Source organism: Lactuca serriola, chromosome 8 (assembly GCF_051521515.1).
Source record: "Lactuca serriola cultivar US96UC23 chromosome 8, Lser_US96UC23_V15, whole genome shotgun sequence".
Classification (NCBI taxonomy): domain Eukaryota; kingdom Viridiplantae; phylum Streptophyta; class Magnoliopsida; order Asterales; family Asteraceae; genus Lactuca; species Lactuca serriola.
The window spans coordinates 69,766,587-69,838,675 of record NC_136415.1 but is presented as its reverse complement, the minus strand read 5'-3'; the positions used below and the strand labels follow the sequence as shown (position 1 = coordinate 69,838,675).

General features: G+C 33.7%; 6 protein-coding genes across 11 annotated transcripts in view; all 6 read right to left on the bottom strand.

The window, feature by feature from the left end:
- Nucleotides 1-4,301: 4,301 nt before the first annotated feature.
- Nucleotides 4,302-21,126, bottom strand: LOC145066993 (disease resistance protein Roq1-like). The gene is made up of 7 exons (XM_079014226.1): nucleotides 20,612-21,126; nucleotides 18,655-19,750; nucleotides 18,354-18,566; nucleotides 6,369-7,232; nucleotides 5,720-6,286; nucleotides 4,541-4,616; nucleotides 4,302-4,447 (listed from the first exon to the last, which is right to left on the bottom strand). The coding sequence occupies exons 1-7, from the start codon at nucleotides 21,109-21,111 to the stop codon at nucleotides 4,302-4,304; spliced, it is 3,462 nt and encodes a 1,153-aa protein (XP_078870352.1). The 5' UTR covers nucleotides 21,112-21,126.
- Nucleotides 21,127-34,572: 13,446 nt separating this feature from the next.
- Nucleotides 34,573-39,099, bottom strand: LOC145066992 (uncharacterized). Its single transcript, XM_079014225.1, has 3 exons — nucleotides 39,011-39,099; nucleotides 35,315-35,645; nucleotides 34,573-35,217 (listed from the first exon to the last, which is right to left on the bottom strand). The coding sequence occupies exons 1-3, from the start codon at nucleotides 39,097-39,099 to the stop codon at nucleotides 34,660-34,662; spliced, it is 978 nt and encodes a 325-aa protein (XP_078870351.1). The 3' UTR covers nucleotides 34,573-34,659.
- A 321-nt stretch (nucleotides 39,100-39,420) lies between these two features.
- Nucleotides 39,421-45,103, bottom strand: LOC145068379 (TMV resistance protein N-like). The gene is made up of 5 exons (XM_079015336.1): nucleotides 44,255-45,103; nucleotides 42,611-43,718; nucleotides 42,313-42,519; nucleotides 40,417-41,145; nucleotides 39,421-40,328 (listed from the first exon to the last, which is right to left on the bottom strand). The coding sequence occupies exons 1-5, from the start codon at nucleotides 44,866-44,868 to the stop codon at nucleotides 39,711-39,713; spliced, it is 3,276 nt and encodes a 1,091-aa protein (XP_078871462.1). The 5' UTR covers nucleotides 44,869-45,103; the 3' UTR covers nucleotides 39,421-39,710.
- Nucleotides 45,104-51,479: 6,376 nt separating this feature from the next.
- On the bottom strand, nucleotides 51,480-57,088 carry LOC145068380 (disease resistance protein Roq1-like). 4 transcript variants are annotated; one of them, XM_079015337.1, is made up of 7 exons: nucleotides 56,898-57,088; nucleotides 56,323-56,395; nucleotides 55,215-55,801; nucleotides 53,521-54,628; nucleotides 53,178-53,393; nucleotides 52,384-53,100; nucleotides 51,480-52,286 (listed from the first exon to the last, which is right to left on the bottom strand). In XM_079015337.1, the coding sequence occupies exons 3-7, from the start codon at nucleotides 55,712-55,714 to the stop codon at nucleotides 51,729-51,731; spliced, it is 3,099 nt and encodes a 1,032-aa protein (XP_078871463.1). In that variant the 5' UTR covers nucleotides 55,715-55,801; nucleotides 56,323-56,395; nucleotides 56,898-57,088; the 3' UTR covers nucleotides 51,480-51,728. The 4 variants fall into 4 exon arrangements, with proteins under 4 accessions (XP_078871463.1, XP_078871466.1, XP_078871465.1 ...); XM_079015340.1 differs by having other exon boundaries at nucleotides 53,521-54,580; XM_079015339.1 differs by lacking the exon at nucleotides 56,323-56,395 and adding an exon at nucleotides 56,198-56,274.
- Nucleotides 57,089-61,522: 4,434 nt separating this feature from the next.
- LOC145066991 (uncharacterized) lies at nucleotides 61,523-62,131 on the bottom strand. Its single transcript, XM_079014224.1, has one exon. The coding sequence runs from the start codon at nucleotides 62,129-62,131 to the stop codon at nucleotides 61,523-61,525; it is 609 nt and encodes a 202-aa protein (XP_078870350.1).
- Nucleotides 62,132-67,321: 5,190 nt separating this feature from the next.
- Nucleotides 67,322-72,089, bottom strand: part of LOC145068577 (TMV resistance protein N-like) — a 6,936-nt gene continuing 2,168 nt past the window's right edge. Inside the window, exons 3-7 of one of the 3 annotated variants that reach the window (XM_079015560.1) lie at nucleotides 70,313-71,393; nucleotides 69,512-69,730; nucleotides 68,163-69,011; nucleotides 67,761-68,084; nucleotides 67,322-67,657 (exon numbers count right to left, since the gene is read on the bottom strand). In XM_079015560.1, coding sequence (XP_078871686.1) covers nucleotides 67,400-67,657; nucleotides 67,761-68,084; nucleotides 68,163-69,011; nucleotides 69,512-69,730; nucleotides 70,313-71,393 — 2,731 coding nt within the window. In that variant the 3' untranslated portion in view covers nucleotides 67,322-67,399. Of the gene's footprint in view, nucleotides 68,085-68,162; nucleotides 69,012-69,511; nucleotides 69,731-70,312; nucleotides 71,394-72,089 lie in introns of all 3 variants that reach the window. The other 2 variants (XM_079015561.1, XM_079015559.1) reach the window with 2 other exon arrangements.

Genomic DNA, 72,089 nt, shown 5'->3' with positions numbered 1-72,089 from the left:
AGAACTGAACAGTCCTAAAAGTATAAATGATTTCAAGTTTAAAATAATGAGGTTGTTTACAATCAACACATTAAAACACTTGTTCAACTCACCACACAAGTTGTGCTCTTTTCAAAATCCAAGCTAAACTCTACTGCTTCTCACCTTTATTCTCAACCCGAGCATATTTCAAAAAAGGTTAGGAAATGCTTTTGCTTAGTAAGAATACCTGATGTGGATTCACTTTGAATAAGATAGCAATCTAACTTACTAAAATCAGCCTCCAATAAACCATTTATTATAAAATCAATTTCCAAAAGATGTAGGGGTTCATAACCCAAATCTTTTCAAAACTATTTCACTCATATGGGGTTTAATTACCAAGACAAACAAGTTTGACAAGACTATTTCAATAAGTTGGGATTTAGTTACCCAAATCAAGTTAAGCATAACCATTTCAAGTAAGTTGGGTTTTAACAACCCAAATCAAGTTAAAGAAACCATTTTAAGTAAGTTGGGATTTAATGACCCAAATCAACTTTCCAAACAACCAACAACCTTAAATTGTGTTTGTGTGTGTGTGTGTGTGTGTGCGCGCGTGTGTTTTGATTGAAAGCACAAGTTCATTAAAGTAAATCGGTACCAATGATCGTTTAACGGTAATAATGCAAAAGAAAAAGTTGAGGAAGAGAACCAGGAACTGTCAAATAGTCAAAGAGAGAATGGGTTTACAAATGACTAAGAGGATCCCATAAAATCTCGATAGACGAGTTTGAATCATGTTGAATCGTAAATGTCTTTCTATCATAAACTTTCCTCATCCCAAAATTGTAAGGAATCGGTTGCCACTTTTGTTGCTTGGAATGGATATTTTTTAGGAACGAGTACACCTCTAAATTTGGAGTTTTTGACCAAGAGGGTGTTTCTAGAAAAAATATTTACCGAAATAGTATACTTTTAAACATATTTACCAAACAAGGTCAATTTGTAATTTATTAAGTAATCGGTGCCATACTCAAATTGTGGCTACACCGTGAATCCTCCAACCACTCCATCTGTGGCTAGACGCGGCCTCTCCGGCCACACCAGACGGTAGACGTTGCTCACCTACGACACTTCCTCCAGGAAATCCTGCCGGCCTCCACTACTCTACCTCCGACATTCGTCATCTTTGAAGCGCCCGTCATCCATGAACCCATCTTTCAGCAATACAGTGCGGATATCGACATAAAGGTAAGCATCAGTTGCTTTCCTTATTTTTCTATAGATTTCCATCAAATTGATTTGCATAATCTGCATTGATGTTGTTTTAATGGTATTGAATAGACAGAGATAATCGTTTGTGAAAACTGCAATTGTTTGATGAAAATTCAAATTAATGGTTGTCTATTACGAAATGTAACTAGAAGTTAAAAGCACAGTGGTTGAAGGAGTATTGAAGAATGATTTTTGAAGATGACTATTGAAGGACGCCTTGTTGCGTAGAAGCATCTCCAGGTGTGTTATGCCTTTTTTTAATTATAACTTTCGTAATCACATTCAAATCTTGTTTAGTTTATATATAGCTCTTCAACATGTTTATAATTCTATCTGCATATAACCTGTTTGACTCAATGAGACTATAACAAAACCTAAGGTGATATATAGCTTGTATAGTTTTCTACAAATTATATGATTTGATCACTCCTGTAAAGATGCACCAATAACCTGTTGGCCACTTGAAGATTAAATGAATTGTACTTGTTCCTTGTTATATAATGGTTAAATTTTGACCAGAGTTTGCAAACAATTGGTTAAAATTTGATATGAACGACCATACCAACATCATTGACATTGAGCTAATCTCTTTAACTAGACATCATTTTTTACTTAGAATTAGAAATAATGTTAATTTGAGCAATAGACAAGAAAAATAGAACTCAAACTTTTCTATTTTCAATATTTGATATTTTTGTGTTTATGTTAAATATATATTTTTATTGTAGTTTTGGCTTGATTTAACTTGAATCTGCTTGAAGAGTTTTGAAAGAAAGAAAAAAACGAGTTTGACAATGGATGAAGAATCTGCTTGACGATGAAAACATATTTGGATGGAATCGATGATTTTCACAATGTTTCTTGACATTATATTTGTGGTTTTTTTTTTTTTTAACTTGTGAAGATCATGATTGGATTGATTATTAATTTTGTTTTAGTTAGGAAGACGATATGTTTTATGCAATTATCTTTTTAAAGCGTAATTTTATTCCTCTCATTAGTTTTTTTCTACCTACTAAACAACATTGATCAATGATTCATTCTATTCCGAACATAGCAAACAAACATAATAATAGAAGGATTATGAACAATCTATGACATTTATTTAAATTCAAAAAGTTGTGATGAAGAAACCAAACATAATAGAAAGTTAAGATTGGTGTTTGTAATTTTTTTTATAAAAATTAATAGCAAAAAGTATATTAAAACTACATTAAAAATTGAATTAAAGCTGAAAGTTTTCAAAAAACAATATAAAATTTTAAAACTACACCTATTTGGTAAATATTTTTGAAACTATACCTGTTTGGTAAATAAAATTTTTATAAACACCTATTTGGTCAAAAACTCTCTAAACTTGTAATCATCTCCATACAAATTCTCCTTGTCTTGGGAAAAGGAAATCATATTGTATGTTGAATTCAAGCATGTGGTGTGCCTCAGTGAACTAAAGGAAACATATCCTACATATGTCTTCTCTTGAGACTGAGTCTCAAGTGTTTCATCAGACTCCTGACCAAGCTCAGATTGAAAATCTTCGTCTACGCCCAGCTTGATGATTATGCCAGGGTTCAGAGAATACAAATTCCCATTGGATTTGAGGAACATCAAAATCCCAGAAAAGTGATTGTACCAATCGTGTGGAAGCAGCATATTGTAAGTCTTCACCCAGTCGACCCAAAGTACCGAGCACCCACTCCAAATATCAATGTTTGAAATGTTGATACTAATAAAGTAATCTTTCGTGTTTCCCTACCACAAAACAAACACATTCATTATGATTCACCTGTATTCTTTTTATGTTTGGTTTTATTTATATATTACATATAAAATCAAAAGCCAAACCTGCAGGAGCATGGAGTTTAGTAATATGTCTCCAGCAAGTGGACCAAGTTGGTTCCCAGTAAGAGTGACTTTCCACAACCATTCACAGTTTGAAACATCTCCAAAGATTTCAAGTGAATCACAACCATCCGCTATAACAGCAGCAATACTTAATGGCAGCTCCGACAATTCTACAAGGTCTCTGCAGTACGACACATCAAGCCATTTGAGCCAAGGAAGTCGAAAGAGACTAAGGTGCTGTTTGTTTTGGAAGTGGTTAAATGTCTTTTGTCTTTTTTCAAGTTTGCGGAAGAAGACGTGCGCTTGCGAAAGGTCTACCCGCCAGAAGGGAAAAGTGCTCAAAAAGTACTTTTGTAAAAAACAAACGAGGCCTAAAATTCAATCGTGAAAAGTTATTTTCAGTTAGATGGAGTACTTGCAAGTTGGGTAACTCCCAAACAGCACCAGATCTGATGTCTCCATCTCCCAAATTGCACCAGAATTGTCTCAGTTTCATCTACAACTTCCCAGAGATCTTGACCCTGCATGTACAACTTAGTTCCATCTATACTTCTGAGAGATCTTGACCCCGCATGTAAAACTTGACCAGGTGTTGTAGTTACCATTGCTGAGTTTCTTAATGCCGCCTACTACTTGAAGATCGCCCATGGGTTAGGCTTTGACACCAGTATGTTAACTTGAAATGGTTCCTGTAACTTGTACACAACATAACACAAAACAAACAAGGATAAACACTATAATTAAGAAGAGAACACACAATCTAAGCTTCAAGTGTTTGCTTGTGTTTGCTTGATTTTATGGAATAAGAAAAACTAGATACCAAAATGCTTACATGAAAACGCGAATGCATAAAACATAAAAAACTACCCACTAACTTGTGTCTACCACTAAACAGGAAATGATCAAAAGCTAAACTGAAAAAGCAAATAATGCATAAATATAAAAATGACAAACTGAAACGAACAAAGCATGCACAACACATGCATATATCTGAAAGATAACTAAGTTGGTGTTGTTACATCAATATGTATTGGTATCATCAATCCAAAGCCAACCCTATACACATGTACCTACTGCATCTTTTCTTGTACATTGCCCATTTCTCTCGTGAGATTTTGAAAAGTACTCCAATATACATGTACTAATTAATACATCTACACAACCATTTGGATGCTCTTATACACTTTGAACAAATTAAGTATTGAACCCCCATTAAGCTTCTACCAATCTTTAGCTGGTCCAGTGGTCACTATCTCTGCGTAGCAACACTTTCTAAGTCTTACGACGATATCAGCTGGATCAACATCTCCAATCACTGCCAATTCCACGTCCATCGTGTCTTTCATGAGTGATACGGACTCCACCCCTATATATATTTCAAAACAAAATCTACTCACACACATGCATGGTACTCAAATGCAAATAGCTACAATGAAAAAAATACAAACACAATATTAACCTGAAAGGTGGATAACTTCCAACATAGCCTTCTCTATGTCTTCATAGCTATATATGTCCACTTTCACAACTACTTGCTGGCATTGAATACAATGTAATTACAACCAACGATGAAAGTTACACTTAAGACTGAAAATAGTTGAGGCTAAAAGCATAATTTTAATTTTGCTTTTGCAGCATACTTTTAGGCAGACACCATGTTCATGTGTAATAGCTAGGTTTAATTAGAAGCAATTTTATTTTATTTTTCCTGATTTCAACTTCAGTTTTTGGACCAGATGTATGATTCCTTGACAGCCAAACAGGTTATATATGGAGTATCCCATTGAATATGTAAAGAATTTATTAACAAAATTATTATATGTTTAATGGTATATGTAATGAATAGGTTTTTTTAAGTACTTATACAGTTTTTAAGAAGAATCGTTTTTCAACTAAGTAATTTGATCATTTTTAATTTTTTATAATTATTCAAATTCGTTGCTATTAGCTATTTATAAAATATATACATATTTCACACTCTTTTACAGATACAAACCAGACAAGGTGTACTGAAGAGCAAATTTTAGTTCCATTCCAAATCCTTAAAGGGTGTGCAAAAAGAATCATGCCCGAAAAAAAAAAAAAAAAAAAAAAAAAAAAACGTTGACATATTGAAAATTGGACAGTGGGTACTTGATAGGTTTTTGGACTATGTAATGATCGACTTTTATTAACCAATCACAAATTAATCCTTTCAATTCCATATCCTTCCGACACCAAATTCGAAATGCCACAACCCAGACGCCCCCTTAGGAGTATTTATTTTTGAAAAGCCACTCAATACGGAAAAGCTATATGATATTGATGGTGAAAGAAACTACTGCAGGAAATAAGCCTCGAAACAAAAACAAATTAAATAGGAAAACAGTCACAGAAACAGAGAACACCACTGAAGTAGAGGCAAAGTTGGGGGAAAGCGAGGAAAAGTTTATAATGGTCAAATAAAGGAATACTTAGAAAAACACAAACTCATAAAAGAATCTCTAAGTCATTGAGACTAAAGTGATTCCTGTCACATTTACCTAATCATAATGGTAGAATCAGGGAGAAAGTAACTGCTACCACTGATTATTCAATGAGAATAATGCAAAAAGAGAGTTAAGAAAGTGAGATACCAAGTGGCGAATAATCAACAGACCTGTGTGCAGTAGTAAGGTTGCCATAAGATCTTGATAGAAGAATGTGCATCACGGTGGATTGTAAATGTATTTCCATGTTCATGGTCCTTGTCCCAAAACTCTGACCAGTCTGTTGTTTGCACCCGATCATCACCTTTACTTTTCCTAGGAACGAGTTCAGCTCCAACATAACTATTAGCTTCCGGCCCACTCCAATTCCTTCCGTAGATGGAAAAAGAAATCATATTGTATGTTGAATTCAAGTATCCTGTTCGACTCAATGAACTGAAGGAAACATATCCTACGAGTGACACACTTTTACCATATTTAGAATCTAGTGCTTCATTAGATTCCTGCCAAAGCTCAGATCGAGAATCCTCATCTGCCTCTCGCTTGATGATTATCTTTATGATCGGATGTCTTGTGTTGGTGATAATGCATATCAAAAATCCACAAAAGTCATTGCGCCAATCATGTGGAAGAGGGAGTTTAAAAGTTTTCAACCTATGAAGCCTACCTATCAACCGCTTTGGAATCATCTGATGTTCGAGAGCGACACTGATAAAATGATCTTCAACAGCATTTCCCTGCCGTGGAAAACACATTCAGTTATGATGTTTGGGTTTATATTATAAAAAATTCTGAAATATTCCAAAGGTAGAGCCAAACCTGGAGCATAGAGCGTACTAATATGTCACCAACCCATGGACGAAGATTTTTCACCCCCAGAAGTGAGACTTTCCACAACCATTTACAGTTTGAAATATCTCCAATGCTTTCAAGTGAGTCACAACCATCTGCTATAACAACAACTATACTTGATGGCAGTTCTGACAATTCTACAAGTTTTATGCAGCGTGATACATCGAGCCATTTTAGCCGAGGAAGTTGCAAGAGACTAAAATTTAAATGCGAAAATTCATTTTCTTTTAGAATAAGTTCTTCCAAGTTGGGTAACTCCCAAACAGCAGAGCCAATGCCTATATCTCCCAAATTACAGTACCTGAGATTTAACTTTCTTAAGGATTTGGGAAAAAACCTTAATAGAGTATGGTGATTCATGCTGTTGTGATGTAAACAAGCCTCCTCTAAATAACATTCTTCTACATCACTGAGGTTCTCTTGTGGTTTTTTAACTTCTGTGTCACCACACGCCCAACAAGTAGCAAAAATGTTTGATGAAGTTTTCTTAGAAGATGCTACTCCTTTCCCACTATTATTCAAATGAAGAAATGGTACAGTGTTCAAGTTCCTTTCGATCCATGAGAGCTTAAAAAGTTTTGGGCAATGCGATAAGGAAAAGGTCTCGAGTTTCTTTAGTTGTGTAATGGGAGGAAATATCTTAAGACCAGCACAAAATTCTATAGACAGGAAAACAAGCCTTTTCAACCGTCCAATCGACGGATGAATCTCTTTTAAACACCGACATCCACGAAGAATGAATCTTTCAAGATTAGGAAGTCCATCAAAATCTGGTGTCATGATTAGGTTACTCAAACAAGCAAGTTCCATGATTTTCAAATTTGGGAGATGCTGTTGTATACAAGTGCAAACAAGTCAAAAACAAATCAAAGTAAATTAAAATACATATATAATTGAAAAAGTGAATTATATATATATATATATATATATATATATATATATATATATATATATATATATATAGAGAGAGAGAGAGAGAGAGAGAGAGAGAGCTAGGTTCAAATGTTTTTAGCAACTATTGTGTGCCTAAATGCACCAATGAGAATTCAAGAAATAATAAATAATTAAATAAATCATTAAAGGGTATTTTGGACCTTTTGTACTTTTATTTAAGGAAATTATTTAATTGAAATCATTCAATTAAGGAAATAAACTAATCATTCAATTAAAGAATTAAACTAAATATATTTGACCTAGATATGTTTGCGGCCGAACACTTCATCATCGACATCAACACCATTACCATCACCGATTCTACTTCTTCTTCTACAATCGACGGATCCAAAAGGGAGCACATACTCTCGTCTCGCAATCGATGATGGATTCTGGGGTCGATGAGGCTGAAGAAGGGGATGCGGAGGAGCAGTGGCGCTGTTTGTGGGGTCTATGAACACGAATGAGAAGCGAGGAGCAAACGGTGAGGAAATCCCGACGATTGAAGGTACTTGGATGGAGGTATCCTCCGACAGCTTCCTGTTCTTCTTTCTTTGGTCCAGTAATCCAACAACTAGGGGATATAACTGGAAATTATTTACCTCAATCGAGATTGATTTTATCTCGATTTTTTTTCAAGATCGAGATTATGTTCATCATCTTATTAAATTCGATTTCTTCAATGGTTTATTTCTGTTCGATTGAAGAAACATTCTGATACAACCTGCACTTCATAGTCATAAGTTGGATTTTGTTTCGAAAAAGTCAAAATTGGTGTTCATATTTCTAAATCGATAATTTAAATGTGTGTTTGTTTCTTGAATTCATGACTGGGAATGAATGCATATGTGTGTTGATGATTCAATCACAACTATTGAATTCTGTATACAATCACATCTCTTGAATTATGTAATGTACTCTAGTAGAATTTATTTTATATAAATGTATTCTATTAGAATGTTTGAGAATAATTGTCAACAACAAGTACATTCTGTCAGAATTTATAGTTTTTATTCTCTTAGAATGCATTGAATTTTTTAATTTTTGAATCTTGATTATGTTTTCTTTGTGGATTTAGGTTTTGAAGAGGATAACATTGATGTGGAGAAGGAATAAAACATAGAGAATGAGAGTGTATTATACCAGAATGTGTTATGCTACAATGTATAAAATGTTGCTAAAAAATAATATTCTATCAGAATATATTAGTGTTTTTGTTAGATTGTGATGTTTTTTTTTCTTTTTTCTTTCAGAATGTTGTTATTATTCAATGAATCACAATCATACAATGTAATTATTTGGTATATTATTAGTTCAAGAATTGATTTTGTGTATTCTTTTTAGAATGTATTTACTATTTTATGGTTGGCATTCTGTCATTCTGACAGAATAAAATCGAAAAATATATTTACTAGTTTATGGTTAACATTCTAACATTCTGACAGAATAAAATTGAATTTTTAACTTTGAATTAAATTAAAATATTCAGATTTTTAAAAATAAAGGAATTAATTATCCCTAAAAATCCGAAAATTTCCTTTTTTAATATAGGTTAATTGACTAAAATGCCCTTATGCTGAAATTTGTGTGATTATATGGTATATGTTATCCTATTCTACTATCATAGACCCTCAGATCATGACTTTTGATTATATTCCATCCAATGGTCCAGATGTGTGCATTCTGGCACACAATAGCTACTAGAAACAAAATAATCTAACCCTATATATATATATATATATATATATATATATATATATATATATATATATATATATATATATATATATATATACGGGAGGGTTCAATTGAGAAAAAAAGAAGTTTGAGAATGGGAGAATCATTCTCAGCCAATCATTTATTTTTGCCACAAAAGCCTCCAACGTACCGGCCGAAATGGGAAACGAATGCACATGTGTTTTCCAACATAACATATTTCCTTAAACTATGTTAATCATTACCTTAATATATATATATATATATATATATATATATATATATATATATATATATATATATATATATATATACAAAAACATAGTTTTTTTTTTCATTTTTTTTTAATTTTTATAAGCTATTTTTATCAAAAAATGATTTTAAATATACCAAAATTCATGATTTTTTATTCTCTACAAATAGACATCCATATTGATATAGTTTTAAGATAAAATAAAAAATTTATATTTTTTTATATTTTCAGCTATCGTTATTCATAAATGAATAACAATGCATCAGGTTTTATTACAGTACATTCGTTATTCACTTATAAATAAAAATTATGATTTTATTTTACAATTTAAGTATCATTCATATATGAATATAACATATAATAAACATAGTACATTCATATTTTAATATTGGACGATGAATTCACTTGTGAATATTAACATAGTATATTCACTTATGAATATTAGATGGTATATTCACTTATGAGTATTAAATGATATTTCATATGTGAATATTACATAGTATTACATGGTATATCACATGTGAATATTACAGAGTATATTCATTTGTGAATATTAGATGATATATTCACTTATGAATATTACACAGTATATTCACATATGAATATTACAAAGTATATTCACTTATGAATATTGAAGGTATTTTGACAAATATATATAATTTTTATATGTTATTCACATATGAATAACATACAGACTTGCATATTTGTTTTGTGTTTTTAATAATTATATACTGATTCAGGTGAGAAAACATATTCATATGTGAATATAACGTGGTAATTTAGTTTATGCATTTCATCAAACAGTTGGAGAGCAAACAAGTTAACTATTTTAAAAATGTTAAAAACATCAAGTTATCAATTCCAAATCATCATATACTTCTGATTTCGACTTCAGATGCGACATCCTATATCTGATCGATTTCTCAATTTGATTTTGATTTCTGAAAATCCGATTGGGAACCTGTGAGTACCGATTCCAAGTCCCTCAATGTCGACTGTGACTACGAGTCCAGAACTCCGATTCCAATTTCATTAATAGTGAAGAAATTCCGGTTTAGTTAAAGAAATCTGGATGATTATTGAAGGTTGGAGGAAAAATTTTGATGATGAACGAGCAGTTATCGAATTCTCTATAGTTACGTATTTGAGATTGAAGGTTATTACGATATTTACAAGTTTGCCACCGTGTCTTTTATGCTTAGATTAAATGAGTGGCTGAGAATGATTCCCCCATTCTCAACCTTTTTTATTTTCTCAATTGAACCCACCTATATATATATATATATATATATATATATATATATATATATATATATATATATATATATATATATATATATATATATGGGAGGGTTCAAATAAGAACAATTATGAAATCGAGAACACGAGGTGATGATAGGTGGAGTAAAGGGAGGTGGTGATGGTGGAGTAGAGGGGAAGTGGTGGATTCATATGTGAATATACTTACATTTATATTCACATATGAATATTGCCTTTCCCCCGACGTACCATTTTTTTTTCTTTTTTTTTTCTCAGTCGTGTCGATACACCGAAGCTTTTTGTGGCAAAAAGAAATATGTTGCCAAGATTTATTTTTGCGTTCTCGATTACATAATTTTCTCTTTTGACCTTAAGTGTGTGTGTCTAATAAGACACCCTTTAGGCACCCTATTGCTACTTTTATAAAAAAAATAAACCAGTAATTAACTGCTTATAATTAGCCTTTTCAGAAAACAGTGCAATTTCAGTAAATAAAAATATTTAAAAAATTAATTAGGGTGTTCATATTATAACGGGCGCTGCTATGGACACACCAATCTACTTAACTCTCATATACTATTAGTCTTACTTTTTAGGTAATCTTTATATACTTATAAAGGAAGCATTTTTCGTTTCACCACATTCATTTGAAACTCCCATGATGCATTTTACTCAAACCATATTCATTTGAAACCTCTTATTTGAATGAATACCACTCAAAAGTCTCTTAATAATGATTAACCATTCAAAAGGTTTTATAACTTATATAATATGTTTAATAAACAATTAATGGATAATATATTATAAAAGGCCAATCTCTTTGAGTAGACACACAAATACCAATTACATACAAAATTCATAAAGAAAACAAGTTTAAAGGTTTTTGTGTTGGTTTGAGGGCTTTTGACCATTTTTCGAGCCATGTTATTATGTTAAAGTTTTTAATTTGTAAGTATGTTATATACTAATTCTTTTTTATATTTTAATTTTCTTGGTTTAAGTATTTTTTTAAGACAATCATTGTATGTTGTGGTTGAAATTTTAATGTAAATTAGATTAGATTAATGTTATCGATCGTATGTTATGGAATGTGATATAGATAATATTTAATTAAATATTGTATATATGTTTGTATGTTTGTGTTGCTTCAAAGCAATAAAAAATTAAAAATCATAGATATGTCATATATATTATCCATGTAAGTCTCTTTTAAAATGCAAATTGTCTATCTTATCACTTTATATTTTAGTATATGTTTAACATTTTAAGTATAATAATAAGTGATTTTAAAAGTTTTATTTCACTTATTATTAATAATAATAAGTAGTTTTAAAATCAACGAAAAAAAGTTATAAATAATAAAATCAAATTATAAAAATCATGGATATGTGATATTATCCATACAAATCTCATTTGAAATGCAAATTGTCAATCTTATCACTTTATTACAAAAGAGGCATATATAAAAGAGACATATTTCAAAACACCACATTCATTTGAAACTCTCATGACTTTTTAATATCTTTCTAATAATTATTATAAATTGATTAATAATCTTAAGTAAGTGCAAAAACTAAATTTTAATCTTAAATTAACTAAAATTGAATATTAAACTAACATCTTTTACTTCTACTTATAAAATTATATCTTTAACTTTTAACATATTATACTCAATTTATTAGTTTATATATGTTGTTGAATGTGAATTTTTGTTATTTTAAAGTCACAACTTTGAATAGTATAAAATATTTCAATTATTAATTTAAATATAACGTTAAAGGGTTCATTAAGTTAAAATTTCAATTAAACTTAAAATAAAATCCAAAGATTATTTTATAAATAGTTAAAATATGTAAATTGTAGTGTTAAATGCAAAAGCTAAATTGTAATCCACAAATAACTAAGAAAAATAAAAAACTATTTTTATAATCATTAAAAGTTTCTAAATAAGTAATTTAAACATAACTTACAATAAAAATAGTCAAAAGTAACATTATGTAAAAAATTATATTGTTACCTTAAAAAGAAAAACAATGTGTGATGTTTTCAAATAATTATAATGATAGAAATTAAAATATTATGCAAAAAAAAATTTAATTAACAATAACAACAATTATAAATAACATTAAACCACATAGTATTTTTTTTAACTTTTTTTATGAGTAACCCGCGAGTAAAACTCATTGAGACGATGGATATTATATAGTTTTAATAGATGTATACATTGTAATATCATTCAGAATAATCAATGTTTAATAACAACTTAGTATAAGAATTATTATATCAAAGTTAACAACAACCTCATTGTTATGATTAACAAAAACATATATATTTATAAATATTTCAACTATATACAAATATTATGCGCAACGCGTGAGTATTCGCCTACTTATTACCATATAATTATCATTTATCATACCTTTTAAGTCATCATTGTCATATAAGTATTCTTTAACTAACGTTTAGAATTATTTCATTAAAACCTAATCAATAAAAGTTTATTATATAATAATTATATATTTATTACTAATTTTATTAATATTCATAAATTTAAACTTATTTTTTATTAAGATAAAAAATTAACAATAATATTATTTTTATCATATAATAATATAAATAATTTTCATTAATTTTTATCTTTGTTTTTAGTCGTAAACATACAAACATTTTTTTTCCATTTCCATAAACTTAATTTTCATAAATATGTTATTCTTTGTTATTTCTTGTTATAATTTATATTTTTAAGTTTTTTATAAAACGTGTAGTTTTTATTTAAAAGTGTAGTTTTTAATAAAACGTACAATTTTTTTCTAAAACATGCTGTTTTTTTTTTAAACGTACAATTTGTTTATTAAAATATGCAAAAAAAATGCAGTTAAAACATGCAGTTTTTTTTTTATAAAAACTTCAGTTTTTTATAAAACGTGCAATTATTTTTATAAAACATGCAGGTTTTTTTAAACGTACAGTTTTTTTATAGAAAAATATTATTAACATTTAAACAATCTTTGTAAATTCATTAAAAAGAAAGATGAGAATGTACAACTTAACGTGAAGTTAAAAAATGTATTTTGATTGTGTTCCTAAAAATAAAAAATATAGAAAGATAAAAAGCTGCTAACAAAAAAAATACTTCAAATAATAAATAATATTAATTATTATTAAATAACACTAGGTTGGATAGAACGTGACTCCTCCTCTCCCGAGTAGGCCCAATTTTATCTTTATTTATTCCAATTTCCTTTTTTTTTTTTTTTTTTAATTTCATTTTCTATTTTTTTAAATAAAAATTAAACCTGAGATCTTCTTGAAACTTTAAATTTGATTACATAGGAAAATTGGTAAAAAGTCAATATTAGTATAGACTGTGCAGTAAGATGGTGTGTAAAAGAAATCCTTATTATAATATGGGAACATAATATATATATATATATATATATATATATATATATATATATATATATATATATATATATATATATATATATATATATATATATATATAAAAGTTTATGTGAGACGGCCTAATTTTGTGAGATCGTGAGATGTATTTTTTTTTTTTAGTTACTTCAAGTTCCGAAAATAATATTTAAAAAAAGAATTTTTTGATTTTTCCATTTATTTTGCATTTTAAAATTATTTTTTAGAATATGTACAATATAATATTCTATTAGAATATTTCACGTATTTTTCAAAAAAAAAACGAGATTTTTTTTATTTTTTTAATTAATTCAAGTTCCGAAAATAATATTAAAAAAAAATTAGATTTTTCCATTTATTTTGCATATTTTATAGAATATGTACAGTGTAATATTCTATTAGAATATTTCACGAATTTAAAAAAAACGGGATTTTTTTTATTATTTTTTTATTTTTTAGTTAATTTAACTTAGGGATTAAACTTGATATTCCTGTAAACCACAGGGACCATTTTTGAAGTTTTGTCTTTTTTTATAAATTCAAACTTTTCAAATTGTTAAAATTTCATATTTAATTTTTTTTAAATAACCCATGTAATATAGGGGTCTCACACCTAATATATATATATATATATATATATATATATATATATATATATATATATATATATATATATATATATATATTATTCACAAGCTTAGGTTTCAAGTGGGGCCGATTAGAAATACCCAAAACTCAAATAAAACCATTAGACTAATTATTTATTTGGTTTCTCCCGAAAATCGAAGAATAACGCAATTCAAATAACCAATTTAACAAAGGAACCGGATATGTTACTTAGTTAATACTACCTCCGTCTCAAATTAATTGTCCATATTTGACTTTTGAAATCTTTATTGTTTAACTTTGACCTTAAATATTTTTCATTTTGATAAATAATACTTGATGAAAAATATATGAATGGATTTCATTTTAAATGTCTTTTCATTGATATAAGTTTCATCAAGTAATAGATAATACAAATAAAAATATTTAAAGTCAACTTTGAAGAAAGAAGACTACAAAAGTCAAAAGTGGACAATTAATTTGGGACGGAGGGAGTATGAATCATGCACACCTCTAAGGCTAAGAGGTATGGTCACACCCAACCTACTCTAAGGCTAAGGGGTATGGTCACACCCAACCTACTCAAAAAGTGACGCCACATCATCTCCACTACAAACCCACTACCAACCTACTAACTATTAGAAATGTTTACCACTCCACATCATTTTTTTTGACAATATTAGATTAAATTAAATAAAGTAATTCAAATAAAACACACATTAAAAACACTAAATTAAAACACATTGCATTAAATTTAACACACTCAAAATCAAATCCTAAAATATTTAAAAAAACAAAAAAAAATCATAAATTACTTATTTATCCTAAAATACTTAAAAAAAATCCTAAATTACTTGTTTATCCTAAATTTATTAAAAAAAATCCTAAATTATTTATTTATCCTAAATTACTTAAAAAAACACACAATATAACAACTAAAACATAAGTATTAGAAGCTAATCCTCATACTTAGCACGGACACGTTGTTGGATTTTGAGAAATGTCGCGAGATTTTCGGGGTCGAGATCCGGTAGGGGCTTCGAGTTTATGATTTGAGGATCGATAAGAGCGATTTTTTGGCAATGAGATTCCTCCGTGGATTCGTATTTTCTTTTTAGAGAAATTAAAGTTTTATCTATGGATTCCACAAGCCCGTCGTCACTACTTGCGGTTGCTTTCCCGCTTGAAGACGTCACCCGTTTTGCTTTGTCCTTTCCCGGTGGTCGACGGAGCTGGACTTCAGGTGGACCCTCTCCCTCGGCTGAGGTCTAACCCAAAACCCGCGTCTGAATCAGAAGTTATTGGTCTTTTGTTGGAGCCGGTGGTCAAGTCTGAATGCGATGTCTCCGGACTAAGGACCCATTTTGGACCTTGACGGCAAACTTCCCATGCTTTTTGGTGACCAAATGGTTTACCGTTGTTGGTCACTTTGAATTGGTAGCACGCGGTTGATAAAATGTTGAAATCGTTCGAACCACTTTTATGCATATTTTTTAGATTTTCAAATATGTCATTAAACTTTGTGCAAATCGCGCGAAGATCACGCCATTTTCCGTTGACTGGGTCGTACGACCAATCCGTTTTCCTTCCAAGTAGTGCGTGAAAGTGATCCAAAACACGATTCCAAAAACTTTCTCCAGATTGCGCGTTGCCTCTTCTCGAATCACATGATATGAAAATCCAAACTTTTGCTAATGCTTATTCCTCTTATTCGTTCCAAGTCGTTGCTTTCTTTTTCCCTTTTCCTTTTGGTTGCCTTCTTCGAGATGATTGTGGTGTTTCTTGGACAAGTACATCGTCGTTGTCGAGGTTCACGGTTTGGGACTGAGATGATTATGTTTGGAATTATGGAGAAGTTTATTGTTGAAAACCTTGGAATTGGGGAATGCATTGAGGTTGAGTGAATTGTTGTTGTGGTCGTTGGTTTTGGAAGAATTGTGGGTTGTATGGAAGGTTAGTGAATCAAGGTTGTTGTTGGATTGGAGAATTCAACAATTGCATATATGTTTGATAACCACTTGGAGTGTTTGGGGTGTTTGGAGTGGATGGAGTATTTTGGTTGGGATCCATTTTTTTGAAAAAAAAAAGTGCAAGAAAGTAGGAGTAATTTTTGGATTTAGAAGTGTAAAATGAAGAGTAAAGTGTAATATATATATATATATATATATATATATATATATATATATATATATATATATATATACTCACTCCGTCCCAATATTATTGTCTACAAACAAAAAACACACAGATTAAGAAAAACATTAACTACCACTAACTTTATATAATAAAATGACAGTTTTGTCTTTACTTTGTATTTAATGTTCTATTAAATGCTTAGTTGATTAAGTAATAATGAGGGGTATTTTGGTAACAATGTTATTTATTTTTAGAAGTAGACTATTATTTTGGGACAAACCAAAAAGGAAAGATAGACTATAATTTTGGGACGGATATATATATATATATATATATATATATATATATATATATATATATATATATATATATATATATATATATATATATATATATATATATATATATATATATGCTTTTTTTAAATATTTAACAATTTTCCAGTGGAGGTGGGTACAGCTCACTGTTTAGGCGCTTCATTATCAAATATAGTATTAGGTTCGCGCTTCATTATCAATATAGTACTAGGTTCGAATTTCTTTTATAGCGTTTTTTGAGTTGATATGCATTTACTCTTTCTTTTTACTTTTTTTATTATTCAATTGGACGGGCTCTTCTAATGTATTTTTTTAATACTTTAAGTAACTTAAATTTGAATCATACGTCCTTACCTTTAATGAATTGGAATCCAAATTTCAAAAAATAGACCTTATATATTTTTTTTTTATATACATAAATCAACCAAATTATAGAAATGTTCTGTTGACTATTTTTTAGTTTTGCTAAACCACCCAAACATTCATTTTATTTAAAACTATGATGTTGTTATAGCTAATTACCATGCATAATTTTCATGTTTATATATGGGATTTTCAAAATTTCACCGTCTTTTAATGTATAAGAACTATTATTTGTAGGGTTGTTAACAAAATTCATAACAGCCTACCGGTAATGTTAGTCATTCTTAAAAAAAATATAGTTTTGACCAACGTAAGATTTTTCTTTTGTTTTATTTTTCCAAACACTTTTTATTTTTGTTTTTTTCCAAACACGGCTGCTTTTCAAAATGGTCAAGTTCTTTCTATTGTTTGTTTTTTTTTAATCGGCTTTGTCATTTGTTTTTTTAACTCGCATCCTTTAAACACAATCCAACTTTATATATATATATATATATATATATATATATATATATATATATATATATATATATATATATATATATATATAATAACAAGTCATCCGATACCATCTCCACAAACATCGTTGTGTTATCGCTTGTGATTACTAAATTTTAAAGGGTTTCATCTTTTGTTTTTGTCCTGGGTCAAATCAACTTGGAACGGCCCAGCAAGCCTTAGATGTATTATTTATATTGTTTAATTGTTCATGGCATGTGATGTGGAGCTTACAATTCATACCTCACATTTTTCCTAAATTATCCCATATATAAACAATTCGTCTTTCTACAAACTAAAAATAGAAGGACAATTATAAAATAAAAATAGCGGCTTATGATTATTCATATTTGTGTGCTCATGTCCGTGTAATTTACTCTCAATATTAGGCAAGTCGGGTCTATGATTATTCATCTGCTTTTTGGGGTTAATTAGAGAAAGTATAAGAATTACCTTATAACCACCCCAAAGTCGTTTCTGCGAGATGTCATCCAATATCAGACAACAAAGGTCCCCAGGTGGAAAGTTAGTAGGAAATGGACTTGCAAGATCACCTCTCCAATCAATCCACCGAAGGTTTTTCATGTTTGCAACAACCGGAGGAAGAAATTCTACTGGATCATACCTATTGCATTGAAATCTTATTGCTTCAATCATGTCAAGTTCCTGCGGTAGAGGCAAAATGGTGTCAGGGTTGAGTTAAAAGGTTTTCCCTTTATAGATATATAGCATGCAAAGATAACTTAATCATTACCTTCGTTGAATCCATAGTACAGATCTTTAGAACATCTTCCTTCTTCCAAACTCTACTATGTTTTTCAGGATTGTTAGGGTGTTTCCCTCGAACAATGTAGTGTCCCATTTCTTGCACCAGATCATGCATATCAAACATTCCATCCGAAATAGTTATAAGTGCCTTTTGTATCAACACTTTTAGGCCTATAACCGGGTAAAAACCACAAGCATCAAGCATAGCCATTGTCCTTTCATTATTATACTGCCCTCTGAAGAAGCATGCAATATGAAGGAACAACTCTTTTTCAACCGGTTTAAGTCCATCAAAACTGATTTTTAGCTTTTCCACAATATCGGTCTCCGGGATCTCTTCCAGTCTGGCTAATGCACTCCACCACGCATCAATGTCTTTGTCACACAGAAAACAACCCAAAACCGTAAGTGCTAAAGGGAGCCCACCAGCATAAGATACCACATATTTTGAAAGTAGCTCATAATCTTCTATAGGTCTGTAATCCCGGGGTGCATGCTTGCGAAAGAGCTTAGTACCCTCATCATTGTTTAGCAACCTAATATTGTATATCACATTTACTCTGTGTGCAGTTAATAAATGTTCATCTCTAGTTGTGATGATTATTCGGCTTCCTTCACCGAACCAATCATGTGATCCAGCTAACATTTTCAAGTGGTCAAGGTGATCAACATCATCAAGAACAAGCAAGATATTTATACGAGAAAGCCTATCCTTTAGCAGCTGTCGTACATCTCTGTTTACTTCAATTTCTTTTCGCGTCAAAACATTTGAAAGAATTTTAAATTGCAATTTTTCCAAACCATATCTGTTTGATTCCTCACGAATATTTTCAATAAAGCAGCAAAAATCAAACTTGCTAGAGATTTCCCTAAAAACAGATAATGCAAGAGTAGTCTTACCACCACCTCCAACCCCCCATATCCCAACCATGCGTACACCACCAGAGCGAATTTCTAACTTTGATTTCAAATCTTGCATGCGAGCCTCTATTCCAATCAGTTTGTCATTTGCACTTGAAGTCAGTGGATGCAACCTATGTGAAATTGTGTCAACAATTTCTTTGATAACCTTTGATTCATGCCTACACATTGAATACACGAGGATAATTAACATATGCTCACATGGACAAAAGAAGTAATCTATTTCATGTTCCGTGAATTAAAGAAAATGAGTCCTAATTACCCTTCATATTTCACATTTTAAATAGAATTTCTAAAGGTAAATATCACAGATTGTAGTGCTTATCTGGGAAACATGGAATACTTTCGGATATAGCAAGCAAAACAAAATGGATTTGTGGTTCTTGAAATGAGGTGTTGAGTAAGGAACTAGAATTAGACCTCAATATTGTCCATCATACCTTAATTTCAGCTTATCCGGAATCCTATGACTTGGAAGTTGGAATATCTTTTAACATACCAAGATCATGATATACTCATTCTCATATTTGTCATATACTCACAAGAAAAACAGCCAAAATTTTGAAGTATTAATCGGAGCTCACAAGGATAAGAAACCCCATCTAGTGAAAGCTACCATCCCATAGAGAGGGTCTTTGCGGATCTCGTTCACCTTTGAGGAAGGACACGTGTGGAAAAAGAAAAAAAAATCACGTCTGATGACATGGTTCCGCAGAGCATGTCTCTGCGGTTCACCATTTCAACAGAGATGTTCTCTACGGAACCATGCCACCAGACATGATTTTTTGTCTTTGTCCCCGCGTGTCCAATTCCTCGGAGGTGAACAAGTTCTACAGATACCCTTTCTGTGGAAATCGTGATCATTTTAAAAAAGTTGCATTTTTTTGGTCATTTTCTTCAACCATACCCCCTTTAGTGGTGCTTTGATGAATTTTCCCTAACTAAAATATGTATAAAAAGCTTATAAGGCCCAAGTATATGTCTTAAGCAATAATGGTGTAAAAACTAAAGAAGAAAATTACCCATTGGCCATGAGCTTGACTTCCCATCCAGAAATGTTACTTGCATCCACAAGTGCTTTTCTCCAAGATTCAACCTTCTTGTTGTTCTCCAACTCATGTTTGGAAAATGCTTCTCCATATTTCTGTTTTTGTTTTCGCACTGCAGAGGGCTGCACGTCATAAAATATAGGCATCACGGTTTGGCTTTTCGTATCCTTGCATTTCATAATATATGCAAGTTCATCTAAGCACCATGAAGAATTTGCATAATTTTTAGAGAATACAATAACAGCTATCTGTGATTCTTCGATAGCCTTGATAAGGGATGGGGCGATTGTTTCTCCCCGAGGAAGTGTTTCATCATCCTTGTAAGTGTGGATCCCTTGTTGTACAAGAGCTGTGTAGAGATGATCTACAAAAGTCTTACGAGTATCTTCTCCTCTAAAGCTAAGAAAAACATGGTACTTCCATAATCGAGAAGAAAAGGCCACGACAGGAGGAGAAGATGATGAAGATGCCATCGATGTGTTGATTTGTTGAGATAGAATGTCAGTGGTTTTAGCACCTCAATGAAATGAACTAATATATATATATATATATATATATATATATATATATATATATATATAGAGAGAGAGAGAGAGAGAGAGAGAGAGAGAGAGAAAAGAAATGCGAGTTTCTAAGAAATTTCCACCTGAAAGCTCAAGAAATATCTATCACTAGACATTTGGCAATTTCAATATAAAGGAAATTCAGGAATTCACATTGATGATATGTTGAGATAGAATATAGAGTAAACTGCAAAAATAATGTATGTGGTTTGTCATTTTCATTTGTTTTGGTCCTCAAAGAATCTTTTTCTATGTATCGTCCTTATTTAAAGGTGCAATTCTAGTTTTGATTCTTTCATTTACTAAGGTCAACAAGAATCAGTTAAAGCGTTATGAATTGACTATAGTGCCTTTATCTTATAGTTTTATTATTTGTATTGTTATGTTAATTCTTCTTCTTTGTATGATTTTCTTTAGGGATGAGCAATGGGCCGAACCCGGACTGGTCCGAAGACCGAAAATCATGAATTACCTTACCCGAAAACCGGACCGTTTTTGGGTGTATCAGGTCTGGGTACGGTCCGGTTCCGGGTAGTAAACCTGGTTTTGGGTTTTGGACCGAAATATACCTTCATAGTGTTGTTTACGATTTCGATCCGGTCTTGTTCCGGGTAACAAACTGAGTTTTGTATCTTTTTTGTTTATGGTTTCGTGTTTTGTTTGTAATATTACTCTCTAGTCTCTATCATACTATTTCAAGTTATAATCTTACTACATAATATTAATCATTTGTATTTTTGTTGTTTGTACAATTGGAATAAAAAATACATAATTGAAGATGAATGTAAAGCTAATAGATAGCAAACCAAATTTACCAAAATATTATTGTACCAAAATAATAATAATCAAACTATCATTGTACCAAACTAATAATAACCATGTACTAACCAAATTACCATTATACCAAAACAAACCATTTATGAAAAAAAACAATTAAACTTCAATCGGCTTCTTTCCATTCCCTCTATTCTTTTTCCTCCATGGCCAGAAAAGACCGATTTTTTTGTTTATGCTTTATAAAAATCAGAGTATCTCTTTTAACAAAAACGTTGCGGAATTTGTTCCCAGAAAAACATGATAATTTCATTATCAAAGCATTCCCGAAGAAATGTATTTTTATTTATTTTAAAACATTTGGGATGTCATCATCAATACATAAACATAAGCATAAACAGAACTTACATTCATTTACACTAGTGATCTACATCTCTTTTAAATCTTTCAGTGTAATGTAACTTCATATCGACACCTGTGATACAAATAAACTGAGTGGGTCAGGTTGGGAAACCTCGTGAGTACATAGGGTTTTCAACCCACAATAATATAATTATTATATTTAAACATCAACCAATCAACCCAATTACCCATTATCTTCTTAAGGATTTACCCTAAGGATAAGCTAATCCTTGTTAATTCATTCCTAAGGAAACAACATGAAGTCCATTGTTGTCAATGACACAGTGGTCAACCGCAGCTGCTAATATTATCACTTAGGCGCAGCAGCCAGAATCAGGACATTTTCTACGAGGCGCTTCTGCCGGTATTGACCTTTAAATGCTACTGTCATGGTCATAAGGCTCCCTATTAGGCACAGTTGCCGATACTGTCCTTAGAGCGTAGCTGCTAGGACGTTTACCGTAGATCTAAAACATCTACGGGTTGTGGCGCAGCTGCCAGTGCTCATCTATGGGATACTAGGTCCACTGCTGCCAATGTTTACCTATAGGGCACTAGGTCCATACTACTAATGTTCCTCTATTTCAGCTTTTATTCCTCATCATTCATCTACCCATGTTTTACCCAACATATTTGTAGATATAAAATACTTTATACAACTTATATCATTTAAAGCATGTATAAAAATCTTTCACCAGCATAGACAGCAAGTATTCAGACAATATGCACACATAGCACGTAATTTATATTAAAATACTTCATATCTATGTGTAAGATGAAAGGGACTATGCACTCACTTGATACGGTGGTGACTCAGCACTCAGACAGCGTTTCGATACTCTCAAAACAATTTTCCTTCGATAAAACCTAGTATTAATACCACTAGGGTTTAGTCTAACGATAACCGCAACAATTTAATAGTCTGACTATTATTACTATTATATAAGCGTTAAACGATAGTTATATAACTCATAATAATAGCCCAAATAATTATTTTAAGGACCTAATAGTATTACTATAATTATTTGAAAGCTATATTAAAAATTACGTAAACGTAACTCACTTACAGCGGATTTTAAAGAAAAACGGGCTTTACTTGGAGCAGCATTTCCGAAACCGAAAGACCCTTTTTCTCGGGACTCCGAGAGCCTCGGGGCTTCCTTTGGGTGCTAGGGCTTCACCTAGACTTTAGGGGACTCAAAAGGGGATAGAGAGAGAAAGTTCTTAAAGAGAGAGTGGGATTTGGTGTGTAAAACCCGGCCATCCTCGCATCCTTTTATAAGGCTGAACCCTCGGAAGTACGCTGGGCGTAGTCTCGGATAGGATTGCCAGCTTCACACAGTTGGCTCGCACCTTCGTCGGATGGATAAGACACGAGGGTACACGGGGTGTACTCACCTCGGACGCGGGGCGTAAAGCGAAGGCGAGGCGACGTGGCATGATCAGAAGTGAGCCTTGTCATCAGTATCGGATGGCTGTGGCGCTGCCACGTCAGCACTCCTATCATCAGCTTCGTAATTTCGATTTTAAACTTCAAAAATTCATATCTTCCTCATACAAGCTCCGTTTTTGACGTTCTTTATATCCACGCGAAGGCATGAACGTACTCTACAACTTTCATTTAGACTCTGTTGGCTAATTTTAATTTTATTTTAGAAGTTATATTTTTAACAGGCCGGGACAGGATTGGTCCGTTAAAAATTCATAATTTCTTCATTCGACGTCCGTTTTCGCCCATCTTTTTCTCGTTACGCTACTCTTAACAAGATCTTCGATTCTCATTTAGGTCGTGTCGGCTAAAAACTGCTCGATCTATTATTCGAATTTCGGGTTGTACACTGCTAATCCGAAACTTCGAAAAATCATAACTTCCTCATACGAAGTCAGATTTGGGCATTCTTTTTATCAACGCTCTTATTTTAACATACTCTACGACTTTCGTTTAGACCGCTAAGGCTAAAACTGTTGGAATAGTGTCTAAGGCTGCAGCTATATTAGGCAAGTACTTGACACGGTTGTGCATGGTCCTTTTGGGTTGCCTTCACCATAGCAACTTGATAGGATGATTTATAATGAGAGAAAGGATATTATTAATATATTATAAGAATAATATAAGGAATAATAATATTATTATTTGATTAATATAAGTCATAAATTAATTAGGAATTAATTTGGTGACTTAAAGAGATTAATTAAATAAAGGGGCATAAACTGTCAATTGTTTGATAGTTGCACTTTGGGCTATAAATCCCTTATGGATAAAAGGGGACGGTTTTAAGGACTATGGATAGGCCTTGAAATCATCCAAAGGCTTATCAATTAGGGTATTGGATTGCTTAGGGCCTAAGTTATCCAATTAGGGTTTAAGGGTGAAACCCTAGGAGCCTTACTAGTATAAATAGACCCCAAGGGTTAAGGAAATCGGCACTTGTTTTTTGAGAAGAAACCCTGGCCGATTTAATCCCCTCTCCTCTCTTCTAAATCATCTTCTTGCTAGTTGGTGTTTGTAAGCCATTAGAGGAGTGACAATTGTGACTCTAAAGCCTCAAGGACAAGAAGATCAAGCAAGTGTTTCAAGGTAAACTTCTAATTATGATTTCATATTGTTATTATAGTCTATTAGCCATTAGAAGTCTTGGATTCAATGTATGTTCAATTAGAGAAACCTATATCCAAGCATTAGGGTTGCATGTGCACATAGGTATGTTCATATGGCTAAAACCCATCAGTGGTATCAGAGCCTAGATTGGTTTCTATTGAATTGATACATTGTTTGCTTGTTTGATGCTTGCTTAATTCGAATTTTATGTTTCTGTCTGATGGACTCGGCGAGTCCCATAGTGGACTCGACGAGTAGGCTCGACTCGGCGAGCCCATTGGGATACTCGGCGAGTCCAAGCGTCAGAAAGAGGTAACTTTGGGATTTCTTGATGTTTATCTTTGAGATACTTGCCTTAATCATATTAGATCAATATAAATCCGATTTTATGATATATATGAGTATATTCTTGACCTAATTGAAGATATTTATCAATTAATAAAATATTTATTTCCTTATGTGATAATTGATTAATTATTTTAATTAAATTGGTAAATTGTTTTGCAAGAAATCATTAAATAAATCAAATATGGATAAATATGTGATTAAATGTTAATTTAGATTATTTGTTATTTGATTCCCTATGTTTTGAAAAGTTTAAAACTTGCCCTCAAGTTTTGAAATTTATGTTTTGTAATTAAAAGTTTAATTTAGACAATTTAAATTTCAAACACTAGAATCTTACAAGTTTAAAATTCAACACTATACTAATATAATATTACAAGATTAATATATATATATATATATATATATATATATATATATATATATATATGTATGTATGATTAAAATGCTAGTCTTACCGTTAGTAGGCCTCATAAGGTTGCTGCCTATAAAATGGCGCTTAATGGGTGTACACTCACACCCACCGCTTGCTTGATCGGTGGAGGGTCGTTAGCTGAACGGGTAGGATAGGGCAACCTCATCTCTTCATTAAAAGTACAATTTGAAATACAAAGTAACTACATGTTTTTCAAAAAATTTCCCAATCATAGTTACTTTAGCAAAAGTGAATTGATGCAATCCCATGAAATTACACTTTACACCCTTGCTAAGACGTTAGTGGAGCGTGTGTGGTTTACCGGCACACTAATTGGTTCTAAGCAAAGGTGGCAAAGGGTGATTCATTGTTTATCATAGTTGGATGGAACGTGTGTGGTTTACCGGCACAATGAATAGGTGATCGTTACAATGAAGGCACCATGTGAATTTGCATGGTAATTCACACCCACATTGTGATCCTCGGTATCCCAGTCACAAACGAGAGGGGCATAACAAGATTTAAACATGCCATTGAAAAGTTTCAATGAATCTCATCCAAACCTAGGAATTCTCAATACATTTAGAACTTAAAGTTATGTTTTTATGGTGTAGAATTAGTGAATCGTCATTCACTTACCTTTAAATTGTTTGCATGTTAGATTACGGCATCCCTTTTCTAATATGTAAATATTGTTGTTGGATCCTAGCCCTAATTTTCTTATTTGGTGATAATTAGGGATTCAAATTCTAATCTATCTTTGTCCTTTCTATTTGTAGATGTCGAACGCAAACAACGCTGCTGCTAGTTCATTCACATTGATGAGCCTTTGTCAAAATGTGACTTTCGATGGGACGAACTTTAGTGAATGGATAAGATACATTCGCACAATTGCTCACTATGAGGACAAGGAGTATGTCCTCGATGAGAAGCTCGAGAAGATCAACCCAGAAATCACTACTCTGGCTGAAATGACAGCTTTTGAGACTAATGAACGTGATGCAACGAAGGTAAATTGCATCCTGATAGCCACCATGAATGCTGAATTCCAAAAGTCCTATGAGGACATGTATCCATACGAAATGCACCAAGACTTGTTGGAGAGACACCACCAAAACGCGAGGCAAGAGCGTTACGAGATTTTCACTAACATGATTTCCGCCAAAATGGGTCATGGAGAATCTCTTACCGTGCACCTGCAAAAGATGCAAAGGTATGTCGATTGTCTTCGCAAGTTGAATGTTGACTTTGGGGAAGACTTGGCGATCGACATGGTGCTTCACTCTTTGCCTCCGTGTTACAATCAATTTAGGATGACCTACCACATGAACAAAGAAGAGGTCGCCCTAAGTAAGCTCCAAGGTCTCCTTAGGGTTGCTGAAAGCAACCCCAAGGACAAGTCTGTTGCACCCACTGCCAATCCACCCGCTGCTCTTGTTTTGGCCATTGGGCAAGGAAGAGAGAAGAGAAAGGCTCTGTCTAAGAGCCACCGCAAGGGAAAGTCCCGAGATGGTTCCTCCTCTAGTGGGACCAAAGTTGATCCCGCTAAGCCTAACCCTAACCCTAAGGAGGCAGAGTGCCATCATTGCCATAAAATAGGGTATTAGAAGAGAAGCTGCCCAGACTACCTGCAAGCCATAAGGGAAGGAAAGATCAAGCCATCTTTCGCAGATATATACACAATTGAATCTAATGATTCATCTCATGTTATTTCTTGGGTCCTTGATACTGGTTGTGGTTACCACATTTGTTCTGAATTGCAGGGACTAAGAAGAAATAGGGATGTGGAGCATGGAAGAATAAATCTAATCATGGGGAACAGAAGATCGTCGCCTGTGACCAAGATTAGAGTGTATTCTTTAGTGCTTAGGAATGGTTTATGTTTAGATTTGAACAATTGTTGCTATTCGCTAGAAATGGAAAGAAACATCATTTCATTTCATGGTTTGTTTAGACAAGGTTTTAGATTTTCTTTTAATAATGAGAATGGTTCTATTCTTGCTTATCTAAATGGTGTCTTATATTTTGAAGCAATACCATGTAATGGAATTTATGAAACTGTTATGATTGTAGATAACTTAGGAAATGATGTTTCATGCACAGATTCTTCCAATAGTATGGATAAAGCATCCTTGTGGCATTTTCGTCTTGGACATGTCAACAAGAAACGCATAGCCCAACTCCAAAAGGATGGAGTGTTGGAGTCATTCGACCTTATGGAAGATGACACATGCGAGTCTTGTTTGCTTGGAAAGATGACTAAGTCACCCTTCACTAGTACATGTGAAAGGGGTGAGGGTCTATTGGACCTAATACATACCGATGTATGTGGACCGTTTAGATCAACCACGAAGGATGGGAACCGCTTCTATGTGACTTTTACCGATGACTATAGTAGATATGGGTATATCTACTTAATCAAGCAAAAGTCAGAAACGTTTGAAAAGTTCAAAGAGTTCATGAATGAAGTGGAGAATCAATTGGGCAGGAAAATCAAGATGCTTCGATCCGATCGAGGAGGAGAGTACCTAAGTCTTGAATTCCACGACTATCTCAAGGAGTGTGGAATAGTTTCACAATTGACGCCACCTAGGACACCATAGTTAAATGGTGTGGCAGAAAGGCGTAATCGAACCTTGTTAGACATGGTTCGCACTATGATGAGTCGTGCTTTACTACCTATCTCATTCTGGGGGTATGCCTTAGAGACTACCGCCCATATCCTTAATTGAATCCCTACTAAGAAGGTTGCCAAAACACCTCACGAGATGTGGACAGGGAAAGGTCCCTCGTTGGCACATATCAAGGTTTGGGGTTGCGAGGCTTTCGTAAGATGAGATACTCACAACAAGCTTGAACCTCGTAGTGAGCGATGTATTTTCATCGGCTACCCGCAGAAATCCTTTGGATATCTCTTCTATAGACCGAAGGACAATGTTGTCTTTGTTGCGAGGAGAGGAGTATTCCGAGAGCAAGAACTCATAAGCCAAGTAGACAGTGGGAGGTAAATCGAGCTTGAAGAGATTCAAGAATCGATAGATGAAGGAACCTCTACCGCTGGCACTCAACCCGAGGAGGAAACTCCGGTTGAACCAATTGACGAGTCCTTACCTCTTAGACATTCCGAAAGTGTTAGAGTTCAACCCCAGTTTTATGGTTATCATATTACTACCGAAGGGGATACATATATTAGTGATGGTACACTAATAAATCTAGATGAACCTAATAGCTATAAGGAAGCCATGGCAGGCCCGAAGTCTGCGAAATGGAAAGAGGTAATGGACAGCGAGATCCAGTCCATGTATGACAACCAAGTTTGGAATTTGGTTGATAATGTGCCCGGACATAAGACCGTTGGGTGCAAATGGATCTTCAAGAAGAAGACCGACGTGGATGGAAACGTACACACATATAAGGCGCGATTAGTTGCGAAGGGCTTTACTCAAACTCCCGGAGTTGACTATGATGAGACCTTCTCACCGGTTGCGAAGATAAAGTCTATTAGAGTGATGCTAGCCATTGCCGCATTTCATGATTATGAGATTTGGCAAATGGATGTCAAAACCGCTTTCCTTAATGGGAAGTTGGCTGAGGATGTTTTCATGGCTCAGCCAGAGGGTTTTGTTGATCCGAAGCATCCAAATATAGTGTGTAAGCTTGAGAAGTCCATTTATGGACTTAAGCAAGCGTCTCGCAGATGGAATCTTTGCTTTGATGAGAAAGTCAAAGAGTTTGGATTTGTACGAAGCGAAGATGAATCATGTGTATATGTCAAAGCCAGTGGGAGTATAGTAAGCTTCCTCGTTCTGTATTTCGATGACATACTACTCATAGGAAACGACGTCCCGACTCTGCAGGAGGTTAAGTCCTGGCTCGGGAAGTGCTTCGCTATGAAGGACCTCGGAGAGGCTTCCTATATTTTGGGATTAAGGATAGTGAGAGAGCGAAGTAAGAGACTAATAGGACTTAGTCAGAATACTTACTTAGAGAAGGTACTAAAACGTTTTAGTATGGAAAACTCGAAAAAGGGAGAATTACCGATACAAAGTAATGCCAAGTTGAGTAAGACTCAAAGTCCGAGTACCAAAGCTGAAATAGCAGAAATGAGCCGAGTACCATACGCTTCCGCATTTGGCTCAATCATGTACGCTATGACTTCTACTCGCCTTGATGTAGCCTTTGCTTTGAGCATGGTTAGCAGATATCAAGGGAATCCTGGCAGAGCCTATTGGATTGCGGTTAAGAATATCCGTAAGTACCTTCGGAGGACGAAGGAATGGTTCTTAGTCCTCGGAGGGAGTGATGACTTGAAGGTGCGAGGGTATAGTGACGCCAACTTTCAGACCGACATGGACAACTACCGTTCGTAGTCGGGCTGGGTCTTTACCCTAAATGGAGGAGCAGTAACTTGGAAAAGTTCCAAGCAGGAAACCATAGCTGATTCAACGTGTGAATCAGAGTACATTGCAGCGAGCGAAGCGTCGAAGGAGTCAATATGGTTAAAGAACTTCATCGGTGATCTTGGAGTTGTACCTGCCATAAAGGAGTCCATGGAGATTTTTTGTGATAATGAAGGAGCGGTTGCCTTGACCAAGGAACCGAGGGATCATGGTAGATCTCGACATATCGACAGAAAATATCACTTTATTAGACATCGTGTAGAAGAAGGACAACTCGTAGTGAAGAGGATATCATCAGAAGATAACCCAGCAGATCCGCTTACGAAGGGACTGAGTAGGGTTAAGCACTTGCAGCATGCTAGGAGTATTGGGTTGAAGGATGATATTAGTATAGATTAGATAGTAGTAGAAACGTGTAATAGATAAATGTAATTAATATTTGATGATTAAATAAAAGAGTATTATTTATGAGTAATGTTACTGTCTTATGTTAATTGTTTAACTATTGTTTCATTTTGCATGTTTTGACTTCCAGAATAATTGAGTTTATTAAGAATAATCGAATTATTCAAATTGTCCACAATTGTTCATATGTTGGAAGTAGGTATGAATGAAGATTGTCATGAATTGGTGTGTAGATTGTCTAAATGGTATTAGACATAGCAAAAGTTTGCTACAATGTTCATGAGTGTTTATGAACTAGTTTTGAGCATTGGAACAAACCCGCGCTTGCTGGAATCACCTTATGGAATGTGATAAAAAGGGTGATCGCAAGACAATAATATCATATAGTCTTAAAACCTAGATATATGGTTTGTTATTTGTTAATTGATTGTACATTGATAATGCGAAACCGCATCAATAACTTGATGTTATAAAACGCATTGTTGTGTATAGTTGATTAATGAATAAGTAAATGCATATAAGTCGAAGTTTATCTGTTACTTTTATCCTAAGAGGGTAAAAGCGATATCTCGGCCGCTCGATGATTTGATTTGACTTATGTGCCGGGCCCGGTCAGAACTGAATTGATATGTTCGATTAAGTTCTATGTCAAATAAATTGGAGATCGAGAAACCAAATGCTAGACAAATTAGTTCCATATAAATGTCAGCATGATATCTAAACAGAGGACTATACGATCCCTTATCTGAAGGACAAGATTGATTAGATCAGAGTTTGACAGCGTCTTTAAGAGCTACGATTGCTAATTGGATTATATTTGTGCATATAGTTACTAGACTTATCCAAGTGGGAGACTGTTGGAATGGTGTCTAAGGCTGCAACTATATTAGGCAAATACTTGATTATACTCGTTCCCCCAAGTGTTGGGCAACCAGTTTCTTACCAGTACCTATATTGTCATTCGATTAGGTACACTTGTCTGGCTGTGTAAAAAAATTTGTTCGTTTCCTTAAGTAACTAATAGCTTAATTTGAAAAAACTTGAATGGCATTGTGTTCTAAAGTGGAGAACTTTTTTTTTCCAGTACTACTCAATATATGTTGTGCAAGTTATGGAATGTTGGCCATTAACTAAAAATGGTGATATTACTATTTCTGCTATATGATATAAATTGTTGATATGCATGTGTGATGTGCACCTGAAAAGTTGGGTTATTCTGGTAGGATAAGTATAGGTGTGAGGTATGCATATGAATATCTTCTAAGTTCTAAATGATATCATGTGCCTTTGCAATGTTTTGTTACATTTATTAGACATTTAGGCATGTATGTAGTGGCGGACCTATGTAGGGCATTTGGGGTCCCGGGCCACTGCTCAATTTCCGGTACGCAGTGTAAATTTTTTTTTTTTGGTTTTTTCTATTAGGTGCACCCGCTTGAAGTACGAGGGACACCCCTACTAAAACAATATGCGTCCGCCACTGCATGTATGGTAATGTTTATAATAAACATAGCAACATGCCACATCAAATGCTTAACAAAGAAAATATTGTTTGCACTTTGAATGGGAATTAAACTCACCTCGCTCAAGATCCAAATGGATTATGCTTCATTTGCAATTCCAAAACGTGAACTTCAATTCCCAAACATAACCATTAACCATGTTTCACATTTTTTGTTACAGTTCTTGATTTTCAGACTTTATTCTACAAGAAATATTTTAGGTACTTCATAAAGCGTTCTTCAAGTTTTTATGCAATTTCTTGATTAACCTTATCTCTCAAATATTTAACCTATTTCACCTTTCTTCTCATTTTTTTTACTCTGTGTGTGATTTCTGAAGGTCTTGATTTTTTCTATTTAGGATTGATTTCTGAATAAGCAATGCCCTTTTTTTCAAGGGTAAATGGCACAAAAAACACTCTTTTTATACAGAAATTCGATTTTGACACCGTGTTTTTTTGTGTCAATTTTGACACTGTGTTTTCCAATTTGTTACAATTCTGAGCACTTGACCGGTTAATTAGGTTACATGCTGACGTGGCATGATGACGTGTCAGTTTTGATGACGTGGCATGCGGACATGATATGCTGACGTGTCAAAATTGATTTTTTTCCCACAAAAAACACTAAGTTTTCACTTTTTTTTCGATTTTGACACTAAGTTTAATTTTTTATTTCGATTTTGACACATTTTTATTTAAATACAAGGGGTTTTTTTCTTACATTCAAAGCATTAGTTATATTATGAGAATCAAACTAACCATAAGCTTCTAATAAAATGTAAAAATTTGATGGGTTGCAAACTTGATATCCGAGTTTTGATCGACTACACGCCTCCAAACCTCCAAACACATTTTAAAGTTGCATATTTAATATAAAATACAATTTTTATATAACTAATACATATTTATACATAATTTTATGGTTTGAGTGTAAAAGAAACGTATTTATACAAAACTATGGTTTTTAAATGAAAACAAAAACATATTTATACGGTTTCAAATAGAAAATTGTCAACATTGAACAAAATTGGAAAAAATAATGATCGGTTTGGAACAAAAAAACAGAGTGTCAAAGTTGAAAGAAAAAATTAAACTCTGTGTCAAAATCGAAAAAAAAAAATGAAAACTTAGTGTTTTTTGTGAGAAAAAAAATTCAATTTTGACACGTCAGCATATCATGTCAACGTGTCACGTCATCATGCCACGTCAGCATGCAACCTGGTTAACCAGTCAAGTGGTCAGAATTGTAACAATTTGGAAAACACAGTGTCAAAATTGACACAAAAAAACATGGTGTCAAAATCGAATTTCTGTGTAAAAAAAGTGTTTTTTGTGCTATTTACCCTTTTTTCAATGGTTTACACATAAAATAATTTTTTTTAAACACTCGAAAAAGTGTTTATCAACATATCTTTTTGACGATACAGAAGCTAATCCAAACACTTTTTTAAAAACTTTGTTTTACTACTGTAAAAGTTAATACGCTCTTAAAGTGTTTTTTTTTTGTTTCAAAACTTAATCCCAAATACCCCCTAAACTATGGTTGTTGGTATGATGTGCAACTAAAGTATAGTTGTGATATGATTGCATCCTCTTATTAGTATGATGTACACCCAAATTGTGGTTGTGATATGATTGTATCCTTTTGTTAGTGTGTTGAACACCGTAAGCACGTATTAAAATTCATAAACACAAGAAAATAATATTTGGTTTTACTTTATACTAGTTTTAGGGGTTTACACTTCGGTTTCACTTCCTTTTGTTCATCAATATTAATTCAATTTCTTACTTTGAAGACTCAAATCTTTAGTCTTTGGATCAACATAAACTTGCTTTTTTGGAGGATCTGTGAGACTAAACTGAGTGCATCTTTGTCCTCATCATCTTTATCGGAGTAATCAAAGACAAACCTCATCTTTCTATTCTTGCCTTCACCATCTTCCCTTGAACTTCATTTGTTGTATCTTACCACTATCATTTTCTATTGATTCTTAGCAAGAACTTGAGCATCATTAGAAAGAGGAATGACATTATCAGATTTTACTGGGGAAAAATCTGGCTTTGGTTTTGTATATGCACGAATCCACATGCAAGCTACTGAGCCTAAAATCCCACAATAGTTTTTATCATTTTGGGATTTTTTTTTTGTTTTGAAATTGATGAATTTTTGATTTATATGGAACTGCTTTCACCTACTGTTCAAGGGCTTGTTCCTTATGGCTTCCATTTTGAATATCCTTTCCCTGATCAGATTTAGGGCTTGATTTCTCAACCTTTTTTATATTGAAATGACATTGAGCTGATTATAGGTGTTCCCAGAACTGTGTTTCACAAATTGAATATCAAACAACCAGAAAAAGTTGTCAAAATGTACTAGAATCACATATTACCATACACTTTTAGATCTAATTAGTTTAGATGTAATCGGTATCAACAAAAACAACCATAAGTCCATGATCAATTAACAGACCACTAATAAATTGAGACTAAAGCTACTCATGAATCTATTATCAGCTCAGGTTTTGGTTGACAGTAACAAATTTATAAGAGTAAATGTTACCACCAATAATAACGCACAAGAAAAAGTTATTCAATACCTGTGGGAATGGGTTTGTCAGATCCAAGGAAACCATGAAATCTTGATAGAGGAGTTTGAATCATGTTGTAGGGTAAATGTCTTTCTATCATTAACTTCCTTATCCCAAAATTCTGAGCAATTTGTTGCAACTGCTGCTGTTTGCACGGGATCATCTTTAGGAATGAGTACAACTCTAGCTCTAAACCTATTCTGAGCTCTATCCAACAACAAACTATCCCCCATAGAAAACGAAATCATATTGTACGTTGAATTCAAGTACCCTGTGCGCCTCAGTGAACTGAAGGAAACATATCCTACATACGTGTCATGAAAAGAAGACTCAAGTGTTTGATTAGATTCCTGCCAGATCTCAGATTGAAAATCTTCATCTACACCCTGCTTGATAATTATATTAAAGCGCAGATACCGATTGTTGCATTTAGTGAACATCAAAATCCCAGAAAAGTGATTGTACCAATTGTGTGGAAGCTGCATATTATAAGTCTTCACCCAGTCGATCCAAACTACAGACTCCCTCATCCAAATGTCAATGTTTGAAAGGTTGATACTCATAAAGTAATCTTTGGCATTTCCCTGCCACAAAACAAACACATTCCATTATGAGTCACCTGTATTCTTCTTATGCTTGGGTTTATATATGTACAAAGAGAATGAAAATGAAAAGCCAAACCTGGAGCATGGTGTTTAGTAATATGTCACCATCAAGTGGACCAAGTTTGTTGTTCCCCCACAATGAGAATTTCCACAACCATTTACAGTTTGAAATATCTCCAAAACTTTCAAGTGAGTTACAATCATCCGCTATGACAACAGCTATACTTGATGGCAGCTCCAACAATTCTACAAGATGGAAGCAGTATTTTACATTGAGACATTTCAGTCGAGGAATTCGACTAAAATTTAATCTTGAAAACTTATTCCCATGTAGATCGAGTTCTTGCAAGTTAGGAAACTCCCAAACACCAGTAGAGCTGATGTCTCCATTTCCCAAAAAGCAACCACTGAGATCCAACTTTCTCAAGCATCCATTAAAAAAGCGTAGCCCTACGTGGTTTATGTTGTGAGGACGAAAAAGCTATAGGAGATGTTCTACATTCTCCCTATTTTGTTGAATCCTTGAAGAATTAAAAAGTTGATTGCAGTTTAAGAGTACAAGAGTCTCAAGTTTCTTGGACCGGGTAATGGGTGGAAGCATCTGAAGATTGAAACAACCGTCTATCACTACGTAAACTAGCTTTTCCAAATGCCCAAATGATGGGTGAATTTCTATTAATTTTCTACATCCCCTAATCATAATTTTTTACTTTTTAAAATCGCAGCTTCATACCAGGTACAATATATCCCGAAAATTCATCCATTTGAATCGGTAATAGCAGCACATCGTAGCTCATGTGCATCATTTTTCATTCGAACTAGAGGGCAATGAGTTAGATTTTCTTGGAGGTATTTACTTTTTCTCTATTAAACATTCATATACCTCCTCTAATCCAATTCCACGCTTCTTATTTGAAGTTTGAATTTAATCCCTATACTTTGTTAGTATATCGGTATAAGTCCGTATATTTTTTTTTCAATAACTTTTTACACATGTAATTACTTTTTTATCTTTAAATAATTATCAAAAATTATATTAGTTTATAAATACTTATTTAACAAATGTCTCAAGAAAATACAATTTAATAAAATAAGTATATGATATACTTTACAATTTTTTTGGCAAAAAATGACTAAAAAGCCGGATAAGAAAAAATGAAAAAAATACAAGGTTTTTTCCAAGAAAATAATAAATTTGAGGTTTAATCCGAAAAAAAAACAAGAAAAAAAATAATAATAAGATATTGTTTTAGATTAACCCTATAATTTAATTAAATTAGTTTTTCTCAGTCGTGATGTCCACGGGTTATAACCTATACATGCTTCTTTTTTGTTTGGAGATGAGCATGTTACCTTCCTTTCAGTCAAGGTCCATTGTAGTTATTGTAAAAAGTTTCTGAGAAGAAGATATATTAAGAATAAATAAAACTTTATAGTTTGTTTGATAATGAAGTTTTTTTGTTTTTTTTTTTTTTTTTTGTTAATGAAATGGATCCAATTGTGGACCAGCTAGTTTATGACGAAGCTAAGCCAATGTACCACAACTTCAAAATAAATAAATAAATAAAAGAAAAAACACTGATTTGGACTATGGACTTATGGCACTTGGTGATGATCAAGATTAATATGTCCCAATATCTTGAAGATTAATATGACCCAGTACGTATGTTGCACACCATAAGTTAACAGGAATATATACCTGTTGCTCCAGCAGAAACAATGCAGAAAAAAGAGAAAACAAAACTAACCTTAAATTTCTGATCAGTTTCCCGTTTTTACTCTTAGACCCAAAAACAAATAATGACAATAACCAAGCAAGAAAGTAAATAGAGAATAACACAAAAGATTTACATGGTTCAACAAACTTGCTACATCCACACTAGAAGGGAGAGCTTTATATTAGGATAGGAAATTGACCTCCCTTTTATCCTCTACAATTTTCGTGATTCATTTTTCTTTTCTTACTGCCTCTCTTCACTGAGTATTACACAAATAGATACATGGACCAAATGGCCTTTGGCCTAGCGGTAAGGAGTGAGTCTCTCAAATGAGAGGTCATGGGTTCAAGTCTCTTAGGAGGTATATGTGGAATTTAGGAGTAGGTTAACCTTCTTTGAAGTTTCAAAAAAAAAATATAGATACATGGGCCATATAACTTGGGCTAGTTAACTAAATTAACTAGGCTGCCCAAATTTACAATATCTTTGATGGGACCACTTTCCCAATGGAAGCTATTTTGAGTATTTTCACAACTTTTTTGTCCAATAAGAATCTGAAAAAGGACATAACCTATTTTGAAAGCTATAAGTTCAGAAGATTCGTCAAGTAACAGAGGAATTAATTAAGTGGATGATAACGAAATATGATGATTCTAGAGTTAAAAGAAAGGATGTTTGACCGAGTTTGACGATGCATCGAACACAAGTTTTCGATTTGATATCAATTTGATTTGTCTCCATTCTCCTTCCACGTTTCAACTGCTTGTTTGTTTTTGGTCTGTTTAGCTTGTATAAGTGATGTTTGAAGAAAATTTGTAATGTATGAAAAAGTAATATTTTCTGCTAATAAAAAAAATACAAAAAACCGATAATTGTTTATATAAAAAGAAAAAAAATCAGCAATTGTTTAAACACTTAGAATTTTATATTGTAATCTTTGAGTTTTTTAAACAAGTGAATGATTGACTTACAAAAATAAATAAATAAATAAAAACCTAAAGCAGGAAGCTAGAGAAAACATCCAAAAAAATTACATAGGAATTGATATATCTGGATTTTCAATCCAAAAAATCCAATATATACATATTTAGGGAAAATGACTTAAAAGCCCAACGAAGTTTTGAAACCGTTTAAAAAACACCAATCATGTTTTGTTTGTTCAAAAAAACCCAAGAAACTTAACATTTTGTCTAAAAAGCCCAACTAAGTTACAATTTCCTAAAAGTCAAATAAAAGAAATAGATGACGTGACTTATTACCGTATCGAAAAAATGACTTGTTAGGCCAACAAAGTTTCCAAAACGTTTAAAAAACTCCAATAATGTTTTGACTGTTCAAAAAAAACCCAACGAACTTAAACAAAACAAAATTGGGATTTTTTGAACAATTTGAAACTTTGTTGGACTTTTTAGACAAAATGTTAAGTTCGTTGGGATTTTTTGAACAAACAAAACATGATTGGGGTTTTTTGAATGGTTTGAAAACTTCGTTGGGCTTTTAAGTCATTTTCCCTACATATTTATGATTCCTATTTGTCATCCAATCGAAAGACCAAAGAACAATGTGCTCCACAATTATGCTTTAGTATTATGAAAGAAGCGTTGCACCCTTTGGGGATGTTTTTAGATTCTTCAAACACGTTAATAGCAGCCTCTACGTTTCCTCGGAGTATTTTCCAAAAATGTCTGATAAACTCGATAGAATACCCATCAGGGTGAGGCAATCTGGAAGACCCACACTACCATTATACCATACGAGTTGTTTTATTTCATTACTAGTGAAAGGTCTTTCCAGCAACTCCCTGTCTATAACTGAAAGTTTCTTGAAACTTGAGTGAGCATGAACAGGTCTAGGAGACTAGGACCAACACGTTCTTGAAACCTGTTTTTGAAAGATTCAAGATAAACATCTTTTACTTCAGCCGAGTTGGAGGCCATTTGAGAGAATGCCATGAATCTTTTTCTTTCTCCTACTATGGTTGTGAAACAGTTTAGAATTTTCATCCCCCTGAGAAGCCCACTGCCCATTTGGCTGTAAACTGTTGGGCCTCGTACCTTCCTTCTTTTTCTTCAATTTCTAGCCAGACTTTTAAAGCCGGCAATCTTTCTTGAACATCTGCCTGGGAGGTCTGTGGCTTGTCCATCTTGAAGGAATGCCAATCCTTTCCACAATGACAAACAAACAAGTTTTTGGAACGGAAAGGAACGGCTCCATTTCATTCCCTCCTCCATTCCGCCTTTGCAAACAGGTATTTAGCTTATTTGAATAACCAAGTCATGCAATCTCATATCATAAAGACGGCGCAAAACTAAACATTTTAAATAACTTCCACCCAATTACAACTACTAATTACTCTGGAATACCCATATACCCCAAGTATCTCTATTGTCGTAAATGATGCAAAAATAATGAATTAAGCTTCAAAACTATATTGGAAACAGAGAAACTCAGAAACCCACAGAAATAGAATGAAAAGTCAGGAAAATATTGATAACGGTCAATAACAAGGCTACAAAAATATCCTCAAATCTATAAATAAATAAAAAAACCCACCAAGACTTACAACCAAAGTGATCGTCGTCGCAGCATGCAGTAATCATGATATGAAAGAATATCAAGAAAGCTGGAAATAGGTGATGGGGAAACACAGATGGAAATGTCATTTTTGTAGACTTTGTTTCACAATAACAGTACTCATAAAAGTAAATGTTATCATATAATGATGATAATGTAAGAGAAAAAGTTGATAGTGAACTACGAGATGCCAGATCCTTGAAATAACTGTCGGGCAGTATTGGATAACCTGTCGCCATAGTGTTGCCATAAGATCTCGATGGAAGACTTCGAATCATGTTGTTGGATAGTAAACGTGTTTGAACCATCTTCATTTTCCTTGTCCCAAAATTCTGAGCCATCTGCTGTTTGCACCTGATCATCACCTTCATTTCCCCTTGGAACAAGCTCACCTCCAACGTAACTTGCAGCTGCATACGACTGCTGACCCATGTCGTCTATGGAAAACGTGATCATATTGTATGATGAATTCAAAAATGCAGTGTGCTTCAGTTTATTAAATGAGACATATCCTACGGAAATACTGGTTTCATCATATTTGGTCTCCAATTTTTCATTATCAGACTCCTCCCAAACCTCAGATTGAGAATCTTGAACTATCTCCTGCTTGATGATTATATTCACACACGGACATGGTAATTTGGTAACAATGCATATTAAAAACCCACAAAAGTCATCATACCAATCATTTGGAAGATGCTGTGTAAATGTGTTTCCCTTAAAGAGTCTACTAACAAACCCCTTTGGAATCTGCGGTTGAATAGTGATACTAATATAGTAATCTTCAATAGCACGCCCCTTTCATGGAAAACAGAGTCAATTATCCTTAATTATGTTTCGATTTATATGATAAAGAATAGAATACGAAAGGTAGGTAGAGCCAAACCTGGAGCATGGAGTGTAGTAATTTGTCACCACCAAGTTTATTGTTCCTCAGGAGTGAGACTTTCCACAACCATTTACAGTTTGAAATGTCTCCAAAGCTTTCAAGTGATGTACAACGATCTGCCTTAACAACAGCTATACTTGATGGGAGCTCAGACAATTCTACAAGGTGTCTACAACCTGACACGTCCAGCATTTTGACCCGAGGGAGTTGTAAGCAACTAAAATTTAATTGTGAAAATTCATTTGATCTTAGATCGAGTTTTCCCAAGTTAGGCAAATCCCAAGCAGCAGTGCTCATGTCCTTATCTCTCAAATTGCAGTAGCTAAGAACCAACTCTCTTAAGCCATTCTGAAATAGCCGTAGCCCAGTAAGGTCCTTTTGTATTTTCTTAACTTCCGTGTCACTAGTATCTAAATGAAGATGTGGAAAATTGTCCATGTTCAGTGGTTGGATTTCTGAGAGTTTAAAAAGTTCAGGGCATCCTGTGAATGTAAGGGTCTCGAGTATCTTTAATCGGGTAATGGGTGGAAACATCTCAAGACTGAAACAATGCTCTACAGATAAGAAAACAAGTCTTTTCAAGCACCCAATAGATGGATGAATCTCTTTTATAGTCGGACATTGAGAAAGACGGAATCTTTCAAGATTTGGAATTCCGTCAAAATCTGGTGTCCTGATGAGGTTATTCACATTATGAAGTTCCATGATTCTCAAACTTGGGAGATACTGCTCTATACAAATGCAAACAAGTCAAAAGTGTATAAAGGTTGTAGAAGTTCAAGGAATATCTATATAAAATTAATTTAAAAAAATCATGATATGCTCGTTCAGTGACATATATACTATTTCCGTATCTCATGATAATCAGAAAAAATCAATTCATGCCATCTGTAAATGAAACATTTAGATTGATACAAATTAGGTTCACTTGATGGACGATAGTAATCCAATAAAAAAAACCACAAACATTTTGTCAACCCGAACTGATGACATCGGTTTTCATAATGGGAGTTGATCCGTACACAACAACTTTAATTTTGCCATACACAAGACTTTATTCTTTAAAGGGTTATGGATCACTTTCTTTTCATAGTAGTTATCATTTATCAATCAATAAAATGTACATTTAGATAGAAATATTAGCCAAATAATAATACGATATTTATATTCAAAAACTCAACGAAAATAACTTTTTTTAATGTCGAAACATGAGGGTTTTTATACGAGGCATGAGCTTGATATAAAATACCATGGATTAGAATCTCAATATCATATGAAACAAGTGATTATTCAAAAAGTTCATGGTTATTACATATGAATTGTCTAAAAAATTTAATCGCTATAAAACCAAATCAAAATCGGTTATCCATACTTTTTGAAAAAAAAAATGAAAAAAAGAAAAGGTAAGTGATTAGTTGACCCAGATAACAAATGGAATAGACTGTCTATTTGGTTGACCCGAATTTTGAACACCCCTAACTTCATGGATCCTTTTAAAAAAAGTCTTGTCACCCTACATAGCATGGATCCTTTTTAACAAGCTTTATGTTGATTACTCATGTTATTTAATGGTACATGACATGTGATGTGAAGTTTATATTTCATACATCACATTTATGATTTATTCCCAACAATTAAATCTTTTTCGCAACAAAATGTGAGATGTTTCATGAAATAACACTTATATATTTCATTACTAAAATAAAAACAAAACCAGGTTTAAAAAACACAAAGAACATATATAAAGATATATAATGATTCATGCTTTAGTCTGTTAGCTAGTTATAGAAACGCTACAACCGAGATTGTTTCACGAAGCCAATAACTAGTGACATAACTATTTGCTTCGTCTATCACTTTCTTTAATTTAATAATTAAATAAAATAGCATTACCTTATAACCCTCCCAAAGTTGTTTTGGCCGTATGCAACCCAATTTTAGAAAACAAAGCTTCCTTGGTGAAAAGTGAGTGGGCAAGGGATTTGCAAGACCACCATTCCATTCAATCCACCGAAGGTTCTTCATGTTTGCAACAATTGGAGGAAGATGTATCGGATCAGCCAACAAAACACTCTTTATCGCTTCAATCATGTCAAGCTCCTGTGACAGAGGAACAAAATTAATGATGTCAGTTGCATAAGAGTGCTTCTTTTTATACATGTATATCATGAAAAACTAGCTTAACCATTACCATCATAGCATCCATAGCACATATTGTTCGGAGATCTTCCTCCTTCCAAACTCTACTATGCTTTTCAGGATCCTTAGGGTGTTCCCCTCTAACAATGTAGTGTCCCATTTCTTGCACCAGGTCATGCATATCAAACATTCCATCTGAAGAAATATTTATGAGAGCCTTTTGTATCAACACCTTCAGTCCTATGATAGGATGAAAGCCACAAGCATTAAGTATCATCATTGCTCTTTCATTTTTATACTCCCCTCTGAAGAAACATGCAATATCAAGGAACAACTCTTTCTCAACCCCTTTAAGTCCATCAAAGCTGATTTTGAGCTTTTCCACAATTTCAGTCTCTGGGATCTCTTTCAGCCTGGTTAATGCACTCCTCCACTCATTCATGTCTTTGTCACACAGAAAAGAACCAAGAACTTTGATTGCTAACGGAAGCCCACCGGCATAAAAAACCACATCTTTTGAAAGCTGCTCATAATCTTTCCGAGGTCTGTCATCCTGGAACGCATGCTTGCAAAATAGCTTAATAGCCTCATCATTGTTTAACAATCTAATATTGTGGATCACATTCACCCTGTGTGCATTTAACACATGCTCATCTCTAGTTGTGATTATTATTCGGCTTCCTTCACCAAACCAGTCATACGACCCAGCTAATGCTTTTAGTTGGTCAAGGTGATCAACATCATCAAGAACAATCAACAGCTTTCTGTGGCATAACCTACTTCGTATCATGCGTCTTCCTTCCTCGATTCTCCTGATTACCTGTGGTTGCTTTTGTTTTAAAACACCCGAAAGGATGTTTTCTTGCAAGCTTTCCAAGCCATTCTTACTTGATTCCTCCCGGATATTTTTTACAAAGCAGGAACCATCAAACTTGCTAGAGATTTCATCATATATAGAAGAAGCAAGAGTAGTCTTACCACCACCCCCAACCCCCCATATTCCAATCATGCGCACACCACCTAACCCAATTTGTAACTCCAATTGTAAAGCTTGCATGCGAGCCGCTATTCCTATCAGGTTCCCATTTGCACCTAAAGTTACTAGCTTCAATCTCTGTGAAATTGTGTCAACAATTTCTTTGATAACCTTTGATTCATGCCTACACTTTGGATATACAAGGATAATTAACACACACTCAAATTAATAAAAGAGGTAATTTGTTTGATGCCTCATGAAGAAAAAAGGGGGGGGGGGGGGGGGGGTCCTAAACTCCTAATCACCCTTTATATTTCAGATTGACACATTCAAAATAGAACTTTCAAAATAAATATCACAAATAGTTTGCAACAATTTTCATTGGAAACATCGGCGAGTTTCAAATAGCGAAAAGCAAAACAAGATGGTTTATTTGTTGTAGCTTCAAGTGAGGCATCATGTACGGACATTAATTAGAACTCTGAATGAAGCCATGATAACTTGATTTAAGCTTATCTATAATCCTTGAAGTTGAGATATCTTTTAACATACTAAACAGATCTATTGATCTAGTCAAGGCCACTGTTTATCTATTAAGGTCATTAACATCATCAAGTTACTTTAAACATTTGTATAAAACTTACAAGCTACATGTATAGGTGTGGGATAGAGCACACATTACTTGAGCATAAAAAGCGCAAAAAAGAAAAAGAAAATTACCCGTTGGCAATTTGCTTTGGTTCACATCCAGAGATGTTACCTGCGTCCGCAAGTGCTTGTCTCCAAGATGCAATCTTGGTCTTGTACTCCAACTCTTGCTTGGCATATATTTTTCCGTATTTCTTATTTTGTTCTCGCGGTGCAGAGAGCCATCCCCAAGGGTCATCCAAAAATGTTTGTACCAAAGTTTTAACTTTGTTCTTGTTCTCCAACTCATGTTTGGCAAGTGCTTCCCCATATTTTCTTCTTTGATTTTTCACTTCAGATGGTTCCACGTTATAAAATATGGGTATAACGATTTGGCCTCTCTTATCCTTGCATTCCATAATATGTACAAGTTCATCTAAGCACCATGAAGAATATGCATAGTTTTCAGAGAATACGATGACAGCAGTCTGCGATTCTTCTATAGCCTTTATAAGAGATGGACCAATCGATTCGCCCCGAGGAAGTGTTTCGTCATCCTTGTAAGTAAAGATCCCTTGTTGTTCAACAGCTGTGTAGAGATGATCCACAAACGTCTTACGAGTATCTTCTCCTCTAAAGCTGAGAAAAACATCATACTTCCACGACTGAGAAGTAAAGGCTGGAGCAGTAGCAGAAGAAGATGCCATTGATGTGTTGATTTGTTGAGATGGAAGGTATGTTGTTTAGAGCACCACAATAAAATGAACTATATATAAGCAGGTGTGGGTTTTCAAGAAATTTCAGATTTATCAAAAAGCCAATATTGTGTGTGTGTGTATAAATTATCAACTGGATAGACACCGTTACTCATAAACCTCAATTTAAAATGGAAAACGTTTTTTGTTCATTAAGGTGTAGTGATCTATGGTGACATGAGGTGAACCATTTTCACATACCAATTGATATCTCCTACTTATTTTTTCAAACACGCCAAAACTGAACTTAATAGTACTTAAGAGTAGATAAGACCAAACAGGTGGAATTATATATTCTTTTTTTTTTCCAAAAAGACAATAAGAAGGAACAAAGAGGAAATGTCCATTTCTTATCACACTGTTATTAAATTATTATAAATATGATATAGTACTGAAACTTTACAAAATCATTGGACCACGTAATTAGTTTACGATTACCTTTTACCATGATTGGACCAGGTGATGTATATATTTATTATTATTGATCAATTAATGATTACATTTCGTCATCATAACTATTTCTTCAAAACAAAATGTGAAAGAAACAATATTAGGTGAGAAGATTCAAAGTCCACTCAAACCTATTTACAATAAATTATGTAGAATTTGCTACCTACTTAATAAACTAAATGTTTCCATAATCTTTGTAGTTTGGACATTGGATTCCTTTTTGTCTTTCTTTTTATTGGTGGGTTGACTTTATAGAGAAGATGCAAATATATATTACTTATCTTAAAAGTTAACTTTTATATGCCTTATTTTGTCAAGGTATATTAATGAATATACATATTAAGATTTCCATCTTTTGTAGTTATAGGGCTAAAATAATTGTCTTTAATTTTTATTTTTTGTTAAAAACTGCTTTGACCTTCTCAAGATCTATATTGGTGGTTTTTTATGTTTTCATTTTTGTAAGCATTTGTTTGAATGAAATTACAAGTACTCATTAAAACTTAATTCCAAAAATAGAGATGATTAAAGCATGGAGTGAGTGAAATGAGTTGCTTACACATCATTGTAAAATAAACTTATATATGAAAGCATGAACATATTACAAAAAATAACTGTAATAACCAAACTTACCTGAGCATGTATAGGCATTGACGCATAGTATAAAAAAACCTCCATCACACCCACAACCCTCTTATACAGAATGTACTATGGATGACTAGAGATTTTAACTCTGCATTTCAAGTTGAATTGAGAAAATGCAACATGGCTTTTGAGGATCCTGTAATGCTAAGAAAGTTGTCGATGTGGTGGTTGGATGCAGCCTTTGGGTTCTTTGGTGCTTGGGGAACAGGTTAGGGTTAATTTGCAGATAATAAAAAAGAAGAATCCAAAAGGAGATGTTTTTATTTAGTGGTGCACCACTCTTACATGTGGTTGGCTTCTAGGTCCCATAAGTCTCATTGTTTGGACGAACTGGATGCATAATCCTAGCATTGATTGCTGTATTTTCTTTGTAATTTTTCCCCCTCTCTACTCTCTAGTATCTTACTAGAGAGTTTTTTAATGAAGCTTTTCTAAGTCTGAGATCTACCCAGTTTTCCGCATGTCACGAATCTATGTTTATGATGCAAACAATTCATGAAAACAATAAAATAGGAGTAAATAATTAATTAGTTATTAATAGTTTTTACCTTATTAAAACTGAATAAATTAATAATTTGGGTAAATATGATATTTTGAAAGTTTATGAAGGGTATAGATGACATTTTAAACTTAAATTTATAAAGTGGGTTATAATAGTCAATTGATAAAAAGGGTTCATTTGATGTTTCGGGGTTATTTTGTGGAACCATATTGGGATTAAACTGGAATTGTGGCATTGGTTGTGGTTGGAAGTTTGGAATGAAAGACGCGAAAGTGTTATTAAACATTTGGTTCATTTGTTGCATTTGTTGCTGCATGAATTGAATTTGTTGGGATAATACAACAACTTGGAGATTATCTGAAGATTGGGATATGGAAGCTTTGGAACGCTTGGTATGTTCATTTGGAAATAAATTATTGTTGATGCTTGGTTTCCTTCCAATTCCGCGAATATGCCCACGTCTCTCACTGAAGGCACAAGCGAGGCATTGTTCTTCATTTAACTTTTCGTTCTCCCCGAGTTGTGATTGCATCACCATCTTCTCTCGTTGAATGTTTTCCTAAGATAAAGAAAAATTTAAAAGTATATTAATTAAAAAAATAACTAAATTTATACACTAAAATAATAATATTATACCTTAAACCAACTAAAATAATAATAACATATTTATCAAACAACTTATTAACTTTTTTTATTACTTACCCAAACTATTTCTGCTTGTGGTGTACACCATCCCCGACTTTCTTTAAATCGCATCTGTCTCCAACCGTCAATATGTTGCGGGTCTTCTCCTCTTTCACTCTATAATAAGCCAAAAACAATTAATATATTTACATAAATGTTAATAAATTTTTTATAAAATACAAATAAATTTAGTTACCTCCTCACGTCGTCTGTCTGCATATGTTCTACTTCCATGAGAACTCGTAATTTGAAGTTTGGACCTGCTTTCTTTACCTTCTTTGCACTGCTTCCTATAACCCTCATCCAAAAAAAAGAAGATCGATCATGTTATTCCAAGCTTCCTCATCCATATCATCCGGTGGAGTTTGTCTTGCACCTTCCACATCATCATATCCACCAACACTATCAAAATAATCTTTCACGTCATGTTTGTGCTGTTTATAAGCTCTTTGGCAGTCGCTCTGTACAGTCCCTCGAACGGCTTCCCACAGATTTGTACCCCGATACATATCAAGATCAAAATATGTCTGCAATAAAAAAAAAAAATTAATTAGTAAAAAAACATTTAGAAAAGTATAAAATTTTTCACATATAAAAAGTATTTTGTACTTACTTCAATTTCAGGATACATAGCTTTATAGTAATGGAAAGGAACACGTCTCCAATTCCTATAATGGAGTGGTACATGATTTGCCACAAAGTTTGAGATAAACCTTGTCAACATTTTTCCATTTGTATTTATGAATCTATAGGTCCCCCGACGCTATCAATTTCCACAGGTAAAGGTTGACCGCTGTGCTTGAACTTTTTTCGCATATTTAAGCATCTTCCTTTTCCATGCCGACGCGTCGAGTTCTCCTTCCAAAACAAAGCACAATCATTTTTGCAAGCGTGGATCGATTGATATCCTAACCCTATCTTTTTCAACTTCTTTTTAGCTTCATAATGTGAAGCTGGAATCTTGCTCTTTGGGAAAGCAGCTCTTAGTAACTCTACAAGTTGATCAAACGAACTATTTGTCCATCTATTGATAACTTTAATATGCAACAACTTTGCCAAAAAGTTTAAGGCAGACATATCGCTAAATTTAGGGTATAACTTCGTATTGAGCTCCTCAAACAAATCATCAAATTCCGGGTCTATACCTCGTCCCTCCTCGTCTATATTTTCTTCATTTGTATTTTGTTCCGCCATAACATCATCAATTACATCAAACATCTCATTACTTGTGGGTGTGTTTGTTCTTGGATTCGAATTGTAGCTTAAATCCGAAGAACCGACATGTTTCTCACCATGATAAATCCATGTAGTATATGTTTCTAGAAACCCAATGTCATGTAAGTGGGCATAAACCGTAGGCAAAACATGTCGATATGAATTCACACACGTTTTACACGGGCAACGCACTTTGCCTTTAGAGTTGACATGTTTCTCAGCAATCTTCATAAAGTTTTTAAGACCTTCAAAGTATTTTGAAGACATTCGGTTCTCTCTAATCCAACTCTTATCGATCATCATCGATGTTTCACTTTTAAAAATTATATTATATATGTAGTTATTGAAAGTTAGATTGTATTTGTGCTAGATAAATAAATATATACCCGAGAACGGATAGAGTATTCTCAAGTATATAAAAAAATATATACTCGAGAAGTAAAAATTAGATTGATTGGATAGAGTATTTACAATGGTTATGAAGAAGAAACTTAAAGTAAAAATCAACGATTCAACGTGTCCTAATAAGAAAATCATATTAATTTGATTTTATATTTAATTTAATTTAATTTTAATATTAATATTAATTTGATTTTAAAACTAATTTAATTTGATTTGAATTAATTCACATTTACTTCATAATTATTTTAAAATTACTAAAAGTATGTTGCTATTAATAACCTAATTAAGCTAAAGCCATAATGACCAACATTAAGTCACTAACAAAATTGAACACTTTGAAACTATATTAAACACTTTACAATACAAACAATAGCATATAATTACATCAAATAACTCAAAATAATACTTTTTAAGGTAATGTATCTAACTTAACATAATGTATACATGAAGTTTGTTTGTTAGTTCTATAAGGTTGCACATAAACTCAAATTGTAAAGATCTTATAGCCTTTTATCATCACTTTTACTTGTAGATAAGTAAAATATATAACATTGTATGCACATAGAAAGCAAAATGTGGCAAATATATAACATTGTATGCACTTAGAAAGCAAAAAAGCAAAATGTGGCCTTATACCCTCTTTTCACATATTTAACATTTAGACATTTAAGATTTATGGAGCATTATGGTGCATAAAAAAATGCATATACATATCATGATTTATTGAAAAAAAAAACGTCACTGTAGACTGTGGTATTTAATAGCAAAAGGAAATCAATATACTAACCTCAAAATCAGTGTTAGATTTTGGTTAATCACTGGAAACCCTTTTCTATTGAGCACTTGAACCTTTTGTTGGCCAATAGATAAATGGGGCTTAGATTTAGGGCTCCAAATTATTACAAATCAAGCACAAGTTATCACAAATTAAGAAGCAATGAAGGACCAAAACACTTTACCTTTATGGTGGCCAACGAATTCGAGCTGGAAACACCCTACGATCGCTGACGAGCTTGAGAGAAAAAAGATCGGTTCTCGACTGCAAACAGAAAGCTGAAATGGGGTTTTGTTACAGGGAAACACTATACAGACGACATGTCGTCTGTATAGGTAGCCCAATACGTCGTCGTTTCGCTTAAAGTGATTAATAAATAAAAGAAAATAAAAAAAACATTTCACGCGGACCGGTCCCACCTTTCCAGACGACATGTCGTCTGTAAAGGTAGCCCAATACGTCGTCGTTTCACTTAACGTGATTAATAAATAAAAGAAAATAAAAAAAAACATTTCACGCGGATTGGTCCCACCTTTCCAGACGACATGTCGTCTCTATAGCATAAGAAACGACATCGTTTTCCAGTTTCTCTAACAAGGACAATAAATAAATCTAAATTAATTTTAAATCACCCTATACTGACGACATGTTGTCGGTACAGGATAAAAAAAACGGTGGCATTTTGACTTCCTGCTACAAGGAATTAAAATAAATCGAAATTATTATTTTAGACACTTTTCCAGACGACATTTCATTTGTAAATATTTTCGATATACCGCCAAAAATTTCACGTTTCCCGCCGAGTTTATACAGACGACATGTCGTCTCTATAGCTCTTCTGGTCAAAGGAAGGGAGTCAACGTTTGAAAACCCTTTACGGACGACATGTAGTCTGGATAGGTCGACTTTTGGCGACGACATGTGTCGTCTGGATAGGAGTCGTCTGCATAGCACAAGATTCTTGTAGTGACTCTTTTATGATCATAAAGTGTTTTTTTTTTTTGTTTCAAAACTTAATCCCAAATGCCCCCTAAACTATAGTTGTCGGTATGATGTGCAACTATAGTATAGTTGTGATATGATTGTATCCTCTTGTTAGTATGATGTACCCCTAATTAATGGTTGTGATACGATTGTATCCTTATGTTGGTATGTTGAACACCGTAAGCATGTATTAAAAGTCTTAAACACAAGAAAAGAAAATTTGGTTTTACTTTATACTAATTTTGGGGCATTGCACTTCAGTTTCACTTCCTTTTAGTTCATCAATATTAATTCAAGTTCTTACTTTGAAGACCCGATCTTTAGTCCTTGGATCAACATAAACTTGTTTTTTTAGAGGATCTGTGAGGCTAAACTCAGTGCAACGTTGTCCTCATCATCTTCATCAAAGTAATCAAAGACAAACCTCATCTTTCTATTATTGCCTTCACCATCTTCCCTTTAACTTCATTTGCTGTATCTTACTACTATCATTTTCTATTGATTCTTAGCAAGAACTTGAGCATCATTATAAAGAGGAATGACTATCAGATTTTATTGGGGCAAACTCTGGCTTTGGTTTTGTTTATGCACAAATCCACATGCTAGCTACTGAGCCTTAAGTCCAGCAATAGGTTTTATCATTTTGGGCTTTCTTTTTGTTTTGAAATTAATGAATTTTTGATTTATATGGAACTGCTTTCACCTACTGTTCAAGGGCTTGTTCTTTATGACTTCCATTTTGAATATCATTTCCCTGATCAGATTTAGGGCTTGATTTCTCAACCTTTTTTTTATATTGAAATGACATTGAGCTGATTATAGGTGTTCCCCAGCACTGTGTTTCACAAATTGAAGATCAAACAACCAGAAAAAGTTGTCGAAATGTACTAGAATCACATAATATCGTTTCAGAAAGGCAAACATATTACCATACACTTTTAGATCTAATTAGTTTAGATGTAATCGGTATCAACAAAAACAACCATGAGTCCATGATCAATTAACAGACCACTAATAAATTGAAACTAAAGCTACTCATGAATCTATTATCAGCTCAGGTTTTGGTTGACAGTATAACAAATTTATAAGAGTAAATGTTACCACCAATAATAACGCACAAGAAAAAGTTATTCAATACCTGTGGGAATGGGTTTGTCAGATCCAAGGAAACCATGAAATCTTGATAGAGGAGTTTGAATCATGTTGTAGGGTAAATGTCTTTCTATCATTAACTTCCTTATCCCAAAATTCTGAGCAATTTGTTGCAACTGCTGCTGTTTGCACGGGATCATCTTTAGGAATGAGTACAACTCTAGCTCTAAACCTATTCTGAGCTCTATCCAACAACAAACTATCCCCCATAGAAAACGAAATCATATTGTACGTTGAATTCAAGTACCCTGTGCGCCTCAGTGAACTGAAGGAAACATATCCTACATACGTGTCATGAAAAGAAGACTCAAGTGTTTGATTAGATTCCTGCCAGATCTCAGATTGAAAATCTTCATCTACACCCTGCTTGATAATTATATTAAAGCGCAGATACCGATTGTTGCATTTAGTGAACATCAAAATCCCAGAAAAGTGATTGTACCAATTGTGTGGAAGCTGCATATTATAAGTCTTCACCCAGTCGATCCAAACTACAGACTCCCTCATCCAAATGTCAATGTTTGAAAGGTTGATACTCATAAAGTAATCTTTGGCATTTCCCTGCCACAAAACAAACACATTCCATTATGAGTCACCTGTATTCTTCTTATGCTTGGGTTTATATATGTACAAAGAGAATGAAAATGAAAAGCCAAACCTGGAGCATGGTGTTTAGTAATATGTCACCATCAAGTGGACCAAGTTTGTTGTTCCCCCACAATGAGAATTTCCACAACCATTTACAGTTTGAAATATCTCCAAAACTTTCAAGTGAGTTACAATCATCCGCTATGACAACAGCTATACTTGATGGCAGCTCCAACAATTCTACAAGATGGAAGCAGTATTTTACATTGAGACATTTCAGTCGAGGAATTCGACTAAAATTTAATCTTGAAAACTTATTCCCATGTAGATCGAGTTCTTGCAAGTTAGGAAACTCCCAAACACCAGTAGAGCTGATGTCTCCATCTCCCAAAAAGCAACCACTGAGATCCAACTTTCTCAAGCATCCATTAAAAAAGCGTAGCCCTACGTGGTTTATGTTGTGAGGAAGAAAAGGCTCTGGGAGATGTTCTACATTCTCCATACTTTGCTGAATCCTTGAAGAATTAAAAAGTCGACTGCACTTTGATAGTTCAAGAGTCTCAAGTTTCTTCGATCGGGTAATGGGTGGAAGCATCTGAAGATTCAAACAACCGTCTATCACTACGTAAACTAGCTTTTCCAAATGCCCAAATGATGGATGAATTTCTATTAATTTTCCACATCCCCTAATCATGAATCTTTCAAGGTTCCGAAGCCCATCAAAATTAGGTGTCTTCGTTAGGTTTAGCAATAGATCAAGCTTTATCGTCCTCAAATTTGGTAGATACTGTAAACACAAGTGAACATAAGTTAAAAGTTTGCTAACATAATAAATCCATTTTAATCATTTACGATAACAAGTACCTTATAACCCTCCCAAATTTGTGTTTCCTTGAGGCCAGAAAATATAAGACAACATAGCTCCCTTGGTGGAAAATTTTCTGGTAATGTAGATGTCAATCCAAGGCTCACATCAATCCACCGAAGTTTCTTCATGTTTGCAATGACCCGAAGAAAAACTTGTAATTCGCGAGTACTTCTTAGACACCAATAATTTATAGCTTCAATCTTGTCAAGGTTCTGGGATCAAGGAACGGAATGGTGTCAAGATATAGTTAAAAGCGCTCATTAAAACATATATATATATATATATATATATATATATATATATATATATATATCACGAAAAGCTAGTTTTAACAATTACCTCCATTGGATCCATAGCACATATATTTAAAACATCTTCCCTCTTCCAAACTCTACTATGTTTTTCGGGATTGTTAGGGTGCCCCCCTCTAACAATGTAGTGTGCCATTTCTTGTACCAAATCATGCATACTAAATCTTTTATTCGAAATAGTTATGAGAGCTTTTTGTATCAACACCTTTATGCCTATAACAGGGTGAAAACCGCAAGCATCAAATATCATCATCATCTTTTCATCTTTATAATCATGCCCTCTGAAGAAACATGCAATATCAAGGAACAACTCTCTCTCCACAGGTGTAAGTCCATCGAAGCTGATTTTTAGCTTTTCAAGTATATTAGCATCCGGGATTTCTTTCAATCTAGCCAACGCACTCCTCCATTCATTCATATCTTTGTCACATAAGAAACGACCAAGAATTCTAAGTGCCAATGGGAGCCCACAGGCATAAGAAACCACATCTTTTGAAAGCAACTCATAATCTTCTATAGGATTGTGACCTCGGGGTGCATGCTTACAAAAAAGCTTCATAGCCTCGTCATTGTTTAACAAGCTAATATTGTGTATCACATCTACTTTGTGTCCAGTTAATATATGCTCATCTCTAGTTGTGATTATTATTCGGCTTCCTTCACCAAACCAATCATGTGATCCAGCCAACTGTTCTAGGTGCTCAAGGTTGTCGACATCATCAAGAACAATCAACACCTTTCTATGATGTAACCTATCCTTTATCATGCGCCTTCCTTCTTCAACTCTCCCTACTTGCACTAGCTTTTGTTTCAAAACCCCATAAAGAATTTCCGCTTGCATTTTTTCAAGACCATTCTTATTACTTGATTCCTCCCGAATATTTTTTAAAAAGCAACAACCATCGAACTTACTAGAAATTTCATCATAAACAGAGGATGCAAGAGTAGTCTTACCACCACCCCCAACTCCCCATATTCCAATCATTCTCTTACCACCAAACCCAATTTGTATCGTTGACATCAAATCTTGCATGCGAGCCTCTACTCCAACCAGGTTGTCATCCACACTCGAAATTATCGGATACAACCTATGTGAAATTGTGTCAACAATCTTTTTGATGCATTTTGACTCGTGCCTGCAAATTGGATATATATATATATATATATATATATATATATATATATATATATATATATATATATATATATATAAGGATTATTAAAAATGCTTACAATAACAGATAGCCTTATCATAAACTACTACCCTAGACACCGTCTACTTTGTGAGTTCTTAGCAAACATGAATCTCCGGTAGTAGTGATTATAATATTTGGTGCTTATCAAGTGATCTAGTTAAAGCTAATTAAGGTCATCAACATCATCCAGAATAATCAAAGCATTTGTATGACAGCCTACTTATTATCATCACTCTGTACTACCTGGTGTGTTTTCATAATAGCTAATAGAACTTCTTCAGATCATACTTGTTGTTTCCCTTCTAAAATATAGATATTTTTATTGGTGTACTGCATAGCAAGGGTATAATTATTTTCATCATTAATTCTTTATACATAACTAGATGTTCTCTAGAAACATGTATCATCAAGAATTTGGCTTTATCCTTTTAATAACTTATAAGGAATCAGTATAAATGACTTATAGTAGATGAGCACACATACTTTAAGCATAAAAAGTACACAAACCAAGAAAGAAATTAATTACCCGTTGGCAATGTGTTGGGGTTCCCATCCAGAATGGTTACTTGCATCCACAAGTGCTTTTCTCCAAGATTTAACCTTGGTCTGGTTTTCCAACTCATGTTTAGCAAAAGCTTCTCCATATTTTCGTTTTTGTTTCCGCACTTCAGAGGGATCCACATCATAGAATATGGGCATAACGATTTGATTTCTCGTATCCTTGCACTTCATGATATGTACAAGTTCATCTAAGCACCATGAAGAATCAGCATAGTTTTTAGAGAATATGATGACAGCAATTTGTGATTCTTCAATGGCCTTCTCAAGGGATGGGGCAATTGATTCTCCCCGAGGAAGTGTTTCATCGTCCTTGTAAGTGTAGATCCCCTGTTGTACAAGAGCCGTGTAGAGATGATCAACAAAAGTCTTACGAGTATCTTCTCCTCTAAAACTAAGAAAAACATGGTACTTCCACAACTGAGAAGAAAAGGCCATAGCAGAAGGAGATGAAGATGAAGATTCCATTGATATGTTGATTTGTTGAGATAGACTGTATGCAGTTTGAGTACTTCAATGATGAAATATTATAACTGCGGTGTGAGTTTCCACTACCTGTTATCATGTACAAAAACATCTTCATAACTCATAACTGAAGTAATTGGTTGCCATTTAGAGAACCTCATAACCAGTCCTTAACTGTTTTTTTTTTTTGTTGTTGTCAATAAAACTCCTTTGATAAATAATGCAAGTTATGAATTTATGATTCAAAAGACGGATATGAACTGATGTAGGTGTTGTAAGTTGTCGCACCACATTATACAAATTGATGTTTTATTATTTCTACATTGGGATTTTTCTTAAAATAAGTGGATGAAATTTCCCAGCAACACCAAGCTTTGGCAGACTCCTTTTCTAAACTCTTCAGTTTGCAAGCTTATGCATCAATTTTCATAGGATTTGTTCCTTAATTTCTTATTTCAACTTGAATTGATTTGAGTATGTACATACCTTCCCTCAACCCCTTCACTCTTCTTTGTCAATTCTTTTCAATGTCCCAACTTTAGATCCTTAACACATGTTTATACCTAATAACCACGCGATCAACATGAAAATAAAGCGTTCAAATAGTTTACCAAATCTTGTGTATTCCGTTAGTTAGTGCCGTATACTTAGGCCTTATTCCCCCTTCCTACTGTGTATAAATACCTGTACAATTTGGGTATTCAGAATTCAATTCTATCAATACAATTACAACAGTGTTCACTTATAAATACCATCACTAACCAGCCTAAATTCGAAACACCAGAATTGGTAATCAGTAAATGACTGGTATCTTTGATCTAAATATAATGTTTCGATGTCCCTCTTAAAGGATCGTTTAAATTCCCTATTACCCTGTTTGATTCTCTTTTTCTATCCACAACAAATACACATTCTTAGATTCATTTTCCCACTAATTCCTTTCGTTCATAACATCCACAACAGCTCATGAACTTCACAAATTGTTTAATTTTATCATCTAACTACACTAATTCAAAAACTTCAAAGGTTTGACTAGATTACGTCAAAATACGTTTCCGACATTCCAGATCGACATTTTTCTTACCCGTTAATAAATTTACTCAATAAGTCCTATATAACTTTATTAACACATCAATTTATTTATTGACAAATTATTCTTCATCAATTTATCAGTTTCAGAACGTACCTCAAATTCTCAGCAACGCAAGATTTTAGCAGACTTCCTTTGTAAGATTTTACTTTTCAATCAACTCACCGCTTACACTTCAATTCCCGTAGAGTTTCTTCAGTAATTTGTTCTTTCAGCTGGGATCGAACTGAGTAAGTTAATTATTTCCTCCAGCGTTTCGACTCCTCTCTCGCCTCACTCTTTAGATAGATCGGTCAACGAGGGAGTCAAAATAATGACATAAATTTATTCAGGTTTAGAAGTTTCAATATTTAGTCCCCACACTTCTCCATTTTACATTCTTACCTTCAAAACCTCAAATATACTTTCAAGTTTAGAAGTTTCAACATTTAGTCCCCATACTTCTACATTTTATATTTTCACCTCTAAAACCTTCAAAATTTTCACGTCCCCAAAAACTTTGCTTTCAAGTTTAGAAGTTTCAACATTTAGTCCCCATACTTCTACATTTTATATTTTCACCTCCAAAACCTTAAAACTTGATCACATCCTAAAATATAATACCTTCAAGTTTAGAAGTTTCAAGATTTAATCCCCAAATTTCTATATTTTACATTCTCACCTCCAAAACCTTAAAATTTGATCACGTCCCAAATAAGTATTACTACTGTAGAGGCTATGCGGTAGAAATTAAACTATTAAGATGCTTGAATGATTCAATGTTGTCTCTTAAGAGTTGCTGAACGAATCTGCCATTCGAGTGATATTCGTCGGTCGAACAACCTATTTAGGCATATGTTCATGCCATGTTTAAGGATATTATTGTTTCTTTCTTAATCAAATTTTATAAATCATAAATCAATTTTAATTTTTAGAACATAACAAAAAAAACAATATCGAACTTCATAAATTGTAAAGCCATATTAAGAAAAAAAACATAAAAATAAAAAATAAAATTACCATTTTTTAACACCCTTTGCTAGGGCTTAATTGTAAAACCCTTTTAAGAAAATATTTTAGTTTTATAATCCAAACTTGCATTAGTTTAGAGTTAAGTCTTGTAGAAATAGAACAATCCTAAAAGTATAAACGATTTCAAGTTTAAAATAATAAAGTTGTTTACAATCAACACATTAAAACACTTGTTCAACTCACCACACAAGTTGTCCTCTTTTCAAAATCCAAGCTAAACTCTTCTTCTTCTCACCTTTATATTCAACCCGAGCATATTTCAAAAAAAGGCTAGGAAATGGATTTGCTTAGTAAGAATACCTGATGTGGATTCACTTTGAATAAGATAGCAATCTAACTTACTAAAATCAGCCTCCGATAAACCATTTATTATAAAATCAATTTCCAAAAGATGTAGGGGTTCATAACCCAAATCTTTTCAAAACTATTTCACTGATATTGGACTTTAATTACCCAAGACAAACAAGTTTGACAAGACTATTTCAATAAGTTGGGATTTAGTGACCCAAATCAAGTTAAGCTTAACCATTTTGGGTAAGTTGGCTTTTAACAACCCAAATCAAGTTAAAGAAACCATTTAAAATAAGTTGGGATTTAATGAACCAAATCAACTTTTCAAACAACCAACTACCTTAAATTGTGTTTGTGTGTGTGCGTGTGCGTGTGTTTTGATTGAAAGCACAAGTTCAATAAAGTAAATCGGTACCAAGGATCGTTTAATGGTAATAATGCAAAAAGAAAAGGTTGAGGGAGAGAACTAGGAACTGTCAAATAGTCAAAGAGAGAATGGGTTTACAAAATGACTAAGAGGATCCTATAAAATATCGATAGACGAGTTTGAATCATGTTGAATCGTAAATGTCTTTCTATCATAAACTTCCTCCTCATCCCAAAATTGTAAGGAATTTGTTGCCACTTTTGTTGTTTGGAACAGATATTTTTTAGGAACGAGTACAACTATAAACTTGTAATCATCTCCATACAAATTCTCCTTATCATGGGAAAAAGAAATCATATTGTATGTTGAATTCAAGCTTGTGGTGTGCCTCAGTGAACTAAAGGAAACATATCCTACATATGTCTTCTCTTTGTCCACACCCAGCTTGATGATTATGCCAGGTCCAGAGAATACAAATTCCCATTGGATTTGAGGAACATCAAAATCCCAGAAAAGTGATTGTACCAATCGTGTGGTCACAATATCTCATTCAATCTAGCCAAGACACTCCTCCACTCATTCATATCTTTGTCACATAAAAAACGACCCGGATGTCTAAGTGCTAATAGGAGCCCACCATCATAAGCAACCACGTCTTTTGAAAGAAGCTCATAATCTTCTATAGGTTTGTGACCAAAAGGTGCATGCTTGCAAAAGAGCTTCATAGACTCATCATTGTTTAACAAACTAATATTATGTATCACGTCTACTTTGTGACCGGTTAATATATGTTCATCTCTAGTTGTTCTTATTATTCGACTTTCTTCCCCAAACCAATCACGTGATCCAACTAACTATTCTAGGTGCTCAAGGTTGTCAACATCCTCAAGAACAATCAACACATTTCTATGTTGTAACCTGTCCTTTATTATGTGCCTTAATTCTTCAACTCTCCTTACTTGTAGTTCCTTTACTTGTAGTTCCTTTTGTTTCAAAACACCACAAATGATTTTTTATTGCAATCTTTCCAAACCATCTTTATTACTTGATTCCTCCTGGATATTTTTTACAAAGTAGCAACCATCAAAATTGCTAGAGATTTCATCATAAACAGAAGAGGCAAGAGTTGTCTTACCACCACCCCAACCCCCCATATTCCAATCATAAGCACACCACCAAACCTAATTTGTGACTAACTGACTTTGATATCAAATCTTGCATGCAGGACTCTACTCCAATCAGGTTGTCATACACACTTGAAGTTACCAAATACAACCCACGTGAAATTGTGTCCACAATTTTTTTTGATGCATTTTGACAAATGCCTGCAAATTGTATATATAAGGATCATTAAAACATGCTCACAATAACATATATCCTTATCATAAACTACAACCCTAAACAATGTCTATGTTGTGAGTCCTTAGCAAATGTTAATCTTGGGTAATAGTGATTAATGATTATAATATTTGGCTCTTATCAAGTAATCTAGTTAAAGCCTTTGTGTATCAGTTAAGGTAAATAACATCATCCAGAATAATCAAATCATTTGTATGACAACCTACTTATTATCATCACTATATACTACCAGTTTTAATTTAAAAATAGCTAATAGAACTTTTTTAGATAATACTTGTTTCACTTCTAAAATATAGATATTGTTAGTACTGCATAGCACGAGTATAATTATTTGCATCATTAACGCGTTATACATGACTAGTTGTTCTCAAAAAAACATCGACCATCAAGAATTCGACTTTGTCCTTTCACAGATTTTAAGGTATAAGTATAAATGATTTACAGAGTTATAGTAGAGGAGCAAGTACATTTTAAGCATAAAAATGTGCACTAACAAAGAAGAAAATTACCCGTTGGCAATATTTTTGGGTTCCCATCCAGAAAGGTTACTTGCATCCATAAGTGCTTTTCTCCAAGATTCAACCTTGGTGTTGTTTTCCAACGCATGTTTGTCAAATGCTTCTCCGTATTTTCGTTTTTGTTTACGCACTTCAAAGGGATCCACATCGTTGAATATATATAGGCATAACAATTTGGTCTCTCGTATCCTTGCATTTCATGATATGTGCAAGTTCATCTAAGCATTATGAAGAGTTTGCATAGTTTGTAGAGAACATGATGATGGCAACCTATGATTCTTCAATAGCCTTCATAAGGCATGGACCGATCGATTCACCCCGAGGAAGTGTTTCATCGTCCTTGTAAGTGTTAGTGATTTTAGTGTCACGGTGTCATTTTAAGTAACCGGAACTAGCATGTGAGCTAAGGGGATTCATAATTTTTACTCTAATATATGTATGGAGTAGTGCGGAGTGCACGCATCTATAAGATCGAATTAGAAGCCAGTTCGACGACTAGTCGGGGTCCGGGCTGCCCCTTTGGCGGGGTGTAGGGGCAGCGCCCCTAGCAGGGTCCAAGGGGCATTAATATTACTTGAGGGTGATTATGTTAAAACTAAAGAAACTTGTTAGTTTTGGTAACCCTAATCCGGATTAATATTACTTGCTTCCAATGCAACTAATGACGGCCCAACCCTAATGAAACCCTAATCTTGTTTAATATATAAACGACTCTTTTTATACAGAAGAGGGTTACGGTGTTTAGCTCTCGTTTTTCATCACACATTCATAGAACCCTTTAGCATATTGGCTTACGTTTTCTGTGCCTAGAAACGTAAGCGTCCACTTGGATTATCCTAGGCTGAATTTCTTGTAATCCAAGCATAGTGTAGAAATATCAGTTCGAAAAGTGATATCACGACCCAAGTTGGTATCCAGATCTCCACCACAAACCCTAAATTTCCCTACAATAAGTGTAGATCCCTTTTTGTACAAGAGCTTTGTATAGATGATCCACAAAAGTCTTACGAGTATCTTCTCCTCTAAAACTAAGAAAAATATGGTACTTCAACAAAAATAGGTTTTATGATGGCTAAAATGCTCTCCAGATCCTCCCAAAACTCTTCACTTCTAATAGTTTTAACAACCTTTGATCCAATAATCCTAGTATTTTCATCTCCTTGTTTCACCCAATCTCACCAAGAATTAAGGGAGGTGGTTGTAGACAAAGCTTTTCTACAATCCATTAACCTTCTAGATAATACATAATGAGATGCAAATCTCGTCTTTTCCACCTTTAATAACTCGGGAGTTGAGTTATCTCTAAACATGGTCAAAGCATGATTGTGATTAAGAAAATATTTTACAACCACTTTTCCTCTTTTATATGTTGTCATCAACCAATAAAACGAATTTGCAAGATCTTTGAAAATCAAATTCAACGTATGCACACAACAAGGAGACCAGAAAATGTGTTTGTGTACCTTTTCTATTTCCTTCCCGGCAGCCTTGCAATACGCAGCATTGTCTGTAACAACTTGTAGGACATTTCTTGGTCCTACTGTTTCGATGGCTCCAAGCAAATAGTTTGCTATTGCAACTCCAATTTTCTCCACACCAGAAAAGTCTTCTACATACATGAACACCGCCCCACGACTGTTAACAACTATGACATTAATGAGTGGCTTGTGCTTTACGTTTGTCCAACCATCAGAAACAATTGAAACACCTTGCGTATACCATGTATCCTTTATAGGATTTAAATCCTTTTCTACATCTCTATGGCATTCATCAAGTAGAACCATCCTTGCTTTCTCGTTAGAAGAAGGCTTCTAATTGGCAAGTGCTTTGTTGATAGCACTAATCATCTCCAAAAATTAGGGATTACGTAGCACATTAAACAGAATTCCATTTGTGCAACGCCCTCTCATGATCTTTAAGTCAACAACGCTTCTTTCCATTACATCAAATGCATCTTCAATAGGTTTCTTAGAAGAAGAGGAAGATTTTTTTTACTGATTATAGAGTTCTTTAAAGCACGGGACACACCAACCTTTTGTAACGACCCAATTTTCAAGTCCAAAAATTTCATTTTTAATTAATCGACTTGTAAAAACATTTATAAGAAAACATCATCTAATCATAACTTTTCATAAAAACCACAACTCATGCCTGAAACCATTCACAAAAGTAAGAATAATGTCAGAGTACAATCCCAAGAAACTCCAGTGCGAAAAACCAACATGTTTGTGTATGATCTGCCGATACCGCGCCAGCTCCTTCCCCTTCGCTGAAGAGGTAACTGAAACCAAAAATGTAAACTGTAAGCACGAAGCTTAGTGAGTTCCCCCATCGTACCACATACCATACAATCACATAACATATTTACTGCCGAACAATTATGGGGTGCCCGGCCTACCCGGTGCGGCCGTTTTGGGGTGCCGACCTACCCGTACGGCCATTCTGGGGTGCCGACCTACCCGTGTGGCCATTCTGGGGTGCCGTCCTACCCGTGTCAAGCCATTCTGGGGTGCTGACCTACCCATGTCAATCCATTCTGGGGTGCTGACCTACCCGTCAGTCCTAACAACCGACCCTCGGGGACTATTCCACCCCTACTGCTACTATCACATATATCATAACATAACATACTATCAGACATATCTGGGGTGTCCGAACTACCCTTCGGTCCTAACAACCGAACTTGGGGACTATTCCCCTCCTACTACCGCCATCACATATAACATACCATGTCAGCATATAAACATATAATCACATACTGTCAGACATATCTGGGATGTCTGACCTACCCTTCGGTCCTAACAACCGAACTCTACTACTATCTCATATAACATATCATTCCAGCATATAACATATCAGGTAGTAGCAAACCTAGATGATATTACAAAGACAATCATCTAACATACAACTCCTACTGGTGGACTGACATTTTGACCGTAGACCCACCGCTACTGGAAGGTAACTCACCTCGAACAAGTAGTTGCTGATAATCCGTGTGGGAAGTCTCTTTCTGCTGCTGCTCTGGAAATCCTCCGGCTACAATCCCCACAAAACATTCAGTCAGAAACTGACATCTACTCTTAGGGTAAAATGACTATTTTACCCCCAATCAAGTCCAAGTCAAAGTCAATTTCAAGTTGACCCGACTCGCCGAGTTAGGCCGTCAACTCGTCGAGTCCCTAACCCTTTACACGACCTCATCCATGATTCGGCTCGTCGAGTTTGGCGATGACTCGACAAGTTCATCTTCTATATGAACATCGAACGATCCTTCATCCGACTCGCCGAGTTGTATGAACAACTCATCGAGTTCACCTTCATCTGATGAACAAGTTCTGACCTCAACTCGCTGAGTTGTATGAACAACTCGCTGAGTTTGTCTTCAATCATAAGGAGATTGCCTTGGACTCGCCGGGTCTGTTCTAGCACTCGTCGAGTCCCATGAACTCCAGGTCTAAGGCTAAGTCCAATGCGTTGGGTCACTCCTTTTGACCTTCTACAGTCCTTCTAACACACAGTTGAGTTCTTTAGACCCTCAACAGATATGAGACTTTATGACTTGGACTCGCCGAGTCCCAAGAACGGACTCGCCGAGTCGGTAACGTCTACACCCTAAATCCTCGATTTCTGATGTACAACCTTTGACCAAAAGATAGATCCAAGCCCATAGGCTCGATCTAGCACGTAAAGTTACAAACTTTATGTGCATGCATGGAAGAATGAGCCCAAATGGCTCAAAAAGGAACTCCCAACATGCATGAGGCTTCCCATGGGTTCTAAAACAATTGCTTTTTGCCTTAGGATCCCTCAAGAACCCTGGATCCGAAACCCTAGCCCTCAACCATGCTTGCAATCATGGTTGGTTGCCAAAATGGCTCTTAAAAGCCCTAACTTCCTTCAAGAATAGATCCATAATAATAATGAGCAAGGTATAAGCTTTATACCTCAAATGCACTGTGGAAGATGCTCCAACTCGGATCCCTCTACCTCTTCTTGTTTCTTCGAGCTTTTTCTTCCTTTCTTAGATCACAAAAGCACCCAAATCACTCAAAAGGCTTTAGATTTTCACACACACGATTAGGGTTTGCTATGGGGGTCTTCTGGGAGTAAATGGGACGAAGGGTAACTGAATGAGATGTTTAAATAGGGTGCAAATCCTAAGATTAGGGGTTTTGTCCAGCCAGGGCCTACTCGTCGAGTCCAGGACTCGACTCGCCGAGTCTATCACTTAATTCCCGCATCCTGTCCCACTTCTACTCGGCGAGTTGGTCCTTCAACTCGCCGAGTCCAAGGCAAAAAATGCAAAACACTTAGTTAAAAATATAAAAAGAATATGTACCAAGAACCAGGTGCTACACCTTTCAGCATCTTGGACTTTGTTAAACAACCTTTCACGTTTCTCAAGATCATTTAGTATAACCGGACACCTTCTAATTTCTACGGTCTTGCCCAGCATAGCACCAAAAAAGTGTACATGTATCCGGTGGCGGATTTAGAAAAATAAATTAGGGTATGCATTTAAATAGTAATTTTTTATCAATTAAAAATATGTTGTTATAAAGGGAATTTATTTAATAAAGATCTTGAATTATATAATGAGAGAAAATTACACTTTGTGATTAGGAATTTAGGATTTGTGAGATTTTTAATTTTGGTGTTTGTTAGTTTTTATTAATTATAAGTATAAGTATTTACTTTTTTTTCTTCTAAAAAGCGTCAATCGCCTCAAATGAAGTTTGTCAGGCCAAGTTTTCGTTTTCTTAGATTGAAGTTTTTATTTAGCTATGCAATTAATTTGGAAAGAGTATGCATTCTTAAAATATACTATATTAAATATATTTTTTTTCAATAGAAAATCAATACTTTTAATAACTAGCCAAGGGTATTCATTTGCATGCCCTTATAATACTCTAAATCCGCCTTTCCATGTATTCGCGTATAGGAACTAGTGAACTGTTGTTTGCAATGTTTACAAACCCACTTCTTTGCACCCCTAGCATTCTTGTTTGTTGCAACAGAAATAATGTTTACTTCCTGCAACAATGGCTTGTCATCCTTCACTTCACGAGTGTTAACTTCTTGAATATCATTTATAAATGTGTTATCTTCAATGCTATTTTCATCTTCATCTACTTCAATATGCTCTATGTTATCCGGTGATCAGACATATGTTTACCAAATACCATTTCTTTTTCCTGTGAAAACTACCTTTGCCTTTTTGTTTCTATTGAGAATATGTGGTAAAAAAGAACAAGAACAAGAACAAATCTCACATTTCATATTCCATATTTCATACATCAAAAAATAGTATATATATATATATATATATATATATATATATATATATATATATATATATATATATATATATATATATATATATATATATAACTAATCTCCAACTCAAATACATCAAAACAAAAACAAATATAGTCGGATTATATTTTTATTTTTGTGATTGAATACTTGAAACAAAGAAAATATCAACTAAATATGGATCATCTATCACAATATGTCTGTCGAGTCATGTTTCTTGTTGTAAGTTGGATATGTTTATATGTATTTTTATTTTTAGATTTATATATTGTTTTAACCTAAGTAAATTTTATCTGTTTGTTTTTTTGGATCATATAGTTACTTTATCTTCGTTGTAATATGACCAATTCCCGAACCGAAGAAAGACATTCCTGCTACATCTTATTGAGATTTTAAAAAAATTAATCTTAGATTGAAAGATATAATTAAGAAAGGTGGTTATGATAAAATAAACCTTATTGAAACATATGAAACTTATGTAGAATGTATATCATATTTCATTTCCTATTGTTTTTCATTGTAATCAAAAGTTTTTATATTATAGTTTTATTAATTTTAATAGATATTTCTTATTTGTTATGTTTAGATGATTTTGATCACATTTCTCTAGCTGCTACTATGAGAAGTAAATGTGATTAGTGAAGGTACACCACTATGATTTTTAATATTGTTTTTGTATTTAGATATTTGGCATTTCTATTTTCTATAACTTTTATTAATCTACTCAATAAATGATGTAAATCAAGTGCGTGTTTCTCATGTTAAAAGACAAAGTCCAATAAAGAAATTTCAGTATAAGAAAAATGTTGAATCAAATGAAGAAGTTGAAGACAATATGGCTTTTTGGAAGGGAGTAATGATATGACTTGCATTATTATGGGAGAGATTTATTATTTAAAATAATTAAAAGGTTTTAGAATAACTTTTTACATTGTTATGGGGCTTAGTGTTATTATTATTAATTAGTTTATTATTATTGATTAATATATATTTTTTGGTTAGCAAGTTAGGCTATGTTTGTGGACTAGCTGAAAAGCTAGCTGATAACTGAAAAACTAGCTGCTAGCTTATAAGCTAGCTTACAAAAAACAACGTTTGCTAAAACTAGCTGATAAGCTAGCTAAAATATATATTATGACGTAAAATGACATTCAGAAAATTACGTTTTTTGTAATTAATTAAGGGTATATTTGGGAAATTTTTAAAAAGTTCTTAAAAAGCTGCTCAAAATAGCTTTTTAAATAGTTAGCTTATCAGCTACTTTTTGATTTGCCAAACATGACAACTTAAAAAAACTCAAAAAATAAGTTAGCTTATCAGCAAGCTATGGTGTGTCAAACACAGCCTTAGAATAATAGTATTGATAAGGCATTAGGGTTAGAAGTTTGGCAGGCAAAAGGCTCAGTTCACAAACTCGAATTATATACACTATGCACTAATTGTATTTTTCTTTCTTTAAGTTCCTCTTAAATAAGAAGTTAGTCTGGTTCATATTGCATCAGAAACCGCTAAGCCTCAAAACAAAAAAAAAGGTATAACAAAAACAATCCCTGACATAGAAAGGGGGTCGCAGAAGAGAATAAACTCATAATGGTGAAATTAGGGAATACAGAGAAAACCACATACCTAACCATGGGGAAAGTGGGAAACAAGGGAGGGGAGATACACATGGAAATGTCATTTTCCAAGAATTCTATTCACAACAAATCCAAAAAAGTAAATGAAAACAATGATCATTAAATTAAACAATAATAACATACAAGAAAACATTGAGAGCGTGGACTACAAACTGGCAAATAATTTAGAGATCTATGTGTGGGTTTGTCAAATGTTGTCCGAAGGTCGCCATAAAATGTTGATAGAAGACTTTGAAACATGTTGAATCCTAAACGGCTTTCTATAATCATCTTCATCATCCCAAAATTCTGAGCAATCTGCTGCGACGTTTCTTGTTTGCATGAGGTCATCTTTACCTTTCCTAGAAATGAGCTCAACTGCAAATGAAGTCCAATACCTCTTTATGGAAAATGAAATACTATCGTATGATAAATTCAACAATGTGGTTCGTCTCAATGAATTAAAGGAAACATATCCCACATTTGTCTTTAAATCTCCATCAGATTTGGGCTCCCCTGCTTGTTTAGAATCCTGCCAAAGCTCAAATGGAGGATCTTCATCTGGCTCCTGCTTAATGATTATATTTATATCCGCATTCATATCACTGGTAACAACGCGTATTAAGAACCCACAAAAGTCATTGTACCAATCATGTGGAAGGCGAATGCGCATTGTATGTGGGTCCATCCAAACATGTGGAAGGCGCATTGTAAATGTGTCCCCCCTATAGAGCCTACCTACACACCCCTTTAGAATCTGATGTTGAAGAGTAACACTGATAAAGTGATCTTGTATAGCATTTCCCTGCCATGGAAAACACATTCAATTATTCTTACATTTAGGCTTATATAATTGAAATTCAAAAGGTACATAGAGCCAAACCTGGAGAATGGAGTCTAGTAATAAGTCACTACCAAGTGGACCTAATTTGTATCCCCCTTGAACTGAGACTTTCCACAACCATTTACAGTTTGAAATATCTCCAAATGTTTCAAGTGAGCTACAACCATCTGCTATAATAACAGCTATACTTAATGGCAGCTCTGACAATTCTACAAGGTCATAGCAGTATGACACGTTGAGCCATTTGAGCCGAGGAAGTTGCACGTGACGAAAACTTAATCGTGAAAACTTATTTTCAGCAAGGTTGAGTTCTTGCAAGTTGGGTAACACCCAAACATCAGAGCCTATGACTTCATTTCTCAAATCACAACGGCTGAGATCCAACTTTCGTAAGCAAAGTTCTTTCAAGTTGTGAAAAAACTGAAACCCTATGCGCTTCATGTTGTTGTGAGGTAAAGAAGGCTCCTCTAAAAAACATTCTACTTCAGGAAGATTGCTGCTACAACACTTGAACCAAGTAACAAAAGAGTTTGTCCAAGATTTTCCATGGGATGCAACTTTGTTCCCACTATTATCCAAGTGAAGATGTGGTAAATTGTCCATGTTTTGATGTTGGATCATTGTGAGATTAAAAAGTTCGGGGCAGTATGAGAAGGAAAGGGTCTCAAGTTTCTTTAGTCGGCTAATGGGTGGAAACGTCTTAAAACGTACACAGCCTTCAATACATAAGGAAACAAGCTTTTCCAACCTTCCAATCGATGGATGAATTTCTTCTAAATACCAAGATCCTTTGAGTTTGAATCTTTCAAGATTTGGAAGTCCACCAAAATCTGGTGTCATGATTAGGTTAGAACACCAAAGTTCCATTATCTTTAAATTTGGCAGCAACTGTTGTATACAAGTGCAAACAAGTCAAAAATGTATCAAGGTGACAAGATTTTGAGGAAAATGGCACGCACGCATACAGACACATACTTCTCAGTTATACATTGTTTATGTGGGAAGATATATATATATATATATATATATATATATATATATATATATATATATATATATATATATATATAAAATTCCTTCCATTTGATGTGTTGGATTGTTAATTAGATATATTATATGTGAATCACTTGATAAATACAAAATAATGAAAGCGTTGTCAACACAAATCAATGTTACCAATGTTTTATAATGGTTATCAATCAATAAAATAAGATCCAAATCTCCCCTGATAATAATATGTTATTTATTTTCAAGAAAACACAAGAAAATTTGTATTTTTATTAAGACAAAAGGATATTTGCATGGAGGATAAGCTTTACATATATACTACGTATAGTTCATCATCGATTTTGTTTTCATCTGTTAATTAGATAAACAATAAAAATTACCTTACAACCATCCCAAAGTTGTTTCTGCAAGGCTCTAGACAATATAAGACAACAAAGCTCCCTTGGTGGAAAGTTATTTGACAATGGATTCGCAGGATCACCTAATTCCCATTCAATATACCGAAGGTTCTTCATGTTTGCAACAATCGGAGTAATATTTTGATCTTTTAGTAGCAAGCTATCGTAACAAGCCTTTATTGCTTCAATCTTGTCAAGTTCCTGTGATGGAGGAACAAAATGGTGCCCCCTTATATATATATATATATATATATATATATATATATATATATATATATATATATATATATATATATATATATATATATATATATATATATATATATCCGGTAAGAACTTTTTTTTGGTAGGAAGGTTTTTTTTCTACATTTTTTTGACAAACAAAACAAATGAATTACCATACGCATCAAAAATAACATGATTCATAAAAAAAAAAAAAAAAAAAAAAAAAAAAAATTCAAAAAAACATCTCAATTATTCATTTATACAATGATTTTGTTGTTATTAACTAAAATTGTCATAAAAGTAAATTTTTTCTTAATTTACTTAAAAATGAATCAAGAAGATGTTTTTTTGGGAATTTTTTCTTGTGAATCATCTAATGATTCATTTTGTTTGTTCGCTAAAAAATATGTAGAAAAAAAAACTTCTTACTTTCCTACCAAAATTTTCCTTCTTATTTGATCTTGACTCTCTCTCTCTCTCTCTCTCTCTCTCTCTCTCTATATATATATATATATATATATATATATATATATCTTGTAAAGCTATCTTAAACATTACCGTTGTTGCATCCATAGCACTTATTTTTCGAACATCTTCATCCTCCCAAACTCTACTACGTTTTTCAGGATTCTTAGGGTGCTCCACTCTAACAATGTAGTGTCCCATTTCTTGCACCAGATCATGCATATCAAACTCTCCGTATTCTGAAACAGTTATGAGAGCCTTTTGTATCAACACCTTCACTCCTATAACAGGATGAAAACCACAAGCATCAAGTATCTCCATTGCCCTATCTTTCTTCTCCCACCTAAAGAAACATGCAATATCAAGGAACAAGTCTTTCTCAACCTTTGTTAGTCCATCAAAGCTGATTTTTAGCTTTCCCACAATATCATCATTTGGGATATCTTTCAATCTGGCTAAAGCACTCTTCCACTCATGAATATTTTTGTCACACAAAAAAGAACCTATAACTGTAAGTGCTAATGGAAGCCCACCAGCATAAGAGACCACCTCTTTTGAAAGTAACTCATAATCCTCCAATGGTCTTTGGTCCCGATGTGCATGCTTGTGAAAGAGCTTCATAGCCTCATCATTGTTTAACAAGCTAATATTGTGTATTACATCTACCTTGTGCGCAATTAATACATGCACATCTCTAGTTGTGATTAATATACGGCTTCCTTCACCGAACCAATCATGTGATCCAGCCAAGGCTTTCAGTTGGTCAAGCTGATCGACATCATCAAGAACAATCAAAACCTTTTTATGGCAAAACCTATTATTTATCAAGCGTAATCCTCCCCCAACTCTGTTTACATTCATTTCTGAAAGAATTTTTTCTTGTAATTTTCCACAGCCATATCTACTTGCTTCCTCTCGAATATTTTCAACAAAGCAACAACCATCAAACTCTCTACAGATTTCACCATATACTGAGGAGGCAAGAGTAGACTTACCACCACCCCCAACCCCCCATATTCCAATCATGAGCACACCACCTGAACCAATTTGTAACTCTGATTTCAAACGTTGCATGCGAACAGCTATTCCTATCAGGTTCTCATTTGCACTTGAAGTTACATGCACCTTGTGTGAAATTCCGACAACAATCTGTTTGATGCCTTTTGATTCATGCCTACACAATGGATATGCAGAGATAATTAACATACGCTCACGTTGACAAAAGAGGTAATTTGGTTTATAGTCTTTAAGATGATGAAAATGAGTCCTAATTACCTTTCATATTTCACAACAAAAGAGAACTTGTAAAGTGAATATCACAAGTAGTTTGTAACAAATTTCTTCGGAAAGATGGAATAGTTTCAAATAGGAAAAAGTGAAGCAAGATGGGTTTGTTGTTGTAGCTAAAAAATGGGATGTTGTTAACTATGGACTTAGAATTCTGAATTATCATTCAAGAACTAATGGCATCCACAATGCATTGAAATGGATTGCCACATCATTATTCTATAATCCATACAACTCTATCAATTTTTTCCTATAATGCATTGAGCTCAACAAAGTTCAATGGAACATTACCAAAACTAATTTATAATAATTATTAAGGAATTAGAAAACTTCTTTTTCTCATTGAAGAGGGTCATTGAACTCCAAATCCATGGAATGTCCAGGTGGCATCTCACAATGGTAGAGTTTCATCCATTGAATGACAACTAGACTTACCACTTCATTCAACTCTCCCATTGAACTCTCCATTGTAGATGTTCCTACATCATAACTTAATTTGAGCTAATCCATAATCCGAGCTAGCAGGACTTGGGACGTCCTTTAATTTGCCCACTGGCATAAGAAACCACAACTAGGAAAATCA

Coding starts and splice junctions, on each gene's coding strand:
- LOC145066991 (XM_079014224.1), bottom strand. CDS start 62,131: ATGGTTCTACTTGATGAATGCCATAGAGATGTAGAAAAGGATTTAAAT.
- LOC145068379 (XM_079015336.1), bottom strand. CDS start 44,868: ATGGCATCTTCTTCTGCTACTGCTCCAGCCTTTACTTCTCAGTCGTGG. Junction 41,146..42,312: donor AACTTTGGGAGGGTTATAAG/GTAATGCTATTT, acceptor TGTATAGAGCAG/TATCTCCCAAGTTTGAGAAT. Junction 40,329..40,416: donor TACTACACTCCATGCTCCAG/GTTTGGCTCTAC, acceptor TTTCCATGAAAG/GGGCGTGCTATTGAAGATTA.
- LOC145066992 (XM_079014225.1), bottom strand. CDS start 39,099: ATGGACAAGCCACAGACCTCCCAGGCAGATGTTCAAGAAAGATTGCCG. Junction 35,646..39,010: donor ATTGAAGAAAAAGAAGGAAG/GTACGAGGCCCA, acceptor GTTGGATCTCAG/TGGTTGCTTTTTGGGAAATG. Junction 35,218..35,314: donor TACTAAACACCATGCTCCAG/GTTTGGCTTTTC, acceptor GTTTTGTGGCAG/GGAAATGCCAAAGATTACTT.
- LOC145068380 (XM_079015337.1), bottom strand. CDS start 55,714: ATGGAATCTTCATCTTCATCTCCTTCTGCTATGGCCTTTTCTTCTCAG. Junction 54,629..55,214: donor CCCCAACACATTGCCAACGG/GTAATTAATTTC, acceptor TCCAATTTGCAG/GCACGAGTCAAAATGCATCA. Junction 53,101..53,177: donor AAATTTGGGAGGGTTATAAG/GTACTTGTTATC, acceptor TTGTGTTTACAG/TATCTACCAAATTTGAGGAC.
- LOC145066993 (XM_079014226.1), bottom strand. CDS start 21,111: ATGGCATCTTCATCATCTTCTCCTCCTGTCGTGGCCTTTTCTTCTCGA. Junction 7,233..18,353: donor GACTTTGGGGTGGTTATAAG/GTAATTCTTATA, acceptor TGTATACAACAG/CATCTCCCAAATTTGAAAAT. Junction 4,617..5,719: donor AACCTTACTACTGCACACAG/GTCTGTTGATTA, acceptor ATTCAATGCCAG/CAAGTAGTTGTGAAAGTGGA.